This window comes from Pleurodeles waltl, chromosome 8 (genome assembly GCF_031143425.1).
Source record: "Pleurodeles waltl isolate 20211129_DDA chromosome 8, aPleWal1.hap1.20221129, whole genome shotgun sequence".
NCBI lineage: Eukaryota > Metazoa > Chordata > Amphibia > Caudata > Salamandridae > Pleurodeles > Pleurodeles waltl.
The window spans coordinates 316,418,855-316,490,943 of record NC_090447.1 but is presented as its reverse complement, the minus strand read 5'-3'; the positions used below and the strand labels follow the sequence as shown (position 1 = coordinate 316,490,943).

General features: G+C 45.9%; 1 pseudogene; it reads left to right on the top strand.

Annotated features, from left to right (window-relative positions):
* Positions 1-42,652: 42,652 nt before the first annotated feature.
* LOC138249516 (heat shock protein HSP 90-beta-like) lies at positions 42,653-71,759 on the top strand (annotated as a pseudogene).
* Positions 71,760-72,089: the final 330 nt, after the last annotated feature.

Below are 72,089 nucleotides of genomic sequence, written 5' to 3'. Positions count from 1 at the left end.
CCCAACATGCCCCCCATCCCCGCCAGGCCCCCCGCCATGCCCCCCGCCAGGCCCAACATGCCCCCCATCCCCGCCAGGCCCCCCGCCAGGCCCCCCGCCAGGCCCAACATGCCCCCCATCCCCGCCAGGCCCCCCGCCAGGCCCCCCGCCAGGCCCAACATGCCCCCCATCCCCGCCAGGCCCCCCGCCAGGCCCCCAAGCCAGCCAGTGTCCCCAAATCCAGATTGAATTAAACTCACTTGTTGGTCTGGAGGACCGTAGAGTAGCGCATACTGGGGGAGGACCCCATCCACGAGTTTCTCCAACTCCTCTCCAGTGAAGGCAGGGGCCCTTTCCCCAGGTGCAGCAGCCATTGTCCCTTCCAGACCGAGGTCACAGCAACACTTGCAGTATAGGTCCTCTCCTGTGAAAGTTCAAGTCGCAAGTGGATAAGTAGATAGAAAATGGCGGTCACGTCCGCGGCGGTGCGTACCGCGGCGGTGCGTCCCGCCACCGCCGGCGCCCTTCGCCATTGGCTCCTGAAACCCATAGGCTTCAATGTTAACCAATGCGGCTTTGCGCCGCGGTCTTCGCCCGCCGCCCGCCGCGGTGTGCCACGCCAGCGCATTGACCTCACATCCCATTGTCACACTTCACAGGTCAGGCAGCCGCCATTTCCAGGGCCCACATGGCTCAATTTCAACTGCGTCACACAGGCCTAGGCCTTGCATAGCCACTCAGACACGCCATTCACTGCATAGAGAATCGTATACTGTGCTAGCTGTGAGTACGTACCTGTGGGTTGCTTGACTGTGTGCTCCATGTTGTCCTTCCTAGGCACCGTCCGCTGGGTTGGGCGAGGAGACGGATGAATCCTCCCGTGTACCGACCGCTGGTGGACCTGTCGACAATGGAAGAACGCCACATTATCCTGACCTACCGTCTTAACCGTGCCACTATCCATGAACTGTGTGCCCAGCTGGAGCCCGACCTGATGTCCCCCATCCGCCAACCCACAGGGATTCCCCCTCTGGTGCAGGTCATGTCAGTACTCCATTTCTTGGCAAGTGGGTCATTTCAGACAACCGTGGGAATTGCTTCTGGGATGTCTCAGCCCATGTTTTCGAAGGTGTTATCCAGAGTGTTGTCTGCCCTGATGAAATCCGTGAGGAGCTACATCATTTTCCCTGAGGTGGGCGAATTGGCTACAGTGAAGGGTGATTTCTACGCCCTTGGACATATTCCCAACGTAATTGGTGCCATTGATGGGACCCATGTGGCTTTGGTTCCCCCAAGAGACAGGGAGCAGGTGTACAGGAACAGAAAAAATTACCATTCAATGAACATCCAGGTGGTGTGTTTGGCTGACCAGTACATCTCGAATGTAAATGCCAAATTCCCAGGGTCAGTGCATGACGCCTACATCCTCAGGAATAGCAGCATCCCTTACGTGATGGAACAGCTACAGAGACACCGTGTATGGCTAGTGGGGGACTCTGGGTACCCCAACCTGTCGTGGCTACTGACCCCAGTAAGGAATCCCCGGACCAGGGCAGAGGAACGGTACAATGAGGCCCATGGGCGTACTAGGAGGGTGATCGAACGCACCTTTGGCCTCCTAAAGGCCAGGTTTAGGTGCCTGCATATGACAGGTGGATCCCTAATGTACTCACCTAAAAAGGTGTGTCACATCATCGTGGCCTGCTGCATGCTTCACAACCTGGCTTTGCGCCGCCAGGTGCCTTTCCTGCAGGAGGATGGTCGAGACGGTGGTGTTGTGGCAGCGGTGGAACCTGAGGAGAGTGACGAGGAGGAAGACGACGGGGCTGAAACAGACAACAGGGACAGAATCATTGAACAGTACTTCCAATAGGACACAGGTAACATTTCAAAGATAATTTAGTAAATGTTAACTACTCTCCAGCATCTCTGCTGCCTGTCTATTTGCCCCAGTGTATGATGACTGAGTTTTGGCTTTTCCCTCCCTATTTCAGATCTGGGGTCCCCACTACGAGTCCTGTGCTTCGTTTCCCCATGGGCTACAGCTTTGTGGCAGCTGTTTGTTGACTTCACCATGTACAAGGACATATTTGCACTGTCATGTCAATTACAATCTATTGAAATCACAGCCAGACTCCAGATATTTTGGTGCAAAATAGGTGTTTATTGAAGTGCTCAAAATGGGATGGGTGGTTTCAAGTGGGTGGGGGCTATGGTGAAGGAATGTCCATGGCAGAGTCCAGAGTAACAGTCACACAGGTGCATTGTCCAGAGGCCTGTGGAGAGATGGAGCATGGGCAGTTCAAGGATGGACAGGGTGACAATGTGGGACAGTGGGATGACATCAGGTGGTATCCATTGCTGGCGGGGGTCTTGACATCCTACTCTGTCTTCTTGCGAGATCTCAGGGCCTTCTTGCGGGGTGGTTCTTCTCCTGCAGGAGGTGGGGGTCTGGTGGGCTGCTGCTGTGCGGGGGCCTCCTGTCCACTAGCGCCGGCGGAGGTGGTTGGCTGTTCTTGGTCCAGGCTAGTGGCAGGGGCCCTTGGGTGTTGTTCAGTGTCCGCCCTGGTGTTTACGAGGTCCTGCAGCAGCCCTACCATGGTAACCAGGGTGGTGTTGATGGCTCTGATGTCCTCCCTGTACCCCCGATAGTGTTCCTCCTGCAGTGCCTGGATCTCCTGGAACCGGGCCAGTACCGTCGCCATCGTCTCCTGGGAGCGGTTGTATGCTCCCATGATGGTGGTGAGGACCTCGTGGAGAGTGGGTTCCCTGGGCCTCTCCTCCCCCCCCTGTCGCACAGCTGCCCTCCGAGTTCCCCTGTTTCCCTGGGCCTCTGCCCCCTGGCCGGTGTGCCCACTACCACTGCCCCCAGGTCCCTGTTGTTGTTGGGGTGGTGGGTTATCCTGGGTGCCCTGTAGTGGTAGACACACCGCAGATTGACGCGCCCTGGAGACAGAGGCATGGGCCCGCTGGGTGGGAGCTGTGCTGGTGTTCCCAGAGGGGTTAGGGTCTGTAGTGGCCTGGGCCTGTGTGAGGGGAACCGACTGTCCAGAGGTCCCCGATGGTCCGGGCTGGTCATCGGTGTCCAGGTCGACAGAGCTGCTGTCATCGCTGACGGCCTCTTGGGTGGGGGGTGTGGATAATTCTGGCCCCTCCGCCGCGGTGTGTTGACGGTCGGGTCCTGCAGGGGTATAGAGGTATGGTTATAGTTTCAATGTGTGGCATATGGGTGTATCTGTGGGTTCTCGTGTCCCCAAGTGCTGGCATTCGTGTGTGGGGGCTTTGGTGAGGGTGGCTTGTGGGGGGGATGTGTATATGCATTGGGCATGCTTTGGTGATGGGTGTCCATGCTTAGTGGACGCATGCAGGCCTAGGTTTTGGGATGTGTGGGTTGTGATGGTGAGACATTGGCGGGGAATAGGTGTGCTGGGGGTGGGGGTGAGGATGGTGGTGGGGGTGAGGATGGTGGTGGGGGTGAGGATGGTGGTGGGGGTGAGGGTGGGGGTGAGGATGGGGGTGGGGGTGAGGGTGGGGTTCGAGGATGGGGGTGAGGGTTGGGGTCTGATTTGGCATGCAGGTGGGGGGGAAGCAGTATTGAAGCTTCAACTTACCAGTATCCATTCCTCCGCCGACTCCTGCGAGGCCGTCAGGATGCAGGATGTTCAAGACTTCCTCCTCCCATGATGTGAATTGTGGGGGTTGAGGTGGGGGTCCTCCGCCAGTCTTCTGCACGGCGATGTTGTGCCTGGATACCATGGAACGCACCTTCCCCGTAGGTCGTTCCATCGCTTCCTGATGTCTTCCCGATTTCTGGGGTGCTGTCCCACTGCGTTCACCCTGTCGACAATCCTCTGCCATAGCTCCGTCCTCCGGGCAATGCTAGTGTATTGTATCTGTGTGCCGAACAGCTGGGGCTCTACCCGAACGATTTCCTTCACCATGACCCTGAGTTCTTCGTCTGTGAAGCGGGGTTGTCTTTGGGGTGCCATGGGGTGGTGTGTATGATGTGTGGGGTGGAGTATGTGTATTTAAGTGAGTTGAGTGTGGTGGTGTGTGTTGTTTTGTGTGTGGATAGTGTGTGGGTGATGGTGTTGAGTGGCTGTGGCTGTTATTTTTTGGATGCTGGTGTCTCGCTCTTGCCTTCTTTATGAATTTTTTAGCGTAGGGGTTTGTGGGTGATGTGGGTGGGTGTTTTATATTGTATTGTGTGTGTGGGAGTGGTGTGTGTATGTGTATCAGGTGTGTGGGATTCAAATCGTCCAATGTGGCTGGGTTTTGTTCGTTTGTGTGTATTCTGACCGCGGCGGTGTGTCCCGCCAATGGAATACCGCGTTTGAATGACCGCCGCGTGGATTCGTGGGTCGTAATGGCATGGGCGTATTTCTGTTGGCGTGACGGTGGAGGTTTTGTCACCTCCACCTTTCCGCCGACCGCTGGTCTGGCGGTCTGTTGTGGCGGTCGGATTTTCGGAGGTTTGCCTTCTGCGGGTCAGAATGACCGTGGCGGGTTTCCGCGACCGCGGCGGGATTATGGAGGATTTCTGACCGGCGGTAGGCGCCTTTTACCGCCGAGGTCAGAATGACCACCTAAGTGATTTGCCCAGAATGGCAGGATGTTAAGCTGACCCGCGACTCAAACCTGGTTCCCCAGCCCCGAATTTGGCAGGTCAGGCCATTACGTCACATCCTTTCCCCTCTCCCCTTTAAATAGGTTGGCACCCTGCTTTTCAGATTTCTTCTGCAAAGGGCTCATCTTGGCACAAATATACAGCAAAATGTGCACCTGACTGTGGATCCTGAAGCTAATTTACTGAGAGCAGTCATGGCACTAAGCTCTTTTCAGGTCCTGGATTTGGAGAGAAGCAGTGCACTAAGACCATGCCCAAATTAGTAACAATCATGAAACACTACCTGAAGATATACATTAAGATGGTCATGGACCAGGAATATGTGCCTGGGATCCCAGTTAAATTCCTGAAACACTGGTTGGAAACCCGTCTCAAGTTTGCTACAGAGACATGGGAGAACTTATAAGTGGTGGGTGAAGTGTTCTTGAACAGGATGATACAGAAGTTTGAAGAAATAAATGGGAGTTTTGGGGTGCCTCCAGGGCAATTCCTGGTCTTCAGGAGAATATATCACTTGGTTAAAATCAGTTGGGGTAACACCACCTTAGAGACTCCAGCTGACAAGGTGTTACAGACAATAATCACATGGGGAATAGGTCATCAGACACTGTCACAGTTACGGACAAATAACAGAAATATTAAGCATATATATAACCAGTTTGAGGCCACGTATAGCAGAAGCACTGCATAAGGAAATAATGGCCTCATGTACAAATAATCAATTCAGTAGAATTGGTTGCAAATTGTGCACTATTACTGAATTGTTTTTGACTTAGCAAACTGACCTATGAACTAATAGGTCAGTTAAAAAATACAGAAGTAGTAGGGTGTCGGAATTCGAACTACCTGATCAATATTCATGATGTAGGTCTCAAATTTCAATTCTCTATGATTTGCCACAGTCACAGGAATGGTGGTGTGCTAGAGGCGACAGACCAACATGTCAGTGATTGCTTTAAAATAAAGCAATCTTATTTTTGTAAATGTAGCCATTTCCATTAAGGAAAACAGGATATGTTACAAAAAGACTAAAAGAAACACAAATCTTTGTTCAGAGTAGTCAGTGATGCCAAGGACCACTGCCCAATTCCTAAAAACATTTTTGTCAACATTCACAAAGAGGGAGGAGTCCTTTAGCTACTCCTTCCTCTTTGGAAATGGGTTACTACCTCCTTTGAGTTGTTAGTAAAATATGCATGTTTTGAGACTGAATTTCGGTGGCAAGACACTAATACATGGTATTAGGAATTGGATTCTGGAAGAGGCCTCCTAAACAAGCCCCTTTCAGATACTGATCCCTTACTCTTTCCTAACCCATTAAACAACCCAAGAAAATATTTCTAAATTGTTACTCGGTTTAGTAAGTTTCAAAAAGCATTTACCAAATCTGAGAGTTTGCCATCATTAAAACACTTCTCACATGAGTCTCGAAGTGCTTAGACATGGAGATGCTTGGTTGAATACAAGATCAATGTAGGAGTGAGAGTGGAAAGAGTATTTGGGGGTGACCTGGGAGTTGTCATAGATGTCACTAATAAAATGCAAGATTTCATCATAAGATATAGGAGTGCTTCCATATACAGGATTACTAGAGCACAGTGGTTACTCATACATATGTGGCCCTGGAACTTCAGTAGCCATCATACCAGAATCATGCTCCTGGGGTCTTTTCTGCATGGGGGTAAGATGAAATATAGGAGCAGGGTGGTGGTACTGATGCTAATGCTCACCTAACATAGGCTAGCCATTAACTGGAAGGCAAAGGAGATCCATCCTGTTAAGGTATGAAAATAAAACTTGTCAAGATGTGCGTCTGCAGAAATTGTGACTCTTTGCCTCATAGTAATAATGAAAAATAAACAAGCCCGGTGGAGGAATGGCAAAATGGCTATAAGTCAGTTCTTTAAAAACATCAAGAGACAACGCTTAGCAAAAAAATAATGATGTTGCTGTTAACCATACATTAATGGTGGACTGGGAAATGTGGAGGAGATATATGGGGAGTGGAAATATTATTATCATATGTTCCAGGAGAACGAGCAACAGCGATAATGAGATGCAAATCTGTTGTCCAGTGAACACAGGAGCATTTCATGTAATGTGTGGGAGCTGCAAAACCCAATAATAACAAATCTGCAGGACTATGAGAGAGTGCTGGTATTGCGCTGACAGCGTACTTTGGAAAAAAGTTAATAAAATGTGTTTTAAAAAGAATATTGTTGGTGTCCATGTTCTAATCCTTAAAAACCTTAAATAAAACAATATTGGTGACAGCCAGGTATCAGGACCTTGCATGCCCTTCCCCGACTCATTACATAACTTTGTGACTCTGCCAGTCACACTCTGCCAAAAGTATGGCAGCAATGGTAAGTTACTAGCAAAAGCAAGGCACTCCAAGGTCCAAGTACACACCAAGGTCCGGCAAGGAAGGTTTGAGGCACAGTGGTACAGTAATACGGTTAGCATGACTGGTCAAGCTCTGCCCCTCTGTAAGGCCCTAGTAGTCATTTTGAGAGCTGAGTCAGACGGGTGTGGCCAGAGAGTTGAGTCAGATGGGTATGGCCCAAGACTTGTGTCAGGCGAATGTTGCCTAAGAGCTGAGTCAACTGCGTGAGGCCTGACAGATAAGTCAAGCAGGCTTGGCCTCTGACTATTTAAAGAAGAACACACCCCGATCCAACTGCAGACTATTGAGTTTTCAGACCTGGCAACAGCATTGGATTCCTTCGGAGTGCTTTGCCTGGATTTCATTGTATTTAAAGGCCAAATACTTCTTGCTGAAAGACTCTGAGGTAAGCCTAATTTTTCATGAAGTTCAAAAGTGAGTGTGACAGAGAAAAGGGTGTTTGGGGAAAAATCCCAGTACATTGTGAGACTGTTGATTTAATCTAAGGGTCGGACAAGACTTGAGTGAAAGCGCCTTTGCATTGGATTGTTCCAATATTTCAATAGTTTATTATCTGATGTGGAAAATTTGATCCAGTAGAGGAAACTTTAAAATAAAACTGTTTGATAAATTCTGAAGAAGAACAAAAAAACTGTTAAATAGACTTTGTAAGATAAAAAAAATTCCAAGTTTGCCACAGTCCTCTCATACAACATTCAAAATACTTACCTCCTGAGAATCCCAACCCCTGGATCTAAGGGAGTGAATAATGGCTACATCAGGATCAGATTGAGCTTGAAAGGACAAGGTATTGCACCACTTCAAGAAGGCCATAAGATTGTGTTAGATTGTTGAATAAGTACTGTCTGTTGTATGTATAGTCAAATTCTGTGTTAACCCGTTCCGTGCCATGGATGTAACGGTTACGTCCCGCAGCACAGTGCTCCTGTGCCGAGGACGTAACCATTACCTCCTCATACTGGAACCTTCCTCCCCACCCCATCCACTCTCTCCCTCCTCCCCAAATCTAATGACGTTATTAGAGGGTGCCGGTCGCGCTGGGAGCCATTTGCTTGCAACGCATGTTAGGTAAAACAGGGGAGTCTCTCCACCATCTGGGGGATGATTCCTAATAAAGAGGCTTTGGGGGAAAGGAAAGGGTTTTCCTTTCCCTCAATGTCTCTTTTAACATTACTGCTGCCCGATCGCATCACAAGGGATTGTCTTTTGTGGTGTATTTGTTTACTGGGGTGTGGCCCCTTAGGCAATGGTCACGCCCCCTGGGGGGCATATTATTTATGGCCATTTCTTCCCCTTTGGTTGCAGATCAGCCTATTACTTTTAGGCTGATCTGCCCCCATGGGGGTCAGAAACCACTGGAACGCCAGGGATTTTTTCCTTTGTTTTTTTTTTCTGTCGGGCAGAAGCAACTTGGGAACCAGGGATAGTGTGTGTGTGTTTTTTGTTTGGGGTGGCGACCCCTTGGGCAAGGGTCGCCCCCCCCAACGGGGGCATACAACTGTTGGCCATTTCTGCCCCCCTCGGGGGCAGATCAGCCTATTTTTTTTAGGCCCATCTGCCCCCAAGTGGGGCAGAAGCCACTTAGGCACCAGAGATAGTGTGTGTATGTGTTTTTTGTTTGGAGGGGTAGCTTGGGCAAGGGTCACTCCCTTTAGGGAGGGCATATTATTTATGGCCATTTTTATTTTTAGGCTGATATGCCCCCAAGGGGGGCAGAAGCCACAAAGACACCAGAGATTATTTTAGTTTTGTTTTTTGTGTGTGAGGGGTCCACCATTTGGGCAGGAGTTGCCCCCCAAAGGGGGCACAGAACTGGTGGCCTTTTATGCCCCCCATTGGGGGCAGATTGGCCTATTTGTTTGTAGGCCCATTTGCTCCCCAGGGGGCAGAATCCACTTAGGCACCAGGAAACATTTATAAATGCTTGGTGGCGGGTGTTTGTCAACTGGCGAAGTATTTACATTTGTGATTATAACAGTTTATTTCTCCTTTTTGTTCTCGTTCAAAGCTTTTGCTTTCTTTGCTGTGGCTCCTTGCGTTTTTGGCAGTGATTGACCTGTGGTTTGTGTAGTTGCATGTTTTAGGTGAGTAAAAACAATTTACTCCAAAGGAGTATTGTTGCCATGCATGAATGACATATTTGTAGGTGGTATACTAAATGCAGGATTGTGTGTGAAATTGTCCTTAGATTTGTGCACAATTATATTTGTGTTGTCCTATGTCTAATTTGCTTTTCTTCTTTCTTACTAGTGGGATATCATTGGTGATTGCTGTGTCTGTGCAGAATAGTTGCTGGTGAGTCTAGCTTTTCAGGCAAGTGAGTGGTATAGTTTTTAAGTACATAACTATTTTGATAAAGCCCCACTTTGTTTATTACTTATTTTAGACAGTGCTGGTTGTTGTTGGCGCATTTGTCAAGTTACTTCTTAGAAAGGATCATGGCTAGCTGCAGAGTGACTGATCAGCAGGTTGTTGCCATGCTTTTTGAGTCGTTTTCTGACCATGATCATGAGACTGACTCTGCATCTGAGGCAGAAGAGGAAGTAAGAGATTCTGTCAGTGAATTTTCTGTCTGAGAGGAATCTTCTGATTATGAAGCCACTCTCAGTGCAGATGAAAGGCCTGTTTTAGAGGAGGACACTCATGTGCCAATAGTGCAGCAGCCTGGAGCTGAAAGGTTTCCCATTGGAAGACCTGAACTCTGGGTTGCCCCAAACATGGAGGAGCCAGATTTGCCTACCTTTACTGATCTCCCGATGTAGAGTCAATACGGACAACTTTTTGCCTGTCAATTTCTTTCAGTTGTTTATGGATGATGTATTTCTGGAAGAGATTGTTGAGCAGACTAATTTGTATGCGGAGCAGTATTTGAGGGACAACGCTGTCAGACGTAGGCCACACTCTAGAGCTACTCAGTGGATTCCCACAAATTTGGAAGAGATGAAAAAGTTCTTGGGTTTGACTCTTTAGATGGGGTTGATAAGGAAGCCATCACTGGCTTCTTATTGGTCTACTAGTCCCTTGATGGCAACGGCTATATTTCCTGCAACCATGAGTCGTAACCGATATTTGCTTCTTCTTCGGATGTTGCATTTTGTTGACAATACTTTAGCCTTGCCAGAAGATCACCCTGATTCTGACCGTCTTTTTAAGATTAGGCCTATCCTAGATCATTTTGTAGATCGTTTTTCAGAGGTCTATATTCCAGGCAAAGAAATAGCTGTGGACAAGTCTTTGGTCCTGTTTAAGGGTCGCTTGGTTTTTAGGCAGTACATTCCTAGCAAGAGGGCACTGTATGGAATTAAATTGTAAATGCTATCTGAAAGTAGTACAGGATATGTTTATAATTTCTGGGTCTACACTGGCAGGGATTCCAGTATTGACCCCCCTAGTTGTCCACCCACTTTTGGAGTTAGTGAGAAAATTGCGTGGGAACTGGTAGATGGCCTTTTAACAAAGGTCACCAATTGTGTGTAGATGACTTCTACACTGGAGTGCAGTTTTCAAGGAATTGTTTAGAGTGGACACTGTTGCTTGCGGCACAATCCATTCTAGCCGAAAAGGCTATCCAAGGGAGCTTGTGTAAAAAACTTGAGAGGGTACAGTGCAGTGCCTTGCGAAATGATGAGCTGCTAGCTCTGAAATTTGCAGACAGGAGGGATGCCTACATGCTAACTACCATCCATGATGAGAGTACTTCCCCTGTGACTGTTTGGGGTCAGGTTGCTGAAGTGCACAAACCTGTGTGCATTTTTGATTATAATAAGCACATGGGAGGTGTAGATAGAGTAGATCAGAGGTTGGAACCTTATATTCGTAAGTCTTACGTTTGGTATAAGAAGCTAGGGGTTCACATCTTCCACTTGGCAACTTTTAATGCTTTTATTGTGTTCAAGGATAGTTCTCCAGAGTCAAAGATTACATTTGTGAAATTTCAGGAGTCGTGGTAGAGAGCCTTATTGTGGTGGAACAGGCAAGAGTTCCTAGAGAAGCAGTAGTGGAGGATGTGGCTAGATTGAAAGATCGCCACTTTGCTGAGCACATTCCTCCCACGCCCAAAAAAGACTTTCCAGCTAAGAAATGTAGAGTCTGTGCTTGAAGAGGTATCCGGAAGGAGACTTGAATGTACTGCCCAGATTGTCCTTCAAAGCCTGGGCTGTGTGTGGGTGGCTGTTTCAGGAGTTACCACACAAAAAAAACATTTCTGGGAAATACTGTGCAGTAAACTGCCTGTTTCATATGTTCACTTTCTTTGTTGGCATTACTTTCATGTATTAAGTTAGAGCTTTTGTGTTCGTAGTTTTGTACTTACTTATAATTAGTTAGTGGTTTCTTTGTTGATTAAAAAAAAAGTGTTGGCCCTATGGGTGGAGTGGCGCTTGGCTGGCGGTGTAAATAGTGACTTGCTGTTGGCCACTGCAACACGCTGCCAGTCAAACACCAGTCCACACACTCCCATCAGCTGGTGTGATTGCTGTATCAGGCATGTGGGCATATGTAAGTGATGGGCCCTTGAGTGGCGCTGTCTGTTGATGCGAGTGTTGTAATTTGCTGGGCCTGTGGCTGGCGGCGTGAATGGGCTTGTGCCTGTCATGTATGAAAGGTGTGTGAATGGACTGTAAAGCGGTTAATGCTTTGTCGTGGCTTTACTGCTCACAAGATGTGAGTCATTGGTTCAGTTTTTTGGCCCTTCAGTTATTAACTGTGCATTTCATTTTTGTGAAATCTCTTGTTAATAAAATTTGATCTACTGAACCATCACTCACCATCATGCCAAATCCAACCAGTATGTGTGGTAAAAATGACAAAACCTGCTCAGCTGTAATCAGGTGTCACAGCACACCCTTGACACACTAGGTGTCTCGGGTGGGACCCCGATGATGAAGCATGCCACCAACTTGGTTGGTGGGTGAGGAGTCTTTTTAACATAACTTAAATGTGTTTCTTTTCACAATTACAATTTTAGTGTTTGGAACATCACAGAAGTATGTGGGCACATCAAAATGATCCATTACAAAACTACCTGTGTTTGGGAGGGGCACCTATGTTTTTGGTCCTGGGTGCGGCCTTCATCTAGAGAAACCTACCAAACCCAGAATTGTTTTTAAACTAGACAGGTCCAAGGAGTCCAGGGAGGTGTGGTTTGCGTGGATTCCCCAACATTTTCTTACCCAGACTCCTCTGCAAACCCTAAAATTTGCTTTAAAAAGCATATTTTCCTCACTTTTCTTTCTAGGATCACTGCTCATGCACAAATTTCCTAGCACCCAGCGTTCCCCTCAGCCTCCTAAGTAAAATGATACCTCACTTGTGTGGGTCCCCAAAGCAGAGTCAGCCTAAAGATGTATGAAAGAAAAATATGTGCTTATCAACTCGCTGTGCTATTTCCTCAACCTCTACAGTTTTTTGGCCTTTTTCTGTTGCAGGCACCTGGGCCAGCCACACACGTGAGGTACCATTTTTATCAGGAGACTTGGGGGGATCGCTGGGTGGAAGGGAATTTGTGGCTCGTCTCAGATTCCAGAACTTTCTGTCACCGAAATGTGAGGGAAAAGTGTTTTTGTTGCCAAATTTTGAGGTTTGCAAAGGATTCTGGGTAACAGAACCTAGTGAGAGCCCCACAAGTCACCCCATCTTGGATTGCCCTAGGTGTCTAGTTTTCAAAAATGCACAGGTTTGGTAGGATTCCCTAGGTGCTAGGTGAGCTAGAGGCCAAAATCCACAGCTAGGCACTTTGCAAAAAAAAGTTCTGTTTTCTTTGAGAAAATGTGATGTGTCCACATTGTGTTTTGGGGCATTTCCTGTCATGGGCACTAGGCCTACCCACACAAGTGAGGTTCCATTTTTATCGGGAGACTTGGGGGAATGCTGGATGGAAGGAAACATGTCAGTTTTCAAGGTAAAAATGTGATGTGTCGATGTTGCATTTCCTGTCTCAGGCGTTAGGCCTACCCACGCAAGCGAGGTACCATTTTTGGGGAACACAGAATAGCAGAACACGTGTTATTGTCCCTTGTCTTTCTCTGCATTTTTTCCTTCCAAATGTAAGACAGTGTGTAAAAAAGACGTCTATTTGAGAAATGGCCTGTAATTCACATGCTAGTATGGGCACCCCGGAATTCAGAGATGGGCAAATAACCACTGCTGCTCAATACCTTATCTTATGCCAATTTTGGAAATATAAAGGTTTTCTTGATACCTATTTTTCACTCTTTATATTTCAGCAAATGAATTGCTGTATACCCGGTATAGAATGAAAACCCACTGCAAGGTGCAGCTCTTTTATGGGCTCTGGGTACCTAGGGATCTTGATGAACCTACAAGCCCTATATATCCCTGTAACCAGAAGAGTCCAGCACACGTAACGGTATATTGCTTTAAAGAATCTGACATTGCAGGAAAAAGTTACAGAGTAAAATGCTGAGAAAAATGGCAGTTTTTTTTAGCTCAATTTCAATAAAAAAAAATTCAGCTGTTATTTTTTGTAGGAAAACCTTATAGGATCTACACAAATGACCCCTTGCTGAATTCAGAATTTTGTCTACTTTTCAGAAACACTTAGCTTTCCGGGATCCAGTGTTGGTTATACACCCATTCCTGTCACCAACTGGAAGGAGGATGAAAGCACCGAAAATAGTAAAAATGAAGTATGTCCCAGTAAAATGCCAAAATTGTGTTGAATAATGTGGTTTTCTGATTCAACTCTGCCTGTTCCTGAAATCTGGGAAGATGGTGATTTTAGCACCACAAACCCTTTGTTGATGCCATTTTCAGGGTAAAAACCACAAGCCTTCTTCAGCAGCCCTTTTTTCCCATTTTTTTGAAAAAAACAAAATTGTAGGTGTATTTTGGATAATTTCTTGGTCTCCTCCAGGGGAACCTAGAAACTCTGGGTACCTTTAGAATCCCTAGGATGTTGGAAAAAAAGGACGCAAATTTGGCGTGGATAGCTTATGTGCACAAAAAGTTATGAAGGCCTAAGCGCGAACTAGCCCAAATAGCCAAAAAAGGGCTCAGCACTGGGGGGGAAAAGGCCCAGCAGCTAAGAGGTTAAGGCAGCAGATGAGACTGAGGCTAACACTACGTGACGTGCAATCCTTCAGTATTGGTATTTGTGGACTGGTGCACTCCTGGCATGGAAATGTATTTAATAAGTTATACTTTAAAACGTGTAAAGGTTTGCAGGTTAAGCAGGCAACCATTAACACTGTATTTCTTGCCCTGTGGCTGATGTCATCCGGGGCTCATGGTCTAAACCTGCTTTGATAAAAGATCGCAGACAATACAAATACTGCTGCCTATTCAGGAAGTTCATAGACACACCTACACTCGTATATTTTACATTTGAGTTATAAAATGCCTTCTATGGGGAAGGACTTTTTGAAGGTGCTGTCACAGCTCACATGCACACTGGGAAATGTGTTATTTACACACCAATTTATTTATAATTAAGAATCTCGGATTTATGTTTTCACTGTTGTCAAGTGGATACCCGCCGACAAAAGGTAGACAGTCACCCACGCACTTGTCATTAGCAAACTGGACCACGGCAACACACTCTATGCCAGCATCACCAAGAAACTACAGTCAAGACTACGAAGAATCCAGAATGCAGCAGCCAGACTCATCCTGGACATACCCCCGACACAGCCACATCTCCTCCCACCTCAGAGATCTACACTGGCTCGTAGTCAACAAGCGCATCTCATGCAAACTCCTGATCTATACCTACAAGGCACTGCACAACATAGGACCGGCATACCTCTACCACTTCATCGCCTTCTGTGTACCCAACAGACATCTCCATTCTTCCTAGCTTGCCTTTGGAAGACGCTACCCCTCAAGCTCAGACAGACCACATCACTGAAGCACTTCAGGAAAGACCTCAAAACCTGGCTCTTCAACTGAGCAGCACAACCACAAACAGTGCCTTGAGACACTATGGGTGATTATCCGCGCTTTATAAATCATTGATTGATTGACCGTCTTGTTACACGTACATACAAATAGAAAAACACTTGGTTTTCTTTAATTTCAAAAATAGAAAATGACTGTTCTTTTGAGTGATCCCCAAAACTGTCAATTAAGTCTGATATGTCAACAGTTGTGACATCACAAGGATTGCCCATAAATAAGGTCATGTTTCAGGTTTGACAGTGCACTGAACAATGGGTGGTATTGACAGACTGCTCTTCTACGCCACCCAGTAGCCGGTACTACTCCTAATCTAACTGACCCAGCTGGGGATGCCAATAGCGCAGAGATGGTAGCCCACCAGATTGAGATGAAGTGCGCCTGCCAACACAGGGCACAGACAAGGGAGCCAAGAGGCATTCTCACCATTATAGGGCTGGGCTAAACCTCTCCAAACTGATTCTGTGTATAGTGGTTAGAACCCACAGAGAAACATGAGCTCAGCGTAGGGATGAGCTCTTCAGTAGAATGGAGAGCACAGTATCACAAGTCACTATGAAAAAGGTATTATAGTTTAAAATAACAAACACGTCAACTAATACTTATGAATGCAGGGTAGGGCAGAGACTAAGGGCCAGATGTAGCAAACTTTTGCGAGTCGCAAATGGCCCGAACCGCTATTTGCGACCCCGCAAAATCGGAAATGGGATGCAAAAATCCCATTTCCGACTCGCAAAATGCGATGCGAGCCGGTACCGACTCGCAAAATTTGCAACCCCATTTTGCGACCTGCTAATAGGAAGTCACAATTTGCGAGTCGCAAACCATATGCAATAGCAACTCGCAAATTGCGACTAGTCGCAAAAAGCCCTTTTTGCATGTCCAATTTACCACTAACTCAGAGCAGGTGGTAACCATTACCGAAGTATAAAAGGAGGCCCAGAAGTCATCTGGGTTACTCAAGATGGCGGATATATACCTGATAGCAGTGAGGAGGAGAGCCCACGCAGCCCAGCAGAGGAGGAGGAGGAGCCAGAGACAGGAGAAGATTTACAGAACAAGGCAGACACTCTTCCAGCAAACTGAGGAGGAAATATATGACAAATACAGACTTAGCAGCGCAGCTATACTAGATTTAATAGATTTACTCAAACCACAGCTAGAACGCCAGACTGTGCGCGGCTGCGCCTTCCCTACGCATGTGCAAGTGCTATGCTCACTGCACCTCTTGGCCTCTGGGAGCTATCAGGAGGTCATTGCTGTGGCAGGTGGGGTATCCCAAAGTGCACTATCAAGGTTCTTCAGGGCATTCCTAGATGCCTTACTCACACACATGTCCCGATACATATACCTACCCAGGAATGAGGCAGAAATTAACAGCACCAAGTTGGACTTTTACGGGATTGCCAACTTTCCCCATGTCATAGGGTGTGTAGTTGGGACACATATTCAAATATGCCCTCCTGCAAACCTGGAATATCTGTTCCGCAATAGAAAGTGTACCCACTCACTAAATATTCAGGTTGTTTGTGACGCCCATTATGTCATCACTGACATGGCTGCTAAATTTCCAGGCAGTACTCATGACTCCTACATTTTTAGGCACAGTGGGATACACCAACGCCTGGAACGTGGGGAGTTTGGAGACGGATACCTCCTAGGTAGAGCTGCATACACCTTGTAGACATGCACACAGATCAATGTGCAAACCAACCATGATTTGCTAACAGTGTACGTTTTGTGCCCAACAGGTGACAGTGCATATGCACTACGCCCATGGATACTGACTCCGTACTTAACACCCAGCAATGAATGTGAGAGGCGATACAACAGTGCACATAAGAGGACCAGGAACATTATTAAAAGAACCTTTGGACTGCTGAAAGCACGGTTCAGATGCCTCCACCGAAGTGGAGGTGCCCTCCAGTATACCCTCATAACGGCTTTCAAAATAGTTGTCGCATGCGCTATCCTGCACAACATTGCTACCCGACGTGGCCTACCTCTCACCCCTGCAGACCCAGATTCTGAGGATGAAGAGCAAGAGCAACCACATCGCCATCATGGGGATAGGAGCATCGCAAATCAAGGCAGACTGAGACGGGAACACATTGCAACCCAATACTTTGGAAGGTACGTGCCAACTTCTACCATACTCACCAATAGAACAAACACTCCATGTGTTAAGTGTAACAAACAAATGATTTAATATGTGCAAAAAAACAAACTATATACAAGGGAAAACTGTTCAGGGACTTCAAAAGTCCACCTGGCATGGGACACATTGCCATCATGTGCCCCAACATCAGGGACAGTGTTTAGCTCACAGCCTACGGCGGCCTCGGCCAGCCTGGCTGGTACTAGGTGGCTCAGCAGTGCTCTGCCTTGTACTCCCACTCCGTAGCACCCTGGTGTCACCAGCAGAGACACTGCTGACAGTGGAGCCCTCCTCACTGTCTTGTTGGGTGTCACCTGGACACCTGCCGTGCCTCCATGAGGTCTATTGCATGGGTGTTCCGGCCCCCGTGCCACATCACCCGCAAAGTGGCCCATGTCAACCTGGAGGCTGACTGTTCTCCTAGACAGCCCAGTTGTGTTCACTGCCAGTCTGACGATAGAGGAGGCCATCCTGTCCAGCCTTTGCAGCAGCTGGCAGTCCCTGCGCCACGCACCCTCACTCTGCGTTAGCAGTCCAGCCACCAGTTCGCGCATTGACATGGCAAGGTCACCTGTGTTGTTCCCAATGACCTCCAGTTGTGCATGCACCTGCTGCATGCTGTTGGCATGGTTCCTCTCGAAGCGCTGCAGAACCCCACTAATCCGCCCTAACTGTTGATTTTGCAGGCGCTGACCCCGTAGCAGTTGTGCCTCCGTTGGTGTTGTGGATGGAAGCCCTGACTCTGCCTGCTGCCCTGCTGTCATCATCCTGCGTCGCCTGTGCAGCGGTGGAGGCCCTGTGATCTCTGATGTGGCACTCCGGCTTGTACCTGGTGCAGGCTCCAAGACCATTGTTGCAACGGGTGTTGCCAGAGAGGGGATGGTGTTGGTGGTGCAGGTGGGAGTGGTGGCTGGTCCTGTTCTCTCCTCTCCGGGCTGGCTAACCATTGGCACCTGGCTGCTTTGGCTGGTGGGGGTGTCTTGTGGGAGACCTGTGGGGCATGGGGAACACACTGTCAGTGTCTACTATCAGTTAACAACTTCCTAATAAACAATAGCCTATGCAATGCCTACTTGACTACATTGCCCATAATGCATCATTCTGGTGTTTGCTACTCTGAAATGGAGCTATCTTGGTTGTACATGCCCCTGTGTACATGGTGGGTGGGGGTATGGCATTGATGGGGGAACAGGCATATCACATGGTACTCACCGGTCCAGTTCTCCAAATCCAGTAACAGCCTCCGGCTCCAGGGTCTCCTCAACCCTTTCCTCCAGAGGTGTGGGTGGTGGTATGGTAGATGGTCCCCCTCCTGTGCCTCTCATCTCCCGGAGCCTTTCTGCCACCCTCTCCTTGGTCCGGGAGTGGAGATCGTACCACCTCTTCTTTAGTTCGTCCACACTCCTGTGGCTGACCCCCAGGGAGTTTACCTTCTCCTGTATTTCCTGCCAAATTCGTTTTTGTCAGAGTCTGGCACATTGAGGGCTGCCTTTCCAAACAGCTCATCATGGTGCTGACAGCACTCATCCGTTAGCACCTCCAGCTCCTTCTCTGCAAACTTGAGCTTTCTCTTCCTGGTTGCTGGTGCTCTGTTAGCTGTGCTGCAGTTAAAAAGGGTGTGGTCCTCCCTCCTCCCAGGTGTATTTGTAAACTTCCTGGCTGTGATGTCATCATCATGTGCCAGGAAATGTTTTCCTGAGTGTTCTGGAGTGGTTTCTGGAGTGTTCTGCAGCACCTGCTTTCAATTTTCAGCACAGTCGCAATTTGCGACACCCACTCGCAAATTGCGAGTCCGTTTTTTGCGTGGTCGCAAAAAGCGACCCTGCAAACAGCGGACTCGCTATCTGCGGGGCGACTCCGGGTGCGAGTCGCAATTTGTCTGCGCACTTTCTACCTGCATTCCAGTTAGCGACACGCAAATTGTCGCACATGCTCGCAAATTGCGAATCGCTATTTTTTTACTACCTACATCTGGCCCTAAATGTATACCTGAGAGGATGCATGTATATCGGGAAACTCCTGTGATCTATGACTCCGACTTAAGAGGGCCTTGTGCCACTTTAGTTGTGTCTCACAATACTTTTTTTGACGCTAAGACGGCCTTTCCTCGCGCCACACTTACAAAGTGGTGCAATGCATGTATGGCTCCACTTTGTAAACCTTTCCGCTAGATTATGCCTGCACCAGGCAAAATGTACGCAAAAGGGGCGTTCCCCCATTTGGGGAGAATGGGGGTGAAAAAATGGCACAAAGAAATTTAAGAGATTTCTTTGCATCATTTTTTTCAGCACTTTTAACGCCTGTTTAGAGCAGGTGGTAAAAGGAGGCACATCATTGTTTACAATGGGCCTCAAGGGGCTTTGCAGGTTTAGCGTCAACATTTTGACGCTAATCCTGCAAAGCTCCGAACTACCGTCAAACATTTTGATGCTAGGTCCCCTGACTACCGCCATGGTGCGCCGTATCCTAGATACGGCGCACACATGGTGACGTTAGGGAGCCGCTAAGGGATGCAAGAAAAGTGGTGCTGCCCTGGGTGCAGTGCACTTTTCTAAAATCAGGTCTTATATGTTTGGGACAATGAGTATTATCAGGTGAGTAGTTAAGTGAAGCACTGTATGATTGGTAATGGAAGCACTTCAAGTACTCTATGAAATGCATTGTATAAACTGATACTAAGGTCCTGAAGGAAAGTTTTGTCGTAATATAGGCATTGGAAATGTGGGTGTTTAGCCCTATGGGGGTTCTCATAGCTTTGTATCACATAACAGAATGTGGTAGAGTTGTTATTTACTGTGTATCTCATATAAGATCTACTATTGGCCTTTTTTGTTTTACAGGGCACCCCTTTGTATGTTGTGTCAATGAATGTTGAGTAAATGGAAGGATAAGTGAAACTAACTCCCTCCAGCACATGCTTTTGGGTACTTTACTCCATAGTGACGTAGACAAGCATCAAAGAGATGCTGAAGTCTGTATAAATACCGGAAGACATTTTAATGTAACTACATGGTCCTAAAGAAAGATTCCCTCTGGGTCAAAGGGGTATTGTTCTATGGGTGGTGCGTGGGCATTCCTATGCAACCACCCATGAGTTTTGATGCAAATCCCTATCTACAAATAATCTTCCTACTTTGCATATGTGCTGCATAACACACATAAAGTTGGAAATGCCTTAAGGCTTGGTGTTCTTCCTGTACAAAAACTTTACTGACCACATGGCACTATGGTGCATGGGTGTCTGCACTGGGGCATGGCGGCCAAAAGTGACCCAGTACAGAAGGAGAGCAGACCAGCACCATATCTCTTTAGATGTGGTGCTGTTCTGCTTTCTCCCATTCATGCAACACAGTGCAGCAATTTATTTGCAGTGCTACCTTGCATGCTTTTTAGTAAATTTGGGACCACATGTTTTGGCAATTGAATCTTGTACAGAAGGGGTAGGCTTGTTATCATTGCCTGAAATATACAGAAAAGATCATAGGGTCACAGTGGAGATGAAGCCTGTAGGTCAAGTCACCAGGTCTGAAAATGTGTGGTTGTTCTATCCCAGAGAAGGCTGTGTGGTCATCCTGTCTGTAGGGTTACTTCAGAGGCAAGGGAAGGTTTAATAATCCTAGGCATTGGTTTGCCATTTAAGCATACGTTATGAGGTAATTTTTGTCAGGCTACTTTTATGGGTTTTTTATGGACCTATTTGTAAACATACCAACCACTTCCAAAACCAGTGTCTATGGTGGTCCTGCATGTTATGGCCCAATGGCCTCCCAAGTTAAGTGAGGTTGATTTCTTCATGAACTACAAAGGAATGCCCTGGGGTCCTGTGGCACTGGGGTGTTAATGTTCAATTGAAGACTTAGGCCCTCATTATGACCCTGGCGGTAAATCCTACTTACCGCCACGCTGACAGCCGCCAACTTACCGCTGCGGTGGCGGATATCCGTTCACCATATTATGACACACACACACACACCAATCTGACAGAATACAGCCACATACAAAAATCCACCAGACCAAAGGTCAGGGCAAAAGTGGGGTTATCAAAACCCACACCGTTACGGCCACCATATTATGACCCATGAATCACCACAGCGGACATTCAACGCCAGTAAACCATTGGCTGTACACACTGCCGCGCTCACAATGGACACCAACATACAAAACAAAATCACATTGGACAATTCAAACAGCACACACCTGACACCCATACACACACCACACCCACACCACTATAAAACACACACCCACATTACCCACAACCCCTTACAAATACAATTAATTGCAACAAGACTCACACCAAGACCACTGACACAACTACATACGCACACCACATACATCCCTCACACACCCCACCCCCCACACCCCAACACATTACCCTACACACCCTCACCAACACACATCACAAAACACCCATGGCACCACAAAGGCACCCCCGTTTCACTGAGGAGGAATTAAGGGTCATGGAGGAGGAAATTGTCAGGGTAGAGCCACAGCTATTTGGAGCACAGGTGCAGCAGATATCAATAGCCAGGAAGACGGAGCTATGGCGGAGAATCATGGACAGGGTAAACGCCGTGGGACAGCACCTCAGAACAAGGGCCGACATCAGGAAGAGGTGGAGTGACCTACTGGGGAAGGTACGTTCATTAGCAGCAAGATTCCAGCTCGCTATCCAGAGGACTGGCGGTGGACCCCCACCTCACAGCATGGGAGGATCAAGTCTTGGCAATACTGGATCCTGAGTGCCTGGCCAGAGTCGGAGGAGGACTCGACACTGGTAAGTCAACTTTTAACAATTATCACCCTCCTACCTGCATCCATCACATACCCTCACCCTCACTCCCATCACTCCACTACATCCCACACACCCCACCATCACATCTCACTAATCCCAATGCCAAGCCCTGCATGCCATACCAATGCATTGACACCCCTCACAGCCCTGCATGGACACTCATCACTAAAGCATGCACAGCATAGAGAACGAACAATCCCACCATATACCAACATACACAAGTAAAAGCTGGCAGGGCAACAACAACCATAGAGGGGAAGCTAGGGATGTACAATATGTCATACACATCAACCATTACACAACATTTACATCCCCACAGGTACCCCAGCCAATGTCACCGGAGAGGAGGTGCCAGCCCTATCCATTCCCCCAACAGAAGAGGCCCACAGTGATGACACTAACTCTGGACTTCAGGATCTGGACGATCTACCTACCCATCAGGGTCCACTGGCAGCCGGTTACCTAAGCCCAGTCAGAGACCACCACAGGGCCTTCCCCATCAGGAAACAACAACACACACACACCCTGCGTACCCATACCTCTGTCCCTAGGACACGTCAATCAGCAGTGTGCCCACCTCTACAGGGACCCCAGGTAACACCTCACACCCAAGACAATCAGGGACCTGGTGTCAGTGGCAGTGGACACACTGTTCAGGGGACAGAGGCACAGGCCAACAGGGACACTGGGAGGAGTGCTGTACGGCAGGGGGAGGACAGGACTAGGGAACCAACTCTCCAGGAGACACTCTCCGATATCCTGGGAGCCTATCAACATTCCCAGGACACGATGGGCCAGATCCTAGACAACGTGCAGGAGAACAGGTGGCTGCAGGACGGACAGTACCAGGGGATCAGGGAGGACTTGCAGGCCATCAGCAATACCCTGATCTCCATAGCAGGGGTGCTGGCAGACATGGCTAACATTATGAGGGAGGCAGTCTCACACCAGCGGGCCCCTGCCACTAGCCAGTCATCTGAACAGCCTTCCACTTCCGCTGCCACTAGTGGCCAGGAGGCCCCACCACAGGACTCACAGGCCACCAGCACCCCTCCCACTGCAGAAGGTGAACTACCCCGCAAAGATTCCCTGCGATCCAGACAGAAGCCAGAGACACTTGCCAATACCACCGCCAGGAAATGAGACTCACCAAGGACCCCGCCAGCGCCAAGACCAACCTACAAGAGGGTATGAAGGACGTCGCAGATTGGATGAGGCTCAGCCGCCTAAAGCTGAACTCTGAAAAAACGGAAGTCCTCATCCTCGGCAAAACCTCGTCCGCCTGGGACGACTCCTGGTGGCCCACGGCCCTCGGCACCGCACCGACCCCCACAGACCACGCCCGCAACCTCGGCTTCATCTTGGACCCTCTTCTCACCATGACCAAGCAAGTCAACGCTGTGTCCTCCGCCTGCTTCCTCACCCTCCGCATGCTCCGCAAGATCTTCCGCTGGATCCCCGCCGACACCAGAAAAACCGTGACCCACGCCCTCGTCACGAGCCGCCTGGACTACGGCAACACCCTCTACGCCGGGACCACAGCCAAACTCCAAAATCGCCTGCAACGCATTCAAAACGCCTCGGCCCGCCTCATCCTCGACGTACCCCGCAGCAGCCACATCTCCGCACACCTGAGACACCTGCATTGGCTCCCAGTCAGCAAAAGGATCACCTTCCGACTTCTCACCCACTCACACAAAGCCCTCCACGACAAGGGACCGGAATACCTCAACAGACGCCTCAGCTTCTACGTCCCCACCCGCCTCCTCCGCTCCTCTGGCCTCGCACTCGCTGCTGTCCCTCGCATTGCTGGCTCCACGGCGGGTGGGAGATCTTTCTCCTTCCTGGCGGCCAAGACCTGGAACTCCCTCCCCACCAGCCTCAGGACCACCCAGGACCACTCCGCTTTCCGGAGACTCCTAAAGACCTGGCTGTTCGAGCAGCGATAACCCCCCCTTTTCTCCTAGCGCCTTGAGACCCGCACGGGTGAGTAGCGCGCTTTATAAATGTCAATGGTTTGATTTGATCCTGATTGTCCCCCTTGTGTCTCACTCAGTCACCCTGTCCACCGTGAACTGCCATTGCTTGCCTTCCTATGTCCCCTTGGACAATGCACCTGTGCTACAAACAGACTGGAACAATACCCTGGACTTTCCTCCATTATCACCCCATCCCATTGCACCTTCCCCTATAGATATTAGCACTTCAATAAACACCCTTTGATAACACTAGATTTCAAGTATGCCAAGCATTTCAAATATGTATTGATTTAAACAGGCACAACCATTGTAAATGAAATGTACATAAAATGAAGATTGAATTAATGACCTGTAGCTGGCTGTTGTGATCACATCAGGAGTATGTGTCAAATCACCAACATCTGCAAAATGAATAGCCAGAGGGAACAGTAAGTGGCCATAGAAGTGGGAAATACTAGCATGCCAATGCCACACAGAATACAACCAAAGTTGAAATGTGATATTACATTGTCTCACCTGTGTGTTATTGGAAGTACTGACGGATTACAGATGATCTGTTGTCCTCATCCTCATCCTCTGCCTTCTCATCTTCACTGTCCTCAGGGTCCACTGCTGCCACAGGGGCATCTCCATTCTCCTCCTCCTGCAGAAAAGGGACATGGCACCTGAGGGCCAGGTTGTGCAACATGCAGCATTCTACTAATATCTGGCAGACCATCTTGGGTGAGTAGCACAGCGATCCACCTGTTAGATGGAGGCTTCAGAACCTGGCCTTCAGGAAGCAAAGCTTCTCTCTATTATCCTTTTGGTTCGCCCATGTGCCCCATTATAGTGTTCTAATGCCCTTGCCCTGGCATTCCTCACAGGGGTCAGCTGCCATGATAGGTTTGGGTAACCAGAGTCACCTGCAAATATTGAGGGACAACATTTAGCCACACACTATCCTACAAGGCCCACACCACAGGCAAACACCAACATATATTGGGTGGGAACCAGGGCTCACCTATTAGCCACACCATGTGCCTCTGTAGTTGGGCCATCACATTTGGGATGGTGCTATTCCTCAGGACAAAGGCATCATGCACCGACCCAGGATACTTATCATTGACGTGGGAGATATACTGGTCCGCCAAGCACACCATCTGCATATTCATAGAGTGGAAACTCTTACGGTTCCTGAACACCTGTTCATTCTGCCAGGGGGGAACAAATGCAATATGTGTTCCGTCAATCGTCCCAATTATATTGGGTATATGTCTCATTGCATAAAACTCTGCCTTCACAGTGGCCAAATCCTCCGCCTGGGGGAATGCAATGTAGCTGCACATGTGTTTTATCAAGGCAGACAACACCATTGTCAGCACTATTGAGAACATTGGCTGTAACATTCCTGCTGCCAAGCCCACTGTCACTTGGAAAGAACCAGTTGCCAGGAAATGGAGCACTAATAGCACCTGCACAAGAGCAGATTTCAGGTCAGACTCCAATTGGGCACACAGTTCAGTGATTATGGCCCTATCCAGTCTATAGGTGAGTATTATGTCCCTGTCCTCCAATGTAGCCAAGTCCACCAGGGGTCTGTACACGGGGGTATGTCTCCATCTCCTATTCATCCGCAGCGGTGGGAATCTAAGGGACAAAAGAGTGAGTAGGCTGTCTCAATTTGAACAGTAGTCTGCAATTTGTAAACATGTCATGGGTCAGTGTGATTTGTCCTGTATGTGCCTATTTCTCCTGTGATGCAGCATTACTCCATAGGCCTGCCCCCCTTGAAATGGCATCCGCCTGTCCTGTGTGGAGGGACAGGTTGAAGTGAGGTAATGCCGCTGATGTTGTATGCCATGGCGGTAGGCGATCGGGAACCACAGTGCAATTACTCATTGGTTATTATTGGGCCCTATGGGGTACAGTGGCCAATGGTGATCTACGCCGGTGGTCACTTGTTTCCTGACCTTCCATAAGAGAGGACCTACACTGCATGTGCTGCTGTGACCTGTGTCTAGAACCTACCATGGCCCGTGTGACCGGGTAAAGTGCCCCAGCCTTCACTTCTGAGGAGTTGGAGAGACTGTTGGATGGGGTCCTACCCCAGTACGGACTGCTGTATGGGCCTCCAGATCAACAGGTGAGTACACTGTGGGTACGATGCATGTGGAATTAATGTATGGGGGTGTGTGTGAAGGCATCGTGTAAGGGGGGAGGGATATCCCCCTGGCTGGGTACATTTTGAGTGCTGGGCTCTGTGTGTGCCGATAGTGCTGTAAATGGGTATGGTGGGCCATTTGTGTTACTGGCTGGACTGTTTGTCTAATGGTGTTGTCCTGTCTGTATTGCCTCTGCAGGTCAGCGCCCATCAAAAGAAGGGTATAGGGCATGCCATCGCCAAGGAGGTGTAGGGGTGTGGGCCCTGGGGGTCTATGGCAGGCAGAGCACCCACTGGAAATGGTGGGAGGACCTGAGATGCTGGACACGGAAGACCATGGAGGCCCAGCTGGGGATGGCCTCCCAACGAAGAAGGGGTGCCCGTTGAATCCTCCATATTGGTGCAGGGGATGAGTGGGGCCTTGGACTTTGCCCTGTGGCCATGTGGCCCCTGTGAACTGAGGACTGGGCAGTTCCCTTTTTTGCACATTTGTGCATATCTGTCACATTGCCAATTCGATTTTTTACTTTTGATGTTGATCTGATTACAATCACTTTGGTCAATTCCTGCTGTCCTTGCATTATTCAGGTGATTTACGAGGATGAATTGTTTTTGCACTGCTTCTGATTGTGTGTATGGTGTGTGTGTGTAGGGGTGTGTTTTGCGTGTGTGTGTCACTGTCGTTTTCTGCGTTGGTGTTCGTGGTGGAGCATGACGTAGAAGTTCATCGGGAAAACTTGCAGTTCAGGTTCCATGCTGTCGTGGTTCTTCCCTGTGTCTCCAGTGGTGAGTCCTTTCACTTCTGTTCTCTGTTTCCGCCAGCCTTTTGATGGCATTGGTACCGCTCTAGAAAAGGTGGCGGTTTGTGTAGTCATAATATGGTGGGCGGAACTTTGTCTTCCGCCTGGCTGTAGGCGGCTACCGCCGTTGTGTCTGTTGTTTCTGCCCTGACGGTCGGTGTGGTACATTGGCTGTCTATGTAAGTTATCACCGCCATGGTCATAATTAGGCGGTACTTACCGCCAGGCTGTTGGAGGTATTACCACCACTTTATCACCGACCACCAGGGTCGTAATGAGGGCCATAGTCCTAGAGGGTGACTACAAACCAAAAGGGTGTGTTTTGATTTTGAGTATTTCAATATTTTGACTTGTGAAGCTTTTCTTTGAAACTAAGTGCTGATTAGCCATAATCAGCGAACATGTAAATGCCACTAAATACAACCTAGTGTGCTTTGAATAAAGGTTCAAACCTTGAATCTGGAGACTGTGCAGGTCTGATGGCCTGTGCAATATGTGCTGCCAGTAAAAGTACAGTGACATTGTTATTTTAACTGTTTAAAATAGTGTTCATTCTATATACACATATCTACATCAGTGAATGCCCTTAGCTCTTCTGAATGAAAGCCATCATCCTGACAAACATGCAAAGGGAAGGAGGGTAGTTTAGAAATGTTTGGTGGATCTTTATATTGTACACTCAAACAGCCAATAGCACAAAGTGAGAGAGGAATACTCCAATGAGTTGAGCCAAAACGTGATTGAGAAAACTCAAGCCAATGGCTTAAAGAAGCCAGTTGAAAAAAGTCAATGGTCAAAAGGAGAGGGCTGTAAGTCCAGTTTATGTTTGTGGTATGTAATAGGTCCATTTACCAGCTGCACTGTCAAAACGTAGACCTAAAAAGAGGAATACTTAAGTTCTGACATCGTTAAAATCCTTTTAAAGATAAATATTTCATATACTTCAGAAAGGGAAAAAGTTTTGACTTCTTTCAAAACTGCCCAGCATTAGCACAGATGTACTTACGTCATAACAGCCTTGTGCAACATAAGGTACCAATGTTTAATTTGTGGCAGTGGTTGAAGGTGGTAGGCACGGGGCACTAATTTTTGCGGTCTGTTACTTGTTTCCATCATCAGACATTGTGAAGAAGGAAGGAATGGTGAAAGAATGAGGAAGACAAAGATGGAAAAACAATTCAAAAGGAGAAATCAGAGGTTAAAACGAATCTGCAAGAAAGAGAAAAGGAAAGAGCAAGAGTAAGGTGGTGCAAGAAAGCTGCATGAATTGGAATCAAGACCACTCAGCTTTGGTGCAGGAAATGGATTCTGCCCATTTCATCACTCTGGATATTTCGCTAATGGCATCCCAGTTTTTGGACTTTTACTATGAATCTCACTCACTGTAAATTCTGTGGAAATGCGCTAAAAGTTCCATGCCTTTGCATCCCCCCACTCATAAGCTGAGTTAATCACTCTGCTGGCCAGCAAGAGCATAAAAGGCATCCCTACACAATAGGTAACTAGTGTTTGACCCCACTCCTAGAAACGGAATAGGTGGGGAGGAAATCTGCCACTGTTAATTAAATGTTCACACTGCAACTGGGCTAGGAAAGTCAAAGCCCATGGAAACAAAGGTGGAAGGCCAGATCTCTAGAGACAAACACAGAAGACGCTCCCCTTTTGAAGTATTGGTGGGGAGGGATAAACAGCTGCGTCAGCTGGAGGTAGAGTTGAGGCTCATAGGAACGATCTTTCATAGACCACTTGAAGGGGGGGAAGTGATGATGTGGTACCCTAGTATTGGCCGGGGTGTTTGGCTTCTAGAACTTTCCACCCTCACCAAAAAATCCCTGCTCAAAGGGGACACACTAGAGAATACACTGGACCTAGGTACAACAACCATGAAAGAATGTCCAGCTGGAAGGAGAAGTTACCTGATGCCACTGCAAGGTGGGATTGAAAGACTTTACATCTTGCTAGCCCCCAGGGTTATGATCGGTCTCTCCAGGGCCAGTAGTGCTGGTCCCTTATATCCACTGATGAACAGTTAGGGAATTTACCTGCTTAAATCCCCTGAATGGTCCCCCTGAGATTTCTGCTAACTAGACCTTGACTCTGCTGACACACAGGTCCCCTACAGGTAGTGAGAAGGCTGTGGACCTTAGGGAGAATGTTTGTCTTACTGGCTGTGTAGGGACTGTGGAAGATAACCCCAAGTAGGAGAGAGCATCAGAAGCCCAGGCAGAGGACAGGCCTGGAAAAGGAGTCGCAAACCAAGCTCTCCAACTAAAGTAACTCTTAGAGGCAAGGAAAGCTGTAGAAATTAGTCCTGGTGGCTAGAGCTAGCCACAAGGACTTCCAGAAGCCCACAATGGAGCAATTTGACCCCATGAGGCCTGAGAAACCAGTCTAAAGCTCTCTCCCATGGGGGGGGACCAAACTGGGAAATGAGCATGCAACACTCTTTGACAACCTACCCAAGCCTACCCAGTGCATCTTCGTTAATTTAATTTCCCTGGGAAAGGGCATATGTGGGGCCCATTCCTGAGATCACCCACTGGGGAGCCCATCTCCAGTGCCTGACATGGAGAAACACCATCAAAGAGGACCCCATTCCATGGTACAGAAGCGAGCTCAAGTCTGAGCACCACTGCCCTCCATTAACAAAGAGTTCCAGAGGAGAGCTACAACCCCAGGAGCATTGCTGGTTGCCTGCCCCTGCTCCCTGTGACTTGGGGGGGGGAGTGTGAGGCACCTAGCATCTTATTCCCCTGCCAGCTTTGATCACGGGTGGAGACAGAACACAGAAAGCCTGCAAAAAAGTATTGTACTCAGGTGCCCGAGTGGACAAGAGCACACAGTCTTGGAAATGAATGCAGTGCGAGGCTGCAATTAAAAAAGAAAAACAATTGAAGCAGCTAAATGCTCACAAAAAAATCCCCAGTCGAAGGAGCACCCTTGAATCCTATGGTGATGCTCAAATAAGTGCATGGCTTTTCTTCTCCATTAACACAGGAAGGGTACAACCAGTGATTTAGAAAGTATTTGAGGATGCAAGCAGTGTAGCTGCCACCCTAGAAATGTTTTAACAAGCATTTTGTATACCAAGTGATTAAATCTTCGATCAGGGGGAGGCGAGGTTTTTTCATGGTTTCAAAATGTTCCTGGAGTGTGTGATTTTGCATATGGGCTCTAGAGTGCAGGGCCCCTCTTGATTGGTCCTAAAGCTGTAGAAGCAGCATAGTAAAAGTAGAAATAAGATTCAGGGACACCATTTTCATTATAATGCTTTATTGACAATAGTGATGGTTGACAATGCAAAGTTTTAAATTAAAATGAATAGCATTGGATGTTGGTAGAGTTTCAGTGGTGTGGCAATGGTGGATTATAACAGGTTTTATGATTTCACTGATGTAGTGACATCCTGACAAAACCAGCAGACCTGCCTTATTGTTAATGACACCCCTTTACATTGTGATATGTCATCTAGGAAAGGTAGGGTATTTTGATTATGGAGTTCAGGACCCACTAGAGGTGCAAAGTGTTATGAGAGTATCACCGAAGGTATTTCTATCTGAGTGTCAATATTTGTAATTTATATATAGTATTTAGTAGTATGTGTAATAAAATAACTTCCTTTCCATAGTTAAAACACAATGCTGTTTTGGGGTACTAGTAAAATGGGGGTGCTTGCCCACACCATCTCCCCTGAGTAGGCTTTGAACTGCGGTGCTTTGCTACCCTGAGAGAGTCAAGTGCTACAAAGGAGCAGTAAACGGAAGTTGCAGAATTATTACTCGTGAAAGACTTACATGCTTCACAATTAATAACCCAATTTCTAACATTTGGTATTTTGAAAATCCCAGCAGCACCATTGATAGGCTCCCCAGAAAAGTTGAACTTTTGCACTTACGTTTTTTGTTTTTTTTTACAGATGAAGAGCTGTACTGTCCACAAACCAGTACTTTGCTAAGATTTTCTAATCTACCATTTCTTTTACATTCCACCACACACACACACAGGTCCTGGCATGCTTGGAAGACACCGTTGTAGCTAAAAGGCAGGTTCAGTCTAAACTCTTTCGAAGGGATGCAAAATAAAACTCACAGGACAGGAAAAACATTCCTGTGACTTTTTCCAGCTCAGAGAAGATTAAGACACCCTTGTGCTGGAATCACAGCCCGCAGCAGCAGCAGCAGCATCTCTTCTTGCCATTAGGAAGCATGAAAGTTAGTGGGAACTCCACCATTCCGCTGATCAGCACTCCATGCGCACCGCTAATCTCAAGACCTGACCACCCGCCCCACACATGGGCAAACCACTGGAAGAAAAAGGTTAACTGAGCTTCCAGGCGGGACCACACGGACTGCTCACGCTCAGTAGTTCCTACTGCTGCTACTGCAGCGCTTAAAGAGTGCTTATTGCTAGTAGTATTGGCATTAGTTGCCCTTCAGGGAGTACAGTATTAGACAAAAATACCACATGGACGTATAATTACCTCACCAGTACTATTAGAAAAGGTGACTCGGGACGCTGCAGTAGTACTGCACTCAATGTTTCAATATTGCTGATACATATTGAGGGTGACTATTGCAGATCTTATACGCAGTCGCCTATTGCTATTCCTGGCTAAGAGGGGCTATCCCAATATTAATAATAAACTGATCATTTACTGGAATGTGATTGTTACCGCTTGGTGATGTATATTTTGCAATAAATCTGAACACCGGCATATACTAGTAATTTATTTGGATCATGCGGAGAGTTTATTTTAATTAGACCTTTGTTTCAATTCTATCAATATTACTTTCATTGTGGAATATGTATCACCCATTGTACTCACATCAAATTCTAAGGTGTCACTTTTTGTAACATCACTTGTTTTCTGTCAAAATGTGCTCGACAGCCCAGTTATACTCCCTCCAAAAACATGGGCATACTTGATTTAAAGAAATGATATTTGGTAAAGTACCGGGTAATGAGTTTCATCAGAAGGTATTAAGGAGTTTCACGTTCTCTGGCTATGTTGTTTACTCGGAATTGAGGTTCCACATTATATAGTCAGTACTAAGAGATACCTGCATGTGGTACCATACCAACTACATCAGAAAGGACACAATTTCTGCCATTCGGTCCCACACCGCCTTCTCTACTCCCTAAAACTACATGTGACTGAAGCAAATCTCGTTACAAGGCTTTTGTCAACTAAATAAATAGCAAAAATACCCTTTTGAATGCCCTCTGTTTTAGTATTATTTCCTGCAGCTCTCTGTTTACAGATCTCCATCTCTTCTAGGCTGTGGGAAACACTGCCAACCAAAAGTGCATACATTCACAAAGTTGGTCAGCAATCATCTAATTAAAGACCTCCGCAGCCTAACTACCTACTGCCACAAACTGGCAACTGGCCTGTGGGATCCATGGTTTGTTTACCTCACGCTGTCAACACATACCCTTTTCGTAAAGCACAGTATTTAATGAGGACCTCAAACAGAATCTTCCATGGTTAAAAATACACATTTTAGTTTATGGGCGGGACACAAACATGAAAAGTAGCAGTCTGTTTTTACTATGTGAGCGAACATGTCCATTATTTAATGCATGTCACTGAAAATCTAACTGTTCAGCAAAAATATTTCCCACTGAAATGCACATTATTTATTTTGTCCCAGAGGTATAAATACATCCACCAAATATCTTTAATTTTTATGTACAAACCGGTTTGTTATGTGGGGCTTTCAATGAGTACAACAAGCTGGACTACCTAATTCTAAATCTGGTTATTCGCTGCAGTGGCGTAACAACAGTGGGCAACACAATTTGTTATCCACTGTTGGAACCTCAGAAAGGGATTCCAGGCTGCTGTAACATGGCTGTCTGAGAGCCGGTTAGTGTGACTCTCTGCTATGATGTACATCTGAAAGAAGCACTTCTTATGGGCAGGAGAAAGGAAAGCTCAGAGGGTGGTGGTGATGAGTGAGAGGCCATGTATGTTATTTTTATCTTTGGTTCAGTCAGGAGAGGCCATGTTATTTAGGGCGCCTTCATTACTTATCTGCCGTTGCTTAACAGAGAAGGAATGGGCAGATAATTTGAGGATCCACTCAAAATAAAAAATTATAGATAGGTAAAGAATTAATAATGGGGATGTTATTCATCTCAGGTTTCTGAGTGACATCAAAGACAACTTAAGCTCCGTATTTGTTGTCAATTTGATGTCACTGAGGACCCCTTACTGAAAAACACCCCCATTATTCACAGTTACTGATCTGAAATTCCATCTGTGTGGGGGGCTTTACTAAGAAGCTGTGGATTCTAAGATGCTTAAGGAATGCTGGGATTTGGAACTTTCTTGGAGGGGAGGAATGTAATGACAGTTAAAGCCTATACAGCTGGGAGGTAGCAGCTGTTGTGTGAATGAGGTGTTTACCAGGATTTCCAGTACAATAAATACTGAAGAAACAGATAAATGGTGTAACAGCTTTTCTTCACACTGGTGGCGAAGATGATTGAAGTCTAATCTAGTCATAAACACCCCAACATGTACTCCAAATTTCCTGCTCACTTGTACGGATCATCTCTGTATGCACCTGGTAATGCCTGTATATTTGTTGGGTGTTGCACTCTGCCACCAAAGTTGTGGAAGGCAAGTTCCTTCATTTTTAGGTGGATCAATGCCTAATTCAGTGATTTACCTCCTACGGGACATTGTGTATGTTCTTAAACTACTGATGATGATGTACCAATGTAGTTCCTCTGTGTAAGATTCATCCCACTTGTTATCATTATTAGTATTAATTTTGTTTTAAAAAATTTTGATCTTCATGTTACTTGTTAGGTACACCTTTGGTGACCATGCAAAAGGCAACGGTCCGGTTTGTCAAGGGTTGCCATTCCTTGCAGATCAGTCTTCTGCTCTTGTGCCTGTTTGTCCCTTACGGACACACGAGGGGTATGCAAGTTGCTTTCATGAGATGGTCAGTCTAGCCTTCTCATGTACCTTGTTCTGCTTTGAGAGGCCCTCTCCCATCTCTCGCTAGCGGAAAGCCCATTAGTGTCCCCTGCATTGTTGGGAAAAAGGCATTTATGACGTCTATTGAGTATTGGGTGTCATTTATGTGTGTTACCCACCATACCCTTTGGCAGCTACCAGGTGAATAACTCACTGGACTCCATTTTGACTTGAGATTGCTTCAGTAAGAAAGATTCTCTTGTTGTGGGATCACTTTTGACTTGGGATTTCTCCAGTAAGGAAGGTGCTCTCATTGTGGGAACACATCTGTAAGGTGGAAATCTTGCTATATGCCAGGATTTATACACACTATCCGGAGGTTCGACTCACATTATCTACTTTTGAAATCATTTTTTACAAAGTACATGTATTGTTGTGGGCTTCTTTTGTGTGACTGTGTTCTGACGGGCTGCTAGGTTGTCTAGTTGGGCACCAGTGGCTATTGATTTTACTGTGAATGATTTTGGTACCAAGTCAAGTGCTGGACATAACTATTTTTTTAGTTTTGGGGTATAAGTGTATTTTGCATGTTTGTATCAGTGTGTTGGGCTTCTTTTGTGGAACACTACAAACTTAAAATGCAGAATTATACAGTCCACGATTTTTCTTTGTCTCACCTGGTGATCCTAGCATCAAGTGGGCTAAGTGGAAAAAGGTATTTGGGTATTATGCCAACATGTTCGGTAATACCCTTAGTGCAGACAGCAAGACTTCTTTGCTTCTTCATTGTTTGAGTCCAGAAGACCAAGAAGTATTTGATCATCTTCCCGAACTCACTGTTTGATTCTCAGCACAAATCTCTCTTATTCCTAAAGCCTTCTTTGAAGGTGTGCTGAAGGACAATGTCAAGTTGTTGAAACCAAATATCAAACCTTTTACGTATGTTAGTCAACCAATAAAGTTGGCAAGTTACTTTCTGGGACAGAAAGAACACAAGGACAGAGTAACTGCTGTAAAGATATGCGTCTTATGCAAAAGGGACAGTATCATCAGTTACACCACAAGGCAGTACATTTGATGCTTGATCCCAACAGTGTGCCTCTTATAATTTTGAAGGATGTGCTTCCTGTTAAGCCAGTTTGCGATTCTTATCTGAAATAATCTGTAAACAATAAGCGTAAAGATTTTCCTGTACATGTTAGGATGTTTAACTAGGTGCCCCCACAGTATAAATTTAAAAGATGCTGCTTGCCCTGTTGCTTGCAAGGTGGGTGTGGTTCCCATTGCTGGGAGACAACCCATGTTATCTGAGCTGGGAAAATTGAAATTGGAAGGGGCAGGTGGAAGCTTCTGATTGGGTTGCCCCTGTTGTTTTGGCATGGAAAGCCTCTGGTAATGTAAGATTATGTTTGGATATGAAAGCCCTGAACAAGTCGGGTGTGGTTGATAGGTATCCCTGCCTAAAATATCTGATATGTTGTCTCAGATTAGTGGTGCAAGTGTGTTTTCCACATTGGATCTCAGGTCTGCGTACCATTAGATCCGTCTTGATGACAATCAAAGGATCTTACTGCTTTCATCACTCCTTTTGGTATTTACAGGTTCAAAAGGATGATGTTTGGGCTAATTGCTGAGGCCTCTGCCTTTTAGAGAGCTATGGTAAATGTGTTGCATGACATACCTGGTGTTACAATATATTAGGATGATGTATTGATAAATGAAACATCTCTTCAGTAACATGAAAGTAGGCTGAGGGAGGTACTTACCAGATTTAGATTGCCTCACTCTCGGGGAATTAAAATTTAGGCTACTTTGTAAAGAGATTACTTACTTAGGTCATTGTTTAAGTAGCAATAGCATAAGGCTAAAAAATTAATTGGTGAGAACTACTTGGCGGTTCCTGAAAACAAAGATGAGTTGATAAAGTTTCTTGGGATGGCTGAGTATTAAAATACATTTGTTCTACATTTTGCTGGTCACACCTTCTGCATGAGGCAGCTTCTGAAAATGGTGTGTCCCTTTTTATCGACTGATGCTTGTGATGTGAAATTTATGGCCATAAAGAGGGCTCTTGGCAATGCCCCGGCTTTATAGAGTTTGCTCTAAATGGGCGATTGTATCTAATCACTGATGCAAGCTTTAAGGGATTAGGAGATGTTTTAAAATAAGGTGACAGTGACAGCAAGGGAACTATAATGTTTGTTTCCCATAGTTTGACAGACCCTGAAAACAGGCATTTAGTAATTGAGAGGGATGCCCTCAATATCCATTAAAAAATAGGAAACTCAAAATGATTTGTGGGGAAGCAGTTTTGAGGTCAGGATGAGTCACAAGCATCTCCAGGATGTATTTGACAAAAAAGAGATTGATGCCATCTCACATAGAACCTGTAAATAGATCATGTCTTTGCAAGAGTTCAACTTTTGTAGTGAAGAATATCTCGGGTGCTCAGAATGGGGTTGCAGATTATCTCTCAAGGGTGGTGATTTCAGGTTCACAATCTGTGGATTATATCTGTTAGGATGTTTGGGACTTGGAGGATTTCAGTGTGTTAGAAATTATTAGTGAGATTATTGGTGATTGATGAAGATGAATGGAGAACTGGGGCCATTAAGGATGCAAATGTGAAAGAACTTTCTAGATTGATCAATGAAGAACGGAAGACCAAAGGTGAGACTGTTTCAGAATGTAAGAAGTTTTGGGAAGTGAGAAATGAACTGTGGTTTCAACAAGTTCTGGTCTAGAGAGGTACAAAATTGATTCCTCTCCTGAGTGTCTAAGAAAATTTGAATGATGTATGATACCGCAGGGTCATTTAGGAATCAGTAAGACTAAAGAGAGGATCATATTATGAGGGGCGTGGCCACGGGGGCAATATGGCAGATGCAATCTAAATCAGCTCTAATAAGCCACCACATTCTCTGCCACAATTACACAGTGCAACAGCTGACCAGTGCGGAAAAATGATCCCCTGTAGCCATGAAACAGCTGGAGATCGCACAGCAGCCCAAGCGATCAAGAGAACATGCATGAAGTTAGCAGCCAGCTGAGGTCTGCAGCCTTGCTGAGCAAAGCTGCAGGGATGGCGAGTGACGCTCATATTGGGACCTGAACCGCTGAAACGACATCCAGGACCATCAGGCAGGAGTCAAACAGTCTGCGATGGTGAAAGTCACAATCGCACGCCAGAAAGAGCTGCATGCGTGGAAGTTGCTCTGCCCGCCACTGATCGGTGAAGGATCGCTTGACCAGTCTGAGGTGAGGAGGGGACAGAAAGCGAGTGCCAGTGAGCAGCAGGGAGTCAGCAGCATTGGGGCCTGAGGCCGTGAATCCGCCTGAAGTGTGAGGTGTGTGGTGGGGAAGTTCGGGAAGCCTGTAGAGTTGAGGTCGCGCTCGCTGTATGCCCTCTGAAGGACCGCGCCATAGACAACGTGATCACCGGATTCTGCCAGAGACGCAGGGCAATTTGGAGAGACACTTTGACTCTGTGAGGGCCCTGGCCGTGTGGATCTGCACTGTGTGCCTGGGAAGTGGGGCACAAGTGATAGCTGTGGAGGGGACCTCATGGAGCTAGACCTATGACCACCTTGGGCGCTGAGGCCAAAGTGCTGGAGTGCCTGGTGCACCACACGGACATTCGGCAGGCTGTGAGGATAGGCACCGCACTACTGGGTGGCTAGGCACTGAGCAGCTGCTGGGGGGGGTGGTAAGAAATTATTCAAGATGGGGAAAACTCAGACGACTGATAACCAGATGACTCCTTGTGGACAGGCGACACCCTTGATATCGATGGCGCAGCAGGGCTCGCAGGACTAGGGGGTGCACCAGACTTCCTTGGAGGCGAAAATAGATGAAGTGCTATCAGCCATTGAACACACTACATCCTCCTTAGAATCTAAAATAGGCACTGTGACATCTGAGTCTGTTACACGAAGACCACTGGAAACTTGCTACCAAAGTAAACACGGCAGAACAAGCAATAGGCTCACTGCAATCGCAACTCCATACTAGGAACACATCACTACAAGCGCTTACTGACTGAGTCCAAGGTTTGGAATCGTGCATTGAGGATGAGGAAGGAAGGTCCCGCAGGAATAATATTCGTGAAGTGGGACCCCAGAGGGTACTGAGGGCCGAAATGCAGTACAATATGTAGAATCCTGGCTGCGTGGACTGCTCCCTGCAGATTCCCTGTCAAGTTTTTTATCTATTGCAAGAGCCCATAGGGTCCCACACGTAGCCCCACACCCGGAATGTACACCAGACCCATGGAGATTAGTTTTCTTCATTTCCTGGAAAGAGACCCAGTGCTGAGACAAACCAGAGTACTCTCTGAGGTACAGGCCAAAAATGCAAAAGGTATGTTCTTACCATATTACACACTAGCGGTCCAATGACATAAGGGATCTTTTCTGGCAGTTAATCGAAGACTCCGAGAAGCTGCTGCGCTTGCGGCCACACCTCACTGCTCAAGCCCGGAGGTGGAAAAGCTACAGGCATCTGATGAGGAGAGCTCCGTTGCAACGTGGCCCTCTAGAAATGACTCCTTGCATCCAACGAATGTCACCCCGCAGGCGGCAGACACTATAATCTAGAATCCCAGATCAGGTCCGCACTTGGGTTTGTAAGCAATAACTGGCTAGGGTGCTGCCGATAGACTACCCAAGGCTCACTAGGGGTAATTTCTTTCTCTCGTACACTCTCTCTTGACATATAAGACCAGTCTGTACTAGTCCCTTTCTGCAACATCATCACCCCCCCTTCAAAGTAAACGTTGTTGTAGGCTTGGGCAGCCACTGGTTAATGTGCACCGCTCTTAGTGTATCTAACCTGTTATTGGTTACATGTTGCACTCTATGCTTCCAATGTTTTCTCCAGTCAATTTGTGTAAACACCAACATTATCTGCTATAGTGTGATTGAGATAACTGATAATCTATTACTCTTGTTTATGACACTAGTTAGGGGGAGGTCCAGGTTCACGATCGTATGGTTCCAAATCATATATGGCTTCCACTTAAATACTGACCTGGAATGTGTGGGGCATCCATACGCCCCATAGACGGTATGCCATTTACTCCTATCTTAGATGGCATGCAATCCACATAGCGTTATTGCAGGAGTGGATCGTTTCTTCTCTCCCGCAAGAAAGCGATGCGTCGATCCGGATGGGCACCTCGGGTCCGGGTGGGCTTTGCGTTGATTTTCCATGCCCAATGATGTTGTGTTGAAAATCTGGTCACACGGTATCAGAAAACCATGATGCGTTGGGTTTGCGTCGTTATCAGCCTCCATTAGCGGGTGTTGCGCGTCGTTTCTCCAGCCGCGTTGTGTCGGTCCTCCACCCGCAATGCAGGTGGAGTGTTGATTTCAGCAGCGAAGCCAGAGGAGCATAATTTATCAGCCGCGTCACAGAAGGTGCGTCGAAAATGTCCCCGCACTGCGGTCTCTGTGGATTTTCAGTACTTGTCTGCCAACTTCACCTTTCAAGGGCCCCGGAACTGGATAGGGCACCACTTGGCAGGGCAGGAGTCTCAGCAGAGAGTCCAGGCGCTGGCAGGGAAGTCTTTGATGGCCCTGAGACTTCAAGAGCAGGATGCAAGCTCAGTTCAAGCCCTTGGAGATTCTTCTCAAGCAGGAATGCACAACAAAGTCCAGTCTTTGTCCCATTTCACAGGCAGAAGCAGCCACTGCAGGATAGCCCAACAAAGCACAGTCACAAGCAGGGGCAGCACTTCTCTTCGTTTCTTCAGCTCTTCTCCTTGGCTGAGGTTCCTCTTGATTCCAGAAGTTATCTGATTTTTCAGGGGTTTTGGGTGCTTTTCTTATACCCATTTCTGCCTTTGAAGTAGGTGTACTTCAAAGGGAAGTCTCTGTTGTTTTTAAGATCCTGCCTTGCCCAGGCCAGGCCCCAGACACACACCAGGGAGTTGGAGACTGCATTGTGTGAGGGCAGGCACAGCCTTTCAGGTGTAAGTGACCACCCCTTGACTCCCCTTAGCCTGGATGGCCCATCAGGATATGCAGGCTACACCCCAGCTCCCTTTGTGTCACTGGCTAGAGAGAGGTGCAAACAGCCCAACTGTCAAATTGATCTAGCAGGAAATCCACAAACAAGCAGAGTCACAGAATGGTTTAAGCAAGAAAATGCCTACTTTCTAAATGTGGCATTTTCAAACACACAATCTAAAAACCAACTTCACCAAAAGATGTATTTTTAAATTGTGAGTTTAGAGACCCCAAACTCCACATGTCTATCTGCTCCCACAAGGGAATCTGTGCTTTAATAACATTTAAAGTCAGCCCCATGTTAACCTATGAGAGAGATAGGCCTTGCAACAGGGATAACGAATTTGGCAGTATTTCTCTGTCAGGAGATGTAAAACACATAAGTACATGCCCCACTTTTAACATACACTGCACCCTGCCCATGGGGCTACCTAGGGCCTACCTTAGGGGTGTCTTACATGTATAAAAAGGGAATGTTTTGGTCTGGCAAGTGGATGCACTTGCCAAGTCGAATTGGCAGGTTAAAACTGCACACACAGACACTGCAGTGGCAGTTCCAAGACATGTTTAAAGGGCTACTCATGTGGGTGGCACAACCAGCATTTGATTTACAGGCCCAGGGCACCTCTAGGGCACTTTACTAGTAAATCAAATATGCCAATCATGGATAAACAAATCAACAATACAATTTACACAGAGAGCATATGCACTTTAGCACTGGTTAGCAGTGGTAAAAGTGCCCAGAATCCTAAAGCCAACAAAAACAGGTAGGAAAAATAGGAGGAAGGAGGCAAAAAGATTGTAGATGACCCTGCAAAAGGGAAAATGTCCAACAACTACGCAAAGGTGGAAGACACCTGAGGTGCCGTGTTATGAGGCCTGGTCCCAGTCCATGACGGTTTGGGCACAGGCGGCAAGCGTAGCACTCCAGAGGGAAGATGCATTGGGCCTCTGCAAATACACTGTAGCAACCCAATGGGACACGATGCTAGCAGATTTGTATACGGCTCTCACAGACACTATAGCGGGAGGACCAGATGCCTCTATAAATGAAACATTGGGGCAAAGAGAGCTCTCACCTATGCCGACATAACCAAACACAAAACGCCAACGAATGTGGTGACAGATAATATGGGATAACACTGCTCCAATCTGCACACCAGACAACATACTAAATCAAATGAAATTAGATTTCTAGGACCTCCTTCTATTCACTCCACAGATGTATCAGAAAGTCTGTTACCTAACAGTTAATGTAGTCACACACCCTAACACGTGGTAATAGTATATTACATCAGAACTGGCTGGTTGTTTTTTTTCTTATTATGTTATAAAATAAATGATTGATCTGTTCATTGATGACACACACATTTGGCGATTGATAAATAGAATGGCACTGCATGTAACTGTACACGTAAAACATTGATCTCATCAACAGTGGAATAATGCATCTTAATTGAGGCGTTCCGAACAATGTCGACCATTAAAACGTACGTATCTTGTCGAAGATGTTATTAACCAGTATGTGCCATTATGTACCCTCTGTTACTGTATCTTCAGCCATACAATTAAAAATAAGAGAGGTTCAGATTATATTATTGGTGGCCTGGCTTTGATATTCAAGTGGAGAGGGCTGTCAGGAATCGTGTGGACTATTTGTCCAGTGACAAAGACTGTAAAACTAGGGTACAACCTACTGTGATGAGGAAACTCCCAAACAGACTTTGGGAGGACATAGTACTGAACATTATTGGTCTACTTACCAATCGATCAGAATAATTTTATGTATTTCTTTTGATGGACATGTCTTCCAGGTGGCTTGAAGTATGCATTTCCCATAGTGTTAAAACATGTAGGATGATAGTTTTTTAAAGGGTGTTTTTAGAAGGGGAATGGTTTCTTGACTATATTCAGTGAATGCAGTTAGTCTCCTTCAAAATGAAGGAGTTTCTTAACTTAAGAGATATCCGGCACAAGAAATGCTTTCTCTATCATCCTGATTGCAATGGTATGGTGGCGACATTTAATTGTGTTCTTGAGGAAACCATACAATTGACTGGGGTGTATGGGAGGGACTGGCAAGAAGAGATTTTGGCTTCAGTGGAAATCAATCATTTAACACTTCATTCTCTCACTGGGAAAATTCCTTCCTGGTTGTGTTGATTTCTGCCCATGTTGGTGGTGGCTGATGGGGATTGGCGAGAGAAGGGATGAGAGAAGATTGGTGACAGAAAGACAAAACTTGATTAGAAGCACTAAGACCAATGCACAAATGTGGTGTTTGTCTGTATGGTTAAGGTGGGAAAATCCCAGAGGGATAGTCAACAATTCTAAGTTCTCCACACCTTTAAAGGCAATCACGTTGTTTTGCAAAGCTGTGAAATTAGAGGATAACCACATCTGTAATCTAAACAGGGTTATGGTTGTGAAACAAATGTGTCTTTCAAATTCTTCCTCTGATGTCTCAAAGCCTACTTATGGGTTGTAAGGTGCAGTGAGAGAGTTAAGAAGTTACCCAAGATTTTACAAGATTTTGGATTTTCAGTGTAGAACCTATTAAAGCTGTTTCTTTTGTGTGTGTGTTCTGTTCCTTTATTAGTTTTGTTGTTCTCCATGAATTTGTGTTGTTTTATCAGGTTTTGGAGGTTTTTTTTTTAATAAGGAGTCAGGTGTGTGCTCTCTAAGATGCTTAAAGAATGCTGGGGTTTGGAACTTTCCTGGAGGGCTGGTAGAATGTAAAGAGTGGAAACCTGCACAGCTGGGAGGTTGTCTGTTGTCTGTATGATGGGTTTACCAGGATCTTATGGACAATAAATAGTGAAGAAATGGATAAACGGTGTAACAGCTTTTCTTCACCGACAGTAGCTGTGCCCTTCTCACCTCTGCCCATACACCAGGGACCATCAAGATGCCACAAGACATCCAGACTGTGGAAAAGGAGGTGGAAACCTTCACCTTCCAGTCCAAGACTGTGCAGCTGATGTCCCTGATCATCCACACATTTTATTCCAAAAAGGAGATCTTCATGCAGGTGCTCATTTCAAATGCTTCAGATGCTCTAGACGAAACAAGATATGTAAGCCTTATAAACCCCATGTTGCTGGAGAGTGGGAAAGAGCTGAAGATCAACGTTATTTCCGACCCACAAGCATGTACCCTGGTTCTGGTAGACACTGGCAACGGCATGACCATGGCTTACCTTATCATTAACCTGGGAACCAACACTAGGTCTGGGACCAAGGCATTCAGGGAAGTTTTGTGTTGGCTCCCACTCCACCTACCTGGTGACCGAGAAGGGGGTCCTTATCTCCAAATGCAATAATGATAAGCAGTACTCCTCGGACTCCCCTTCTGGCAGCTTCTTCACAGTTAAAGTTGACATGGGTGAATCCACCAGCAGAGGCACCTGAGTGATTCTGTACTTGAAGGGGGATCAGAAGGGGTACCTGAAGGAAAATCATGTCAAGGAGGTGGTGAAAAAGCATTCCCAGTTCATTGACTATCCCACCACCTTTTACTTGGAGAAGGAGCGCAAGAAGGAGATCGGTAGTGATGAAGCCAAGGAGGAGAAGGTGGAGGAGAAAAAGGATGAGTTTGAGGTGACCCTTCACCTGAGAATGCCTGGCTTGTTGGTAAGTACAATCTGTCAATATAATTATTTGATTAATTTCTAGTTTAATTATCTACAATGGGATTATATATTTTGCCAGGGAAAGTCTGCTTCAATTAGGAACATGGAAGAATACAGAGGCCAGTTGAGGGGGCTGCTGGGCTCTTAAAGGCCAGATTTAGATGTCTGTGTAAGACTGCTGGAGCCCTCCTCTACTCACCTGATAAGGTGTGGAAACTCACCATGGCATGCTGCATGTAGGTTGAAGAAGCTCTACGACAGAACATTCCGTATGTTGCAGAGGAAGGAGGCCACTGATAAGTGAGGATGTTGAAATGCCAAATTAAGATGATAGTGGTGAAGAAGAAGGAATTTACGTACATCAAGATGTTGCATTAAATGTAAAAAAAAAACTCTTAATAAAATAAGTATATAAGTCTGTGCTGGACATTTTTTAGGAAAGTTAAGGAAATTCCAGGGCAAACATGTTTTTTGGTCAAAGTTTTGATACACTGGGCCTGATTTAGATGTTGGTAGAGGGAAATACTCTGTCACAAACATGAGGGATATCCCGTCTGCCGTAATACAATCCCCATAGAATATAATGGGACTTGGCCAGGGAGAACTGTTGTGACCCGGCCATCACTTACCGCGATTAAGCCCCTAAGTGCAGGTGGAGGGAAGGCTTGCTTTCTAGCATGTCGAGCCCAGCCTCCAACCTACTGTTTTAAATACAGAACTTCACTTACTGGTGCAACTGAAGGTGGCACACTTGCAGAGACTGTGCTGGAGCCTGGGGGCTATTCCCCATGCTGCTGACTCTAGTGGCACATGATGCCTCCCACACTCTCAAGCTCCTGGGGCTCATTCTGTTATACTTCAGGCCCAGACTTGTGACATCTCTTCGGCTGGGGCCACATTATGGATTTATGCTCTGCCTGGGCCCCTGAAACTGTATGAGGCATAGTTGTAGAGCAAGGACAGTCCATAAACTGCCTTTCCAGTTTTTAGGACACCGCCTCCACATTCAGACTCCCAAGGTGTAGGTCTTTAAGTCCTACAGCAGCCCTATACCTACCTTTATGGAGGCCCCATGTCATACCACTGAGCTCCTGCTATGTTGCTCCCCTCTGCAGACCTCTGGGCCACCCGTGTGGCAACAATCCTTGGTGCAATATCTTTTACACCCCAGCACTACCACAACAGGGGAGACGGTAAGCAGCACTACACACATGATCTAGTGGCTACGTGTCCTTCAGCACCGCTTGCCAAGCAGCCACACCCTGAACCCAGTGAGCCTAACCAGTAGGTCTGTGGGTCAGAGACATGTGGGCTCCTTTGGCAACTCCCGCCTGCCACTGCAACCATCCACAAGCTTCTGTGACACCCAGATACCATTGGAACAGACCCATTGTGCTGGTTGGGCTGCTGAGGCCATAATGACGGATTAGCTGGGCTGGGAAGTACAGCCCCACCACAGAAAACTACCTTCAACACGTCTTGTAAGCTGGTGTCACTCCCGATATAGACCTGAGGTCTCTACTTGGACCGGGTATTGATTCCAGGGTCTGGCTGCTCGTGCTCCTGTGTCAACACGGTAAGCGGGATAGACGCCAAGAACAAGTTTTGAGTACCTATTTACCTCTCTGCAGCCATGGGCAAGGATAGGCCCAACTGACCAATGACTTCACAGACTCGCATAGATCAATATGCTTCGAGCCCTGGACACACTGGAGGTGCCACCCCCAAACTTGTCACCCTCCTTCAAGCCATTCACACCTCCCAGGCCTCTGTTGAAACTAAAATAGGAGAGGTGCACATTGACATGGCTCTCATATGGCAGGACCTGCGTAATGCCACAGCAAGGATCATTGAGGCAGAGTCCCATCTGCCTACAGTGGAATGATGGTGCTGCTTTGAAGGCACAAGTCACCAACTAATGTCACACACAGCTGAGCTCCACTGCTCCGCGGAAGATGCAGAAAACCGCTCCAGGCGAAACAATCTGCACTTTGTGGGAATACCCAAGGTGGCAGGACCTTTACAAGCAGTAACCTTCCTGGAAACTTGGACCGTCTATCCCTATCATCAGACGTTAAATGGGCGCACTGGGCCATGATGCCCAAGCCACTTTTAGGTGCCAACCCATAGACCTATAATTGCCTGCATCCTTAATTTCAAAGATAGAGATGCTGTCTTGCAGGAGGCCTGCTCTCACCCAAACCTATCCTACCAAGAAAACAAAGTGCTTGTTTTCCCAGACTACACCAAGGAAGTGCAAACACTTGGTCGCTTCTATACAGCGGTCAAGCAGAAGCACGGACACTTAATCTTTCCTACAGGCTCCTATTTTTAGCACGGCTCTCAGTTATCTTTGCTAATAAGTCACTTCTTTGACACCCTGGAGGAAGGTAGGATCTGGCTGATGGAGGAATGGCAGCTCCATGCATTGAATGCCTCCCTATCCTCTACGCCATGACCTAGTAGACCACCCGGGCTGGTCATGATGCCTAAACCAAAGAAACAACAAACATGCTCGCACAGGGGGGGTATCACCAAGCATACTAGCCAAATTAGCTGCACAAGACCAGATCAGACCCCTTTCACATGCCTCCCTCTCTTCCGGAACAGTGGATGCCACCTTGAGTAATGACGATCCTCCTATATGACCCACCATGCCACAACTGTTTCAGCAGATGGCATAATTCTTTCATGGAGTCCTCCGCTTTGACGAGGCAAACGCCTTATCCTTTGGTGGTACCTGGACAATTTCCCTACCATCTGCAAAATTATCATGTTTCCTGAATTTTGCTCCAGATCCTACAACTTGGAGGGGTCCACCACTCCACTCTTGAGTTCAAACTGTGTTATAATTCCATTAACAGTTTTGGGGTGACAGATGCCTCACAGAGTGATGTATGGGGAGCCTGGTTTGTTGGGGGGGGGGATTTAACCAACTGTTGGATTGTTGTTATGTTTTTTTCCAGTTTTAGGTACAGCTTTGCATAGTACACCACTCAGTGAAGTCCTGTTCCAATACAAACTACACCAACCAAGGGATACTCTACCATTCCTCCAATACAATACATTGACACCATGGAATGCGTTTCATGCAAGCCTGTTCACTCCTCAGCCACTAATCACTGTAGCCTCCACATACCCTAATCTAGAATCCATACAGGTCGTCAACGGGCTCTTAGATCGAGTGAAGCGCACCTCAGTTCTAAAGTACTCCCGCTGTTTTCTCCCCATCGCCTTGCTGCTTCAAGAAACACATCTGTTGGGGAACCACTGCCCTTTCCTGGCACATAAGGGAGTAGCCATCCTTCTTCCTTGCTCTTTTCCTCTAGCAGTAACGCAGGAGATCAGAGACCCGCATGGCTGCAACCCAGCTCTCACATGGACTATGGGTGGGCATACAATTAATATTGTCTCTACCTAGCTGCCCTCAGCAGCTTTAGATGATCTCCTCAGAGACCTTTCTACAATATTGATAGCCCTTCCAAAAGGACTGACAGTGATCTGGGATGACTTTAACGCAGTACCGGCCTTCGATCAAGATGCTACAGGGATCACATCCGCTGGTCGCCAATTGGGCACCAAATACCTTTCAAACTGGGCCTCTTTGTGATGTGTGGAGGACATGGAACCCTCAACAACTCCAGTACACCCATAGTGCTGGGGCACATCACAATAATTCTCACATAGATCTTATATTTATGCCTGCCTTAGACTACTGCGGTGTCACCCATATCCAAATCATCTCTCGTGGCATATCAGACTATGCTCCCCTTCTCCTCTGTCTTGGACCCCCTACGGGTGCCCCTTGCTCCATGTGGTGACTTAATGCCTGGTTTCTCCCAAGACGAGGCCTATAAACAGGCGCTAGGCAAAGAACTACAACCTATTTCTAGCTCAACAACAACTCAGTCCGTCATCTGGTACATTGTGGGCAGCCAGCAGAGCCACAGTCCAGGGGTATGCCAAGGGCTATCTCAGGGAAAAGGAACGGGTCCAATCTCAACAACTCTCTTGGCTGGAGACGCAAGCTCTCCACCTTGAGAGAGAAATGACCTTGGCAGCAGAGATGGCAGAGACCTGGGCTTTTACGTGAGGAAATCCGCCACATTGGCATTTGAAACTGCGAAACAGATGTGGAGAGCCTCAACAGCCAGAATCTACGGATGCGGAGAAAGAACAGTAAGCTCCTCTTCTGTGTACCCTTTGAGGTATTGGGGCAACGGTTTCAGCTGTTGTATCCGGTAAAACTCCGAGGCCTGGCGGGTTCCCTGCAGAATACTATTCTATATTTACAGACACTCTGACACCCCAGCATCACACTTTATATCAAGACATGGCAAAGAACGGCACCTTCCCCCTCAACATTGACATAGCTACGATCACAGTCATTCAGAAAACGCAACCCCCATTGTCTGCCTGTTCTATTTCCAACTGATCTCACTTAATAATACTGAAGTGAAAATCTACACCATGATACTGGCCACCTGCCTTAGACAGGTGCTTAAAATGCTCATTAGTGCTGACCAGTGTGGGTTCATGCCCCACAGGAACACGAGGCACTGCCTTCAATGGCTCCATGATACTCTAGCCCAGGGCCACCTCCTACCACCCAATGTGGCCCTACTATTCATAGACTTTGAAAAGGCCTTTGACATGGTGGACTGGGGTTACCTGGAGCGAGTACTTTCGAGAGCGGTATTTGCACTGCGGTTCCGCTGACTTATCCGTATGCTCTACTCCGAAACGTCACTTTAATCTTTGACCCGTCCGGGCCTGTAAATTTAGAATGCGGGACTCTTTTCTTTGGTTTCAAGCTTTCAATCCAGTAATCCGTGGCATATGGTGCATTGTATGATGTTGAATATTTATGTATATAAACTTATTTCATGTAATTGTTCACTTTATATCACTTTTTTCACTGCGCAGTCACTTGGAGCACACTTTTGGGTATTTTCTGAATAGATCATTTTGATTATACCAGTTTTTGCAATAGAGTGTGTTATATAAATTTTGCTTTTTTTTTGTTTTCTTCCCGGTTGAACATTTTGATTGAATGCTGGACTGATGTGCGATGCCGGAGAAATAAAGCAACAGGTTGCCCATCAAAACATGAGCGAGTTTGGGGTAAATGGCTAGGTCAAATGGGTTGATAAGAGTGACTCAGTGAACTTCATGTCTCCCTATTTTTGCCTTTTATTATGTAACTACCACCGACTTATAACTGATGCTGCATGTTTGTTACACATTGTATTCAAAATGTACTCCATCACGCTCGCTGTGTGGTCTGTACTACTGCTGTTAAACTTAATAAAGTTGGTTATCAAAATAAAAATAGTCAATCGTGGTGAATGGAACTATTATTGTAGAGCCAAAATTATTCAAAATCCAAATCCAAGACACAAAATACAACTAGAATTAAAATGGTAAATATGACAGAAAAATAGTCCTCAGTGTGACTGGTGGTCACACACTGGAGGAAATTAGCTTCTGCGTCTCTCGCTGGTGGTGGTGGAGGTCTTGCCGTCCTCTCCTGGTGGTTGGGGTGAATGTCCCTTCCTGAGGGTGGGTATATCCACAGTTGCAGGGACTGAGGTAGTTTCAGGTGTTTCTCCTTGTGACAGGGCCCCCTTTCTGGGGCTCCGGTAGGTGTAGTGGGCTCAGATGTTGTAGGGGAACAGAAATGGATAGATATTGCTGGGTAGGTCCTGCACATGTGGTGGAAACAGCACCCCAGTCAGGGAGCTCAAATTAGAGTTTAGATTGTGCATCTCTACATTCTGCTTCGTCTGCACCTGCTTTATGTCTCAGAGCTCTGTAAGAACCTGGCCCAGCATGTCTTCGGACTGAGGTAGGGATCCCACAACATGGTTAGCGGTGGCCTGGGTGACAGTGAACCCAGTGGCCTGACTTTGCTGGCCCCCAGTTTCCCTCCTATGAACCCTACCCCAATACCCTGTGTCCTTGAGCGAGTGTGCCCGTCCCACTGGGTCCTAGCTGACTCGGAGGTGGTGGTGGTGTTGGCTCAATAGCAGCCAGGACTGGTGGGCAAAAATTTGGGGTGATATTCCTTTGGACACAGGAAGTGGAGGTATCCTTAGGCTGAGGTGTCGTAACAGCTGGGTTTGGGGGTGTCGAGGTGGGCTGAGTGAGACTCACTGGAGCTGTCTGCCCAGACAAAACAGATAGACCAGGTAGCTCCTCATCACCCAGACTTGCAGGAGTGGAGTCCACACTGAAGGCTTCAGCCTGGTCAGGAGTGGAGGTATCATCAGGGGCAGATGGTGTGGCAGATGGTTGTCCACATACTCTGGGTGTTGGACCTAATATGGATTACATGAAACCCAAAATGTAAAAGTCTGGATTATACCTCAGATGAGTTGTGACCTGCATATGAAGCAACCTAAGTGTAAAAAGATAATTAATAGTATGATAAGACCTTTCTGTGTTTTTTGGTAATTATACAAACAGTTTAAATTACACACATGCAAACTGCAAAAAAAATACGGGGAAGAGATGTCCTGAAAAGAAGAAGATTACTTATGAAGTGTATATAAAATTTACCAAACATTCAACCCAACACAGTAGAGAAGAAAAATTAGAAATAAACCATTCTAGTGCCTAGCAGACAAAAATTCAGACTATTATATAATTTAGTATGGATTATGGTAATGGTCATCATATAAACATTGCAAAGTACATTTGTTATCATTACAACTTATATTTGTCATCATCATAATAAATTGATTTTGCTCCAAAAACAGATTATAAAAACACAATACAAATACAAATTCCATAAAAAACAATTAATGCACATCAGTTTTATACATCCCTACAGCTTGAGTAATCACACTGATTCCTCTCCAGTTGGATCAAGGAGCTGCCCAAGGACTATCTACAGAAATAAAGGTAGTACCTGCATCTCTTGTTCCCACAGTATTCTATATTTCTGCAGAAGGGCAAGAGCAAATTCTAATACTCGTAAAATATCTGTGCAGATAAATTGAGAACAATAACATGTATTGAGAAAAGAGCATAGGATTACCATCACATAACAATACATAAAAATATAAAAACAGCTTTTAAAAATTGCATATAAATAAAGATCCAGAACAGGTAGGGATGAATTTATACGTAGATAGGTATAGAGTTACTTAAAAAGGTCAAATAACATTACCTTGCATTTATGCTCAAACTAGCAATCTATGTCAACACAAACAAGGATACACTTAGACCTCCAAAAACATGAGGCCTGTAGGTATCTTGCAACAGCCTTGTGGTATCAGACCGGAGGATCCTGAGGGCATCCAAATGTCTCCTCATACCCTTTGACCTGCATAGTGGCAATAACCATTTTCTTAGCTGAGGTCCATATGCAGGACAAAAAGACAATTAATGGGCTACTGATTCAGATGCACCCCTACATGCTGGGCATTCAGTGGCATTGCATTTTTCATTTTCCCAATTTGCACAAAATGCCTTGGTAGAAAGTGTCTGGTACCTAAATTGTAGATAAAGTTTCCAAGCTAAAGGTGGTGTGATGTCATCAATTGTCCCCTCATAGCTTAGAAACATTTTAAAATTCATAAAATCAAAGGTTAGAGGGCCTCTGCTGTTGCACACAATGACAACACCTGCTTTCTGCCAAAATTCAGCTTTAATCGCCATTGTGGTAGAAACAATATCTCCCTGGTTGCCCCAAAACTCTTCAAACCCTAGTTTTCTAATCATCATTCTTACATGTTTAAACCACTGTACGTTTCGAACTCTAGACAGAGCTAAATGATCTTTAGGGGAGTTTCTATAGGATTCAAGATCAGGGGATGACCAAATCCCACGCCAATAAAACAAAGGCTTAAGAGCAATTTTCCACAAGATCTGCTTGACAGCCAAATCAAGATATAATGGGGTAAAGAGCATACATTTAGGAAGGCCAATCAATAGTCTAATAAACCTTTTTTCTGCAATTGATAGGTTATTGGAATTAACATGGCTCCACAGCTAAGCTCAATATAGGGTGGCTCCTAAAGCTTTTACATTATATATTTCTAATACAGAAGTAACTTTCTTAGAAAAAGTTTTAACATAGGTCGCCAGCAATCTTGATGTATAGAAAACCAATGAACATTCTGATTTGTGGATCTGCATAGACCAGTCCATAATAGGAGTTACTCTAATTCCCAAATAATCAAAGTTAGAAACATGTTCTTTTGGGACTGTATGAACAAACAACTTGCATCTGTACCTCTTGCTTCTTTCAGGGTGGAAGACCATGAATTTTGTTTTGGAGCTATTCATTTCTAACCCCTGGTCACTACAGAAAAAGTTAAAGTCAGCCAACAACTGTTGGAGGGGTTTGAGCAATTTGGAGATTAGGAGACTGCTGGCCGCAAATAGCAGAACAGGCAATCTCCTGGCCACCACCTGAGGTCAGTGCTTAATTTGTAAATAAAAATGTGCCAGTGCCTAAAGCCCTCCTCTTAAACATGCAGCTGCTGCAATTAAATGTGTCAACACGGAATACTGGGGCAGCGTTATCCTGAAGCTATCTAGGGCTTCTGCAATCCAATTAAAGTCACTCCTTGCCCCTTCAGCTCACTTTTGCAGCTTTCTGCTTTCTCCTCTTGTGACGCTTTTTCATTTTTCTCTTCCTCCGTCTTTCCCATATATGCCTTTTGCTAGCAGCAAATGCTTGAGGCAGAAGAATAAGCACTGGCCCTCAAAAATAGGTGCTGGTGCTACCGTACCGGAAGCAACAAGCACAAATTAAGCACTACCTGCATCACAATCATAGCAATCCAAACGATTCACCACATCGTTTATAAAAAAGGAAAATAAGGTGGGGGCAAAACACAAAATACATTTTCTGTGCAGGGTCAATCAAGCGTACAGTTCTAAAGTTGCTTGGCATGCTATTCTGGCCCTTCTTGTATAATGGAATGATTTCAGCTTCATGCATTCCCTTCAAGATTGCATTTGAAAGGTGATTCATGTAAGCCCCCAGACCACTGGGTTTGATTTAAATAATGTATTTGGTATCTGGTTGGGGCCCAGCACTTTCCCTATTAAAGTGGAAATAATGTCTTCCTCGGTCTCCCTCACACTACTCTCTAGATTATTCTGATCTTCAAGTTTAGCAGCCAGCTGGGGACCAATGACTACCCAAGCAACTGAACCACTACATGAGTATAAATTGCTAAAGTGAGACATGCAATCCTGTTGTATAAAAAAACTCCACAGACTTCCTTCCCTCATTAGTCTTTAATGCCAAAATTGCCAAAAGCTTACATTATCCTTTGCATCACAGCAGTGATCATTTCATCCCACAGCAGATCCTCCCATTTCCTTTTAGTGAGCTCCAGTTCTCTTTTATATATTCAGCATGCAACATATCATAGAAGAAATTCTTCAAGTCAACATACTTTGATTCGTGAAACCAATTACATCAATTCAATGAAATAACAAAAAAGTGACAACATACAAAACACAATAATGACATTTTAATATATAGCATCAAATGGAGATTGCAAGTGAATACAACTTTAACACATGTGCATGAAAAGAAAAAAAGAGATAATGCCCAATATCACATTGCAAAATTATTTTCCAGATACCAAAACAAAGCATCATGGTAGTTGTAGTCATTTCAATTTATGATTAACAGCACTTCCAAAATTGTAAATCGAACGTTCCAAGTAAAATATATGCAGTGAAGATGTACACACTTTTATTAAATAATGACATATGTTAAATATGGTAATAGGTGGGAAAACACTTGTAGGTACCATGCCTTCATGGTATAATAGATGGAGTTTTGGTCAGTTTATCTTAACTACAACAAAATAGATTCAAACAAACAAACAAACATGCAACTGCAAGAAATGATCAATGATGAGCAACACACATATTGACCACACATGTTACCCAGTAGTAAAATGAGAGATACTACAATAATGCTACTAATATGATGATAACAATAGATTTGAAATTTTTTAAATTGGTTTAAATACATTGTACAATGGTGCAAAGTACATTATCAACGGCTAACTTAAGAGCAAAAACTACATTTATATTTAGTGAGACATTCAAAAGTTGAACTTACCAGCCTCCACTCCACCAGAGATCACTGTCAAGCCTTCCGGATGTAGGATCTGCAAGACCTTCTCCTCCCAGGGAAAAAAGTTGTATGGGGGGCTGCAAGAACCACCACACGTCCTCTGGGCCCGCAGGTGAAACTTGGAGTCCAGGAAATACATTCTCCCCAGCAACTCATTCCACCTCTTCCTAATTTCCTCCTGTGTGCACAAGTTGTTTGCTACAGCATTCACTCTGTCAGCTATTCTGGACCACATTTGGCTTTTTGAGCTATGGTTGTATTTTGTACTTAGGCTCTAAACAATTGGGACTCCACCCTAATGATTTCATCCACCATTACTGACAATTTTCTCTTTGTAAAATGGAGATTTCTCCTCTCTGCCATTATGAGCTAATAAAATTAAATGAAATAGAGGACCACCAAGTTAAGAAAAAATAAAGAACAACTGAAAAATAAACAGAGGGAGAAAAAATAACCTGACTGCTGTGTGACAAATGCAGCAGCAAAATGGTGTTCTGCAGTGGAATGGCAAAGGATCATAGTCTAAAATGGAGTGTGTTTTATAGTATGGTTTGCAGGTGTAATCAATTAGCCAGAAGACATCAGGTGTGTGCTGCTAGCATCCATCCAATAGCCACGGACATTGCAGACTACGATCCTTTGTCATGTTGACCGCAATGCACTCCTGCTGTCAGGAATCTGCTACTACAACAACGCCAGCACAACAATGACATCTAAATATGCTCAGTTCAATCCCGCCACCCTGATGGTGACAGAGTAATGTCAGCCAACATAGGAGTCCACCGACTCGGCAGCGAGAACCACTTCCACGACAGACTACACTCTGTCGACACGGACAAAGGTTTAGCCGTCATACATCAAAATTCAGCGTTTGGAATTCTATAAGCTTGATGGAGTACTTGAAACTGCCGCCACGGAAGGATGACAGAACTCCTGTCAAGACCTAAATGAGGCCCTAAGTGTTGCAATAAAAAAATATAGAAAATGAGTTTAAAAAATCAGCCATTTCTGAAAATGTTTTCATCTGTAACTTTTTTCACAATGACCGATTTACAAAAGCAATGTACCATTAAGTTCACTCGACCCATTTGAGTTTGGGCTAGACAGGATTTGTGGGTTCTCCAAGAACTCAAGGTACCCAGAACCCACAACTGAGGTTCACCATATAATGATTTTTCATTGAGTATGGACCAATTCATATGGTGAAATACGTAGAGTGAAAAATAGATATCAAGATGAGTATTTATGAAAAGGGCACAAGATATGGAATTTAGGAGCATTGGTTAATTGTACATCTCTGAATTTAGGGATACCTGTAGGAGAACATGATTTTGAGGGTATTTTTCAAAATGCATCAAAATGTATTATTTCTTACACAATGTCTTACATTTGGGAGGCACAAATGCAGCAAACTCCAAGATGTAACAGGTATCCCACTATTCTATGTTTCCACATGTCTTCCAATATAAATGGTGCCTCACTTGTGTGGGTAGGCCTAGTGCCCGCAACATGAAACACACAAAACCCAACATGGCTACATTTTTCTATTTAAAACAGACTTGTTTTTTGCAAAGTAGGTAGCTGTGGATTTTGGGCCTGGCACCTAGGGAAACCTAGCAAACCTGTAGATTTTTGGAAACTAGACACATAGGGGAAACCAGGATGGACTGACTGCATGGCTCTCACCAGGCTGTTTTGCCCAGAATCTTTTGCAAACTTGAATCTTTGACTAAAAAACACATTTTCCTCAAATTTCTAATGGAACGTTCTGGAATCTGCAGGGATCCACAAACTTCCTTCCACCAATCATTCCCCTAAATCTTCCAATAAATAAGGCACCCCACTTGTGTGGGTAGGCCTAGTGCCTAGAACAGGAAACGGCCCAAAATGCCACATGGGCACATAAAATTTTTCCACTCAAAAGTGAACTGTTTTTTGCAAAGTGAGTAGGTGTAGATTTTGGGCCATGGCTCAGTGGGTGCCTAAGGAAACCCAGCAAACTTGTACATTTTTAAAAACTAGACACCTAGAAGAATCTAGGATTGGGTAACTTGCATAGCTTTTACCTAGAATACCTTGCAAACCTGACTAAAAAAAACTTTGACTAGAAAAACACGTGTGATTTAAAAACACATTTTTGTGATGGAAAGTTTTGGAATCTGCAATGAACCACAAACTTCCTTTCACCAAGCATTCCCCTAAGTCTTTCAATAAAAATGGTATCTTACTTGTGTGGGTAGGCCTAGTGCCCGCAGCAGGAAACTGCCCAAAACGCAACATGGGCACATAACATTTTTCCACTCAAAAGTGAACTGTTTTTGCAAAGTGAGTAGGTGTAGATTTTGGGCCAGAGCTCAGTGGGCACCTAGAGAAACCTAGCAAACTTGTGCATTTAAAAAAGACACCTAGGAGAATCCAGGATTGGGTAACTTGCGTGGCTCTCACCTGGTCATTTTACCCAGAATCCCTTACAAACCTGACTAAAAAAACTTTGACAAAAAAAACAAATTTGACTAAAAAAACACATTTTTGTGATGGAAAGTTCTGGAATCAGTAAACGCAACATGGGCACATCACATTTTCCTACTCAAAACAGACCTGTTTTTTTGGGGCTAGTTCGGCCTGCACCTAGGGCAACCTAGAACCCTGTACATTTTTTACATCTAGACATCTAGGGTAATCCAGGATGGGGTGACTTTTGTGATTCTCACCAGGCTGCTTCACCCCAAATGTCTTGGAAACCTGAAACTTTGACTAAAAACACACATTTTCCTCACATTTCTGTAATGGAAAGTTCTGGAACCTGCAGGGAGTCACAAACTTCCTTCCACTCAGCATTTCCCTAAGTCTTCTGATAAAAATAGTACCTCACTTGTGTGTGTAGGCCTAGTCACCACAACCAGAAACAGCCCAAAACGCAACATGGACACATCACATTTTTCCACTGAAAACTAACTCTGTTTTTCCAAAGTGGGTATCTGTACATTTTGGACCCTGGCTCAACCGGCACCTCTGGAAACATAGCAAACCTGCACATTTTTAAAGACTAGATACTTAGGGGAATCCAGGATGGGGTGACTTGTGTGGATCCCATGGGGTTTTGTTTTTACCCACAATACCCTGCAAACCTCAAAGTTTACCTGAAATCAGTAATTCTCATTATATTTTGTGATGAGAACTTCTAGAACCTGCTGGAATCCGCAAAATTCCTACCACCCAGCACTACCCCATGTGTACCAATAAAAACGCTGCCCCATTTCTGTGGCTGGGCCTACTGCCTGCAACAGGAAAAGATCAAATCTTTGCATGGGGACTTCTATTGACCTCGGTTGGATCCACTCCTGTCGCTGGTGGTAGGCCCAACCACACAAGTAGTGCAGTATTTTTATCGGCACACGTGGGGCAATGCTGGGCGGTAGGAATTTTGTGTATCCCTGCGGATTCTGGAAATTTCCATCACAGAAATGAAAGGAAAATGCTTGATTTCAGGTAAAGCTTGAGGTTTGCTGGGCATTGTGGGTAAGAAAACTTCATGGGATTCACACAAGGTACACCACCCATGAATCCCTTGGTTGTGTACTTTTTAAAAATGTCTGCGGCTGGTAGGTTTCCTTGAGTGGTGGCCAAGCACTTCCCCAAATCCCACAGCTATACCTTTAGCTGATCTCTCCAAGTAGCACTTTAGGCCCATTTGTGTCATGGTCTTTCAGTGCACTCCCACAAGGGAGGTACCATTATTATTGGGAGACTTGGGGGAATGACGTGTGGTAGGAAATTCGTGGCTCCCTGCAGATTCCAGATGTTTTCCCCACAGAAACGTGAGGAAAATGTGTGTTTTAGTCAACATTTGAGGTTTGCAGGTCATTGTCGGTATGAAAATGGTGTGGGATGCATGCGAAGCACACCACCCTGGACTCCATGAGATGTCTTGGTTTCAGAACTGTCTGGGTCTGGTAGGTTTTTCCAGGTAGCAACCTACCCAAGCCCAAAAAGTGCAGCTGTTCACCATTGCAAGTAAGATGAACAGGGAATTAGACAACTCTCCTGGCCCATATGTAAAAACAACACCCAAAAGAATCAAGTGTCCTTTTGCTTGCCATTGGGATAAGTTGCTTCAGTCTGAAGGGGAGCAGAAAGACTGGTGAGGTTTTAGGGGTGAGGGCGGGGCCTGATGTTATGATAGGAAAGACTCATCCCATTATTTTTTTTTTTTAAAGTATATTACTGCCATACACCAAGCTTTCTGCTCACCTGGGAGGCAGAAAGACTGTTGCCCCTTCAGTTAGGGTGGGGCATGGCCTTGCCCAGTGGGCAACCCTTACTCCTATATGTTTTTTAAAAAAAATCCCCTGGTATCTAATGGGCTTTCTGCTCCCCGGGCAGCAGATCGCCCTATATGACACCCCCTCAGGGAGGGGGCAGAAAGACTGTTCACCCTTTTTTAGGAGTGGGGGCATGGCCTTGCCCATTCTGGGCAGTGCCCCCACCTCTAAGCTTATTTAACAAAACAATCTCTGGTGCTTAATGGGCTTTCCGCCCCCCTAGGTTGACAGATCAGGGGCAATTGCCTCCAGGGTGCAAAAAGACTGTTCACCCTGAGCCTGAGGGGATTGACGGGAAACCCCTCTGGTGCAAAGCACCGGGGGTGGGGTCCTTGGACCCCTCTCCAGTGTATGCCAATAGTCGACAGATGAATTGAGGAAGGTGTGAAATTACAGGGGGTAACAAATAATGATCCTCTTTAACCTACAAACAAGGGAAATTACAGTTTGACTGAACAATGTGCCATTTTAAATTAATAGAGCTATAGTTGTGTCTGCAGGTAGCAACAGCCTTGTTTATTGCAACATTCGAGAATATGTCCAACATGGCTTCCTCATAAGCACACAGTTTGTTACATACTGAGAAACACCGCCATGAAATGAATCCCATTTTGACTTTTTGTGAAAACGAAAAACACAAAAGAAGAAAGGAAACAAGCATGTAGGAAACATATTTGTGCAACTTTTAAAAGACACGTTTTCTTCAGCTGTCAATGTAAACTGTCAAAGTCCTAGTAAATTAGTTTGGCCTCATAGTGGTGCTAACTTAGACATACATAAACCTTATTTTCACATTAATAAAACTGCTCAAACAGTAGCTATCAATAAACAAGAGTCTTTCACTTCGGGCTACGAGTGACATCCTATACAACTTAAGCTTTGGTCCTGTTGTCTACAATGTCACCTGGAATTAAACATGTCCATTGATGGAAGCTAACGTCCAATAGCTGTTTGTTTTTCACTGCTGTCATTTCCAGTAAAAGGAAAACCAAAAATGTTACAGAGGGTTGAAACCAATTTTCGCCCATTGTATGCAGGTTGGAGTCAAGTTTTCTCACATGGGTGGAGGTCACTGACCCACAGGGAACACCTAGGGCCTTATTTATACTTTTTGGTGCAAAACTGCACTAACGCAGTTTTGCACCAAAAGGTTTTGCACCATCTGGGCACCATATTTATGGAATGGTGCAAGCCGGTGCAAAGGGTAGGCTAGCGTAAAAAAAAATAAAGGATGTTAGGCAGATTAGGGTCAAAATAAATGACTCTAACCAGATTAGCATCATTTATTGATGCTAAGGGGCATATTTATACACTGTTTGCACTGAATTAGCGTCACTGTTTTTTTACTCTAATTCGGTGCAAAACTAACTGTATATTTATACTTTGGTGCTAGACCCGTTTAGCACCAAATTTATGGAGTTAAAGTCATTTTTTGGAAGTGGAAGCCTACCTTGCCCTAATGAGATGCAAGGTAGGCGTTCCTGTGCAAAAAATGACTCTATGGCCTTAACTCCATATTTATACTCCCATGCAAAAATGGTGCAAGGGAGGGAGGAGGGGTCAAAAAATGGGGCAAAGCTTGCTTTGCCCCATTTTTTAAAGCCTGGGTCAGGGCAGGTCTTAAGGGACCTGTGGGCCTATTTCCATGGTGTACCACCATGGAATAAGCCCACAGGTGCCCTCCCCAGTCCCCAGTGGCACCCCCACCCACACCAGAGGGACTGCGGAGGATGGGGGACCCCATCCCAGGTAAGTACAGGTAAGATTGCATTTTATTTTTTAAAGTGCCATATGGGGCCCTGAAATGGGCCCCATACATGGCACAGGGTGCAATGGCCATGCCCAGGGGACCCTTGTCCTCTGTGTTGGCCATTGGGTGGTGGGCATGACTCCTGCCTTTTCTAAAGCAGGAGTCATTTGGCATGGTAGGTTTAGTACCATAAAATGACGCTAATCAGATTAGAGTAATTTTTTTTACTCTAACTTGCCTAAAGTCATTTTTTGGTGCTAAACCCTCTTCTTCTATACTGCCAGCCCCACCCGAAAAAAGTCCTTTTTTTTTACTCTAGCCTACCCTTTGCACCGGCTTGCACCATTCCATAAATATGGTGCCCGGCTGGTGCACTGAAATGGTGCAAGCCGGTGCTAAACTTTTTGGTGCAAAACTGAGTTAGTGCATTTTTGCAGCAAAAAGTATAAATAAGGGCCAATATTTGTAAGTTTGCGCCACTTTTGCATCAAAAAATGACGTTAATGTGGCGCAAAAAAGTATAAATCAGGGCCTTGAAGCTAGATGGGTCTAGCACCAAAGTATAAATATGTAGTTAGTTTTGCACCGAATAAGAGTAAAAAAAAATGACACTAATTTGGTGCAAACAGAGTATAAATATGCCACAGTGTATAAATATGCCCCTAAATATGGCGTTAAGGCCATAGAGTCATTTTTTGCATGGGAACGCCTACCTTGCATCTCATTAAGGCAAAGTAGGTCTCCACTTAGAGAAAATGAGTTTAACTCCATAAATTCGTCGCTAGACGGGTCTAGCACCAAAGTATAAATATGGAGTTAGTTTTGCACCGAACTAGAGTTAAAAAAAATGACGCTAATTCGGTGCAAACAGAGTATAAATATGCCCCTTAGTCTTTCACAGTCTGGGTTCACAAATGAGCAATATATGCTTAAGTCTAGCTAACAGGGTTGATAGGCAGCAATGAGTAGCAGGGTACCACAGGGAAAAGCTGAAAATGAAAGCAATTCCTGACATTTACAGGACAGATCATCCTGCAGTGTTTACCATTCATACCGAACCCTTCCTTTTATGCATGTATATGCGGCCACTCACATACTTTATTGCTCTGGTTGGTGCAAACAGGCCCCATTCAATGCTACTCAAATGTAACAGGTGTAGTAAAATAATTTTGCATAAAGTACATCGACCTTTTAATTACATCACAAGATCGGTATATAATTACTATTCTTAACTCTGGGTCGTCTTCTCTCCCAAGGTAAGTACAGGTTCAATTAAGAATAGAAATTGCATACTTACATTGTGATGTAATGAAAGGTAATAGAGGGACACATTATTGAAGTTCAATAATATTGACCTTTATATAGTGACATGAAACCTCCACAGTCCATCCATTTGCTCAGCTGCACTGAATTTCAGAACCTCTAAAGTGCTCAGCCCACCACTGAATAAACGTCCAACCATCCACTGAATAAAAAGATTTGTTAGTTGGATCAGCCACCTGGAGTGAAGCTTTTGACTTATCTGGGTGATTTCACCTGCTTAAAAAGTGTGTTGCTCCCCCAGCCTACCAATGGGTAGAGGTTTGAATTCGACAAATCTGAACAAAGAGAACCAAGATCCTGAGGATTGTATGCCACTGGGAATGGAGCGATACACCATGCCAGGGGACACTGAAGCGGCTAATCTTCCCATGATCCTGGGTTTCACTGGCCCTGTTACTGAAACAGCGTTCTTCTGCAGACCATGGGACCTGGATAATGAATCCAATCTTAGTGGAGTCTCTAAGAGAGGAGCTCACTGCCTTGAGCGTCAGTAGGGATAAATAGCCATGGTCAAGTAAGCCTGTCAGTGCGCCTGAGCAATTGAGGAGGTGAGGGATGAAGGTAGTAGAGAACAGACTAATTATATGCTTATGGGCGCCAAGACTCGTGGTGAAAGTGTGTAGTGGTACAACTAAAGATTAAGGCCCTCATTTCAACCTCGGTGGCCTTTTTGCAAGACCGCCGAGGTACCGCTGTGCTGAAGACCGCCAGTGCAGGCGGTTTTATGCGCAGCGAATCATGACTGCTGGCAGCCCTCTGTCCTTTTTCGGACAGAGAGCCGCCAGCAGCCATACTGGCGGTCGGCAGAGAAGTGGAGGCTGCTCCGCCTCCACCGCCCCGTCATCAGAACCAGTGCCAGGGAAGGAATTCCCTGGCACTGATAGTGCCTACCGCCATGGATTTCGTGGCAGTTCCAAACCGCCCAAAATCCATGGCGGTATGCAGGGTCCTGATACCGCCGGCGGTCTGGTGATGGCCGCCGGGCTGGAGACCGAAGTCTCCAGCCCAGCGGTCGGAGTGGAGAAGGGGCAGATGACCATGGCGGTAACTGCCATGGTCATAATTCCATTTTTTTTCCCACCTGTCTGTTGGCGGTATTACCGCCACTTTTCCCCCACCCGCCAGGGTCGTAATGAGGGCCTAAATGGACTCCGGCGACGTGGCATTCTTTCCTGGCTCAAGGGTGCACCCTCTTGAATGACTGACAGGTATAACTGAAATGACCTTTTCTGATGAGATGGTTGTCAATTTGTCTACCAGTGCAAGGGTGCCTCTTTGAGGTTTTAGCTCTTTATAAATGAGGTTGATGGGGAAGACTCGCACATCTTTGTTGTTGTTGTGTTGCTCCCACTCCTTTAGCAGTGGTACATACCAGGGAAGTGCAAGAGTGGGAAAGAAACACGGTTAACCCGGGTCCAGTTCAGGGCAGGTTCTCATTCAGAAATAGCTTGTGCTTCCCACACCAATTTCAAATTAATTGGATATATAAACCTACCAAAACCGCACTGGGGATCACTGGCCTCAATTTTCAAATACATGAGCAAAATCGTTTTTTTAAAATATAAAATGTATTGTTATATTTGATAGGTTCCTTTAATAACTGCCTCCCTGCTCAGAAATAAGGATTACTGAGAACAGACCACCGATACAGCACCTGGCTGATCAGGCGCTGGTGCGGCCCATTAGCCATACTGGAATCCAAGTGCCGAAGTTAAAGTGATTGAAATGCGAGTGGGTGCTGCGATCTGATTGGTCAGATGCACTTCAGTGATTTGTAATAGCGGGCAGAGTTTAGTTATTAGGCCCGAGTGACCTGAAGGTTGGGCTAAGGTCGCTTCAGTGAGGTTAAACTATAACTGAGTCCAGCAGCTTAGCGACTCGTTCATTCTGTGATATCAAATAAACCTCACTGTTGATTGTACTGAATACAATTTTTATGCTACAAAATGTGGAAGAAAAATGCTGTGACGCAGCATTTTTTTCTGGAAAATTGAGAAAGTACCTGCAGTATCTCTAGGGAGCAGCTAGATAATCATGAAACACGCTTCAGTGTGGAAAAACGCTAGCGAAGCACTTGCAATCTAAATATAGTTTGACTGCAGGCAGCACGCCTGGCACATTTGAGAATAAAATCATCTTTTGAAGAGCTTATGCACAGCAATTTTACATTGCTAAAGCGCCAATCAGCCCGTACTGGTTTCGAAAGGAATACTGTAACTTCTGATTTTCATGTAGTGTTATGTGTAGGACTTTTCAAAGAGCCACAGACAGCTAGAAGGCGTGACATGGTCCTAGAGCCTTAATTGAAGAAAAACGGAGGCAGATACTACGGACAAAGGCCCATATTTATGGTCTGTTTAGGCCGTTTTAGTGTCATTTTTTTAACTCTAAAACGGCACAAACTAAACATCATATTTATATTTTGATGCTAGACCCGCTAGCATCAAAATATTGGAGTTAGTGCCATTTTTAGGATGTGCAAACCCACCTCGCGTCAATGAGATGCAAGGTAGGCATTCCCATCCTAAAAACAACGCTACCCCCCCCCCAAGCGCCATATTTATCTCCCAGTGCAGAAACAATGTGCAAAAAGGCAGCAGACCTAAATAAAGGCGTTAAACCTGCTTAGCACCATTATTTAATGTCTGGGTCAGACGAGACGTTAAGGGCCAGATAGGCCAAATTCCATGGAGAAACACCATGGAATGGGCACTAGGATGCCAACCTCAAACCCCAGAAACACCACCACCTACACCACAGGGACATTAAGGAGGATTGAGCCCATCCCAGGTAAGTTGTAGGTAAGTATTTTTTTAACTCTATGGTGTGCAACTGGGGAACCCTTACATGGCCCCCCACGGCCTGGTACAGGTATTTTGGGCTTGTCCAGGGGACACTGGTCCCCTGTGGTGGCCATTGGGGTGGTGGGGAAGACTCCTGTCTATACTTAGACAAGAGTCATGTTTTTGGCTGCTTGGGCGTCAAAAAATGATGCTGGGCTGATTAGTGGCAGAAATGTTGCCGCTAACCAGCCTAAAGTCATTTCTGACCCACTAGCGCCATTCCCGCTAATGCCATTCGGGCCCGGCTAGCATCATTTTTGTTTTACACTTGCCAGTCCTCATCGCCATCATGAGTCATTTGTTAAACATGGCGCACGGATGGTGCTATGGAATGGCCTTAGCTTATGCAAAAAAAATTACTCAAACGCATTAGTGCAGTTTTGCGTCATTTTTCTCAACTATGGGCCTTGATGCTGATGAAGAGGATGTTGCTAAGTTATAACAAATATTGGAAGCTGCCCTGGAGCCAACCACTTACAAGGATGCACACAGACATGCACACAGACACTCGGTCATACAGGTCTAGGTTGTAAGGAGTAACTGAAAGTGATTTGAGAATAATGGGGATAGAGGAAAAGGATGGTATGAAAGTGACAAGAAATGACAGATACCCTATTTTCCTTTTGAAAAGGCCCACGTTCACATTTTCACATGTCTGGAAGAGTGTGGGTCATTTAAATCAAGTCCCTTCTGCCTTGCAGGAGGATGGGTGGCTGGAATATACTTTCGGATGGCACCGAAGTGTGAAAAATGTAGAAAATGCAGCACAATGGGGAGATAATTTCAAAACGTGAATGCTCAATTCATAATTCCGAATGCTGTCTAAACACGTGTTCTGAAATGGCCAAAGTGTGAATATCCTATTGAGTAATGGAGAATAGGATGAAGAAAAAAGAAAAGACAGGACAGTTAATTTTGGAATCTTTTAAGTAGATGGCCCTGGTCTCTAATCTTCAAGATGCTAGATGCTTTGGTTTCCCAATGATGAAAAAAACAATGATTTACTTCTAAATAATATCCTCCCTGCTACTTGGACTTTCAAATTACATTTCAAATTACCTGTTTTTTTTCAATAAAGTCATATATATAGATTTCTTCACGTTTTCTATTGGAATACTTTCTTGATGACAGAAATCGGCCAGTTAAGTAAATAATTCCCCTTTGATTAAATCCTTGCAAAGGGCTGTAAGTCCTATAAAGAAACAAAGCCGGAGAGACACCAGTAGCAATGCCATAAATCAAGAGAAAGAAAGTTGTGTTTTGTAGTCACTTTGCCCACTGAAAATCTAATTCTTTGACTCCACTTTAAAGACTGGGAAGTCCAAAGAAAGTGGAAGTTAGTCCAACACAAACGCCGAGGGGAAGCAAGGATTCTGGCAGATACAATGTAGAAGTTGTTTATCTGATGCATATCATGCAGTTGCAAAGATTCAGACAGAAACAATGTAGCAGCAGTCTATCTGACATGTGCCAAGGAAAATCAAACAGAAAGTTAGATAAATATTTATGGGCTTTTGGGGCAGAGCAGCACAGTAGGTCACTTTGCTGTAATGCCTTATGTCAAAAGGAAAGGGGAGGAATGCATATATTTATATCATATATCACATATTCCTGTCCTTTCCCACTGCACTGGCAATGTGTTGGCAGCCTAGCACCAATGCAGGCAACCTCGCACCATAATGTAAAGGTGGTGTCTGCATTGTAGGCAGGATTGTTTTTGCGAAGGTAAGGTCACCTTCCTGCACAAAACAGTTCTGGGAGGCTTTTTGTTCTTTCTAAGACAGCACACATAGAAAGAGAAAACAAATTAGCAGAAATGAAGATATTTCTCCTCACTGCACCTCCCCATTGGAGGCATAAGGTTTTGGCGCATCCCCAGGTTTACAAGTTCTTGTAAATCTGGGACTGCGCAAAGATCCATGGGTGTTGCCTGGACACACCCATCGCAACACCCATGAAACACCTCCCTTACACAGTGTAAGGCAACGTACTGATTTGTGTTTCCTTGCCTTACTCCATATCTACGAGGCCACTCAAAGCTCGCAAAGTCACTTTTCAAGGACCTCATAGATATGAGTTCAAGGTTTGCACTGCTGTTGCATCACAGAAATTGATGCAATGGCGGCACAAGGGGATCATAGATATGCAAAAAAATAGGAGAGGGACCGGGAGATTAAAGGTCCAGTGTACGGCCTCCCAATATAATCATAATAAGTCAAAATGGTACACTGTTCCAAACAAGAGTTATCATTTAGAGCGAACCGAATTCTACAGGAGCAAGAACCCTCATGCATCACATTGGATGTCTAGCTTCATGATTGGGAAAGCTCCTCGTTAGGCCGGTGCTGCAATGCCTAACGGGCTCCCCCAGAGGGGGTGCTCTTAGCCGAGGTGCTCAGTCGGTAGCACATACAAAACAAGTCGTTTCGATTGGGTGCCCTATTGTAAGTACCCAAGCACAGGTGGAGAGAATAGGATATTAAAATTGGTTCACCATCAGCAAATATCAATCATAATTTAATCAGTTTTTGTGTGATGGGGACCAAGGTTAAAAACAGACAAGAGAGTAACGGGTGATAAATAATGATCACCTACTCTCACTGAAAAGAGGAGGATAGAACAAAATATGGTACCTCTCTGTAACTGATCTACATGTTTCGCGTCTAAGTGGTCCAGCCGGATCCAATGACTCTTCTTCAGGACCAAAGAAAAATCTACTCCAAAATCTCAACTCAAAGTATCATCAATTTGTAAAGGTAGGTAGTCACTTACTTAGTTCTACTCGTTAAATAAAGTCGCCCATCCCCAGTATCAGGATAGAGCTCAAAAAGGATCACATGTCAGGATAAGGAACTAATATTTTCAGTTTCCTTTAGCGTAGTCAATTTCACCTACCCTTCCGACATGTATCCCCGAGGAACGGGGAAGATCATAGATATGCCCCTAAGAATCTATTGTGCTTGTGTTAAGCAGGAATGCTCAATATCTTAATAGATAGGGCACATTCCTGCCTTCTCCATTTGACTCAGCTCAGCAATATGTCTTGCTGCATTGCACTGCGTCAAATAATGACACAACTGTACCAAGATGGCAAGCATGCAGACATCTTTTTTTCCACTTCTTTTATGTTGCCTGACTTCTGTGAATCTTGACATTGTGAGGAAACTTCATGTGCTAAATTAATCCTGCAGAAAAAACGGCAAAATAAGGCATGGAAACTGAAGGGCTAGCAGTCTTTGAGAGAAGGAGCCACAAGCAACAAACAGGATGTGAAGGCTGGAGACCTTTATATACAAGACAGAATTGAAAATTTCAAAAAATACAAAATCCCTGCCCCAAATCCTGTATTGTGCCAGTAGTTGACATCCAGTAAAATCCTAAATTGAAAATAGGTAATGTTCATACATCAAACTCCGAACAGCAGTCTTCAGGTCTCTTTTACATGTGTAGGTTCTTCTGCATGGGCACAGTAGGTTCGTCCACTATATGCTAATATCAGACGAGCCAATGCCACAATCAGCTATTTATAATTCAGGAACGTTTGGCGAATCAATTACAGGACACAGTTTCAAGTAGAAAGATGTTAAACTGGATCCTCTATGTAAAACCTCTGCACCAAGCTGAAATCTGGTATCATCTGTTAAGACCAGTTCTCAATAACACCAGAACACATACATTTTAATTTACAATCATTGTGTCACCTTAAAAAATACAATAAATCATTCCCCACAGACACTTGGAGTTTTTGTGCATTGGATAGGAATGACTGGTGGTTCGAAGGTGTTGCTCAGGATAAACACCAAAAAGCCACTAGGAGAAATTCCATATACAAAGCCGTAGGGGAGATTAGGAGATACTTGCCAACCAAGTAAGTGTTGGAAGATGGGCCAATAAACAGACCCATCAGAAAAGAGACCTGACGGTGCAGGAATATATAAAAGATGTCTACTGCAGACAAAAGCCACATAAACTGCATATCAGCATTTTCAACTGTAATGGAAACATGCATCTTGAAGACCTTAATAAACAAATTAACTCATTCACGTTGGTTTAGAAAATTAAAGGGCAATTCACCATCCAAATCTTTAAAACAAGCCACATAATGAATGAGCCTTAAAATTATATAATGAAATATAGGCAATATGGGATGTGTCAGAATATAGGAAGGAGAGGTACATCAGTCAAGAAAAAGAGTTGTCACATTCAGCGGTGGAAACAAGGTACACAGTGACATTGCCATTACTGTCATGTGTGTTGGGCTCAGGTTTCCAGTGGATTTATACACCAGATCACAGAGGGGTTAGTCTACTTGACCCATGCGCAGCTGTACGTTTTTCGTGGGTGTTTAGGGTGCCATGCAGTCAGTCACAGAGTGTATGATTGTATGGTGGGCTAAAAAAGTTAAATTAAGCGGAGGTGCTCTTGCAGTTGTCCCTGTTGGATAGCACTGGGGGCAGGTGGTGGGTACAATGGAGGGCTCCAACATCAGTGACATTGTTTTGAGTGGAAGCATATTCATATTTTGCATAGAAGTAGCTTACAAGATGGGAATTCAGGGGTCAAATGGGAACTTTCAATGTTGGTTCATGACTTGCAAGTGTTCTGTGTTTGCAGTAAGAAGTTTCATGCAGGTCTAGGTCTGTCACATCCTTTGGTGCTATTTTAGCAATGAGTTACCACCTCTGTAGGAGTTGTATCACTGAACCGATTCAGTTCAACAGTATTACTTTTAATGAGAGGACCATTTTAGCATATAATCGTGCATTTAGGCTGATGTCCTTATGTGAATATACTTAGCTTTTTCTAAAGTAAGGATTGCCCAAAACAAGACAATCTGTCAAACCCAACTTTCTGCTTTTTTTGACACTAATTGAAATATGTTGAAATATAGACAGAGGAGAGAGGGGTTCCTCGTAGATCTGTTTTCTCGTCTCATCTCCAGTGGGCACACAGGGCTTGGAAAAACCTGCCCCTGCTTATTCACTGGCCACATCAGACATCCTGGCTCTTACTGTGACCTACAGACCCTGGGGCCAAGCATTACCCAGAAAAATGGCTCAACAGCAACCTGTCTGAGTAGTCATCCTAATCCCTGACAACATCAGGCCCTAATTGTTGTCAAATTCATGGATATAACATTCACGGTAGTAACCTCCACTGGGCTTCCCCCGACCGCCTAAACTACAGCCACCCCAGTGTGTCAGACTGTTCTCCAGTAGGCCTTCGAGTAAACACTCACATACCTAGTGGACAAAGGGTCTTTGTAATCCCACCTAGGCAAAGATAAACTTGGGCCTATTATAGACAAGTCCAGTGATGCAGGCACTGAAAGGTCAGGTTAGATTAGCGGGCATGGGGAACATAAGGAGGTTGAACCACTATTTTGTCAAATTTTCTTTATTAAGTTTTCACAGGGCATTCCATTATGCAGAGACAATACATCATCAAAAGGCATGAGTTAGATGGTAAAGAAGGCAACCAATACAGACATGTGCTACTAGCTGGTGATACCCATAATACAATTAAATAGGTCAAAGCAGTTTATGGTCACAATCTGAAGTCACTAGTTATTTTCACAGAATTCCTTGGCAAACCCCCCTCATCCTCAAACCAAGAAACAGTACTTAAGTGTACTCATTTCTGGAGAGCATAGTGGTGGAGACCAGAAAAGCAATTTGGGAGCATCCGAGGACAGGGCAGGCATTGTGGAGGGACCTCTAAACGGGTTGGAGACCTTGTTTAGAACTGGGATAAGTGGAGAGCTCTAGTGCATGTGTATCATGCTGTGAGAGGAAGACCTTCTGAAAAAAATGACAGCAGGGGGTCTCAGCAGTACTTGATATTCTTATAGTTGGCAGTGTGGTCTGGCCACGAGCGAAGATGGCCAGTTGGTGATTGAGCTCTACACGCCGGTGCGCAGCCGGTAGCGGCGGCGGAGCCCGAGGAGCTGCGGGGGCACCTATTCCTCCCCCTCTATGATCCCTGAGACTGCAGCAGGGTCTCTGACAGCGAGAAACAGCCTGCTTCAGCTCTGTGGTACCTGCTGTGAGCACCACAGCCTGAATCCTGGAGCTGAGCCAGCAGCAGCAAGGAAAGCAGTGGGCATAATTTATAACACATGCTGAATGGCTGCCATCAAATGCCCATGGGCGCACCCAGCTCTGACCCCCTACTGGCCTCTGTTTAGCCGCAGCGGCCACCGTGACTATTGACCCCCCACTGCAATGACCACCAGAGGGGGAACTTGAGCTCCACCCCTTCTCTCCACCTGCCAGCACCCACTGCTGCTCTGCATACAGTACAGCCCGATGACACAGGCAGGGCCACTCTACATGGACCCCCCCAGCATGGCCTCGCATCTGCAGGGGGCATGGACTGCCACAGGATCTGATGGGGGCCCTGTCCTTGCACACTGAACACACACCCCCATCATTCCCTGGGACACTGCTTGCCACATGGCCCTCAGCTTGCCTGGGCCTCACCGCACGCTCTGCGCCAACGTGCTGGACGTGTGCCTGGCACAGCCCATCATGGCATACGGCCTACTGGGCCCACCACGAGGGCCCCTCCTTTCTCATACAACTGAGTGGGGGGACCACCGCCCGGCTACCTCCCCTTCTACCTCAACTGGTGAACCGGACCCAGACGAGGGGTAGGACGCAGGCTTGCCCACTCCTCTCCAGAGGACAAACTGCTGAGTGCCCTGTCCTCCCTTCACCCCATGGAGGATCCTGAGGTGGACTCCCCCATGTTACGAGTGGGCTCACTCCCTCGCAAGCGGTATCTGCATGGCCCTCCCCACGCATTACTCCCTATTGTCTTTCATCCCCTATCTGGCTTCCACGCAAAAGGACACCAGTGTCAACAATAAGATCTGCAGCACCCCGTCTGGCCTCATTGCCTCCTTGTCACCTGTGCCACCCTTTGAAAGGAAGGGGCCCACTGCAAGGGTGCACACCAGGAGCACAAGTTCCATCGAATGCCCCCAGCATCAGGTTACGTCTTCTCTTTCCTCGCCTCTGTGTGTGGCTAGCCATCTCTAGCCCACCTCTCTTCCAGCCACCACTACTGATGTGAACCCGTGGGAGGGGCATCCTTCCCTTGACTTCACAAACAGTGGTCATGCCTGGGACCCAGACCCTGTGCCACAGCCTGGATTATGTCTTTGGGGCATGTGACTATGCCAGATCGGACTGCTCTCACCTGTTACCCCCTGTGATGGGAGGTGCTGCCTTCTCTCCGACATCTTGGGGCAGCCCACCACCCCATCCTCACTCTCCCCCTCTCTAAGAGACCAGACTTCTGGCATATGCTGGGACCCGGTCCAGCGATGCCCACCAGGAAGTCCTCTGGAAAATCTGCCTGCCAGTTGCTTTTCCCTGAGATCCTCTCCCAACAACGCTCGATGACCTCTCTGCAGGTGCCAACTGCCTCCGGTCCAACAGACTCCTTTGCAGGCACACGGCAAAATATCATGATGGGGTGTATTCGACAGGAAATCACCTCAGTTGGCAGACAGCTGGAGGACATGGTCTCCAAAATCTCAGACCTTGCTGCGGAATCTAGGTCCATTCCAACTGATATTGCTAGATTCCAGGATAGGGTGACAGGGATGGAGCACCACCTCATGATCGTGGAGAACAGGCTCGATGCCGCCCTGAACAGGGAAGAGGAACCACTGTACCTCCAGAACAAGATCGCAGATCTTGAGCATAGAAGCCGTAGAGACAATGTCCATTTTTACAGTTTCCCAGAATGGGTGGAGGGCACAGACGCAGGACCTTCCTCAGGGTTGCCCTTCCCACCCTCACCGGCCTCACATTCTCCCTTCCCTGGAGCTGCAGCAAGCACACAGGATGGGTACCACACGCAAGATGTATTGGGAAAAGCCGACCAAGTAATAGCCTGCTTCCTCTGACATGAATAGGTACAGAAACTGCTGACTGCTGCCCGCACCCATGGCTCATACGACTTTGAGGGACATGAAATCCATATAACTGCCGACTGTGAAGCCAACGACAAAAGGAATTAATTCATGGGCCTCCCACCCCATCTGCGGAAACTGGTCATAAAATTCGGGCCATTTGAACATGCTTGCATGTGGATCACGAAAGACAGCAGATCCAGAGACTTTTTTGATCTGGATGCACCGTGTCTCTTACTGGAAGCCTGCTTGTCCAGCCAATGGAACATGCCTCCCCAGATGCACCGATTACCTCTCCCTCGACAGATACTCCCTTCCTCTCGCCTCCAGCCATTATGAGCAGAGGGAGAAGGCAGGCCATCTTTTGGCAGCACAATTGGGCAACAGGAAGCAGCGCTAGCCATCCCAGCTACCAAAGCCGTAGATGGCACTATCCTT